The sequence below is a fragment of the Papaver somniferum genome, chromosome 10 (genome assembly GCF_003573695.1).
Source record: "Papaver somniferum cultivar HN1 chromosome 10, ASM357369v1, whole genome shotgun sequence".
Taxonomy (NCBI): domain Eukaryota; kingdom Viridiplantae; phylum Streptophyta; class Magnoliopsida; order Ranunculales; family Papaveraceae; genus Papaver; species Papaver somniferum.
This window is the reverse complement of record NC_039367.1, coordinates 65429866-65501954: the sequence shown is the minus strand read 5'-3', so window position 1 is coordinate 65501954 and position 72089 is coordinate 65429866. Positions and strand designations below refer to the sequence as shown.

The following is a 72089-nucleotide window of genomic DNA, read 5'->3' as shown; positions in this document are numbered from 1 at the left end:
ATTGAGTCATTACATTTTGAACTCACTATTACGATGTGGTAGGAATGACTTATGTATAAAGAATAATTTGACATTCCAGCTTTGCAACTAGATCAAGAACCAGACAGGATACATGACCCATATACTGGACTCATCTCAGTGGAGCAGGGCTCGACAAGCAGAGATGAATGCTTGTTATTCTTTTTTTGTTAATGGTTACAATTGACAAAAGATGTCATAAAAATAGAGCCCCATTTTATTAGGGAAATAAACATTAAGAGAAGATGGAATTTCAAGTAATAATATTCAAGACACAAAATAAGGATAGTTTGTCCAAAAGACTTTTTTGTACGCAATTCTTGTCTATTGAATGGCCACATGAGACAAGAATGCATATTTTAACACAATCAAGTTGTGTTGAGGTGAGCAACAGTAAGCTCACAAGATACCTGCATGGATTTGTCAACTTCCATATTTTTTGATGGAAAATTGGGAATATGTCTCATTTTCACTAATCTGTTTGGGAATTTATCCCATAACGAAAATATAAGGAATATGTCCCGGAGAGGGGAAAAAACTGTTAAATGTTTAATATATTCATGTGTGAGGTTACACGTGTGTGTAAGTTTACACTTTTACCCTTGTCATTTAATTAGAAATAAATAACCTTCCCCGTAGAGAAACAGATTAACAGAAACTTGAAGGGGATAAATTGGAGGCAAAATTAAAGACGTTCTCATTTCTTGTTTTACTAAAGTTGGAAAATCATCTCATAATCTTTACTCTTATGATCCATCAGATCGAGTTTGATAGAGTTTTGGTCTTTCAGTTTGGATTGTAAAATGAATTTCTCATCAGATCGATTGTTTGATAGACAAAGGACTATACATGAGATTCTAGGTGCCCGATTTAACAAGTTCTAACCTTTTTCTATCTTAAAACTTCTTTTTAAAAATACTTTCAACGGACTTATAAAAACTAGTATTGAAATTTGGGTAAAAATCAAATGTGTTCAATATTATCTATTTCGTAACAGTTGCTGACACAATTTTGTGGAGGCGACACAATTTAACTTCTGGAGTATTGTGGGTGACATTTGTTGTGTGGGTAGTGTTCGAAAAATCTGGTGATACTCTATTATCGCTTGTGTCTAGTGTTCTCCTTTTGCTTCTCTGAGGAGAATATAAGAAATATTTAAATGATGAGGGTAAAAGTGGAAAATCTGGCACACGTGTAACCCCACACATGTGGATATTAATCATCGAACAATTTTTTTCTCTCTCAAAGAACATATTCCTTAATATTTTCCACTATGGGATAGATCCCCAAACACATTAGTGAAAACGGGATATATTCTCATCTCTTTCTTGATCGTATAAATATAGTTCCCTTCCTTCCTATAGGTTTATCTTTTCCCTTGAAATCATTCAAACTTTTAGGAGAAGAAGGTACAACCTTATTCACCTTGCATTAATTTGTCTTTAAGAAAAGTTGAAGCATATTTGTCAAACGAACGGCCCTGTGTTGCTGCTCACTAACATATGTTACTTTCTTTTGTACTTGAAACACTGTTTAAGATCATATCCTTAGTGGTACAATAAGTAAAATTTCGGTTGGAGAAAGATTCGGAAAATCTGCCTGTTTCTGCAGACATCAAATTGTGATGGTCCCGAAACAAGGGAATTTTCATTTATGAGTGTTGTTATATTCATTAAAATTTCTTCCCCTGATGAGTGATAATGATCAGACGTCTCATCAAGTGTTGCAGTAAGACCTTTGTTCAGGTGTATTTTTGTGATTAGGACACTCATTAGCAAAGTTAATGAGTCCTCTAATCTTGAAGCACTTATCGTCATTATCATTAGAGTCCGTGTTTTTAGGTGGAATACGATTGTGTGGCCTGTTATATGATAACAGACGCTCACTTGATAAACGTTTATTTCTCTTCATATGTAGATTTCTAAACTGATTTTTGATAAGAGACGCTAAATTGTCAAGAACTTTATCTGATAATTCCCAATCATCAACATGAGGTTTCTTAGAAGCAGTGACACTTTCACTTTTATCAAGCACCTTAGTTTTTTTTTAATCTTTGATGATAATATCTTTTCCGGCCTTAGTATATTGTTCATGATCAAAGATCTTGAAAAAGCGGGGGTCTAACAACCACACCCAATATTTTGCTTAGCAATCTGTATGGACAAACTCCAATATAATTCCAAGAGAATCAACTAGACAGTCAGACTCAATTAATGAAAATATATCCAAGAGTTGTATTTCTGTTTCATAATGTAATCAACAAATCAAACAGATAGAATTCGTGAGCCTGATTATTATGTGAAACAACTTGAACGGTACCAAAGACCAATGTTCAAGTGTCAATTAATATAACCAACAACCAAAGATTGGATTCTCTAATTGATTGATTTACACACAACCTGTGATATTTCTATTATATAACAAAATATAATGCGGAAAAGAAATAACACAGACACCAGAAATTTTGTTAACGAGGAAACCGCAAATACAGAGAAACCCCGGAACCTAGTCCAGATTTGAACGCCACACTGTATTAAGCCACTACAGACACTATCCTACTCCAAGTTACCTTCGGACTAGAATGTAGTTGAGCCCTAACCAATCTCACACTGATCAAGGTACAGTTGCGCTCCTTACGTCTCTGAATCCTAGCAGGACTCTACGCACTTGATTCCCATATTTGATCTCACCCACAACTAAGAGTTGCTACGACCCAAAGTCGAAGACTTGATAAACAAATCTGTCTCACACAAAAAAGTCTATTGTATAGATAAATCTGTCTCCCACATATAAACCTATGATTTTTGTCCCGTCTTTTGATAAATCAAGGTGTATCGGAACCAATTGATATACCAGACTTATATTCCCGAAAAACAGCCTAGAAATAATAATCACCTCACAATAATCTTAATCGTATGGTAGCGAAATAAGATATTGTGGAATCACAAACGATGAGATGAAGATGTTTGTGATTACTTTTTATCTTTCCTATCGGAGATTAAATCTCGAGCCAATCTTAGAGAAGATAGTACTCAATACGATATAATATGCAAGATCATATCACGCAACTACAGAGAAAATAGTTGGGTCTGGCTTCACAATCCCAATGAAGTCTTTAAGTCGTTAACCTATAGGGTTTCGTGAAAAACCTAAGGTTAAAGGAGAATCGACTCTAGTCGCAACTAGTATCACACAGAAGGTGTGGAGATTAGGTTTCCCAGTTGCTAGAGTTCTCCTTTATATAGTCTTCAAATCAGGGTTTACAATCAATGTTACCTTGGTAACAAAGCATTCAATATTCACTGTTAGATGAAAACCTGATTAGACTCAAGCTAATATCTTTCAATCGTTGGATCGAACTTAGCTTGTTACACACAAATGAAATGTACCTTCATTTAGATATGAGTAACCGTACCTAAACGTGTACACCTTGTTAGCTCAACAATAATTAACCAAAGTTAGCCATGTGAACTCTTTCATATCAACCTTACTCATATTAACCATAACTAGTTCAAATGACTCAAATGAAACTAGTTCTAGAGTTGTTCAATTGTTTATATTCTCGTAGAAGTATACAAGACACAATTGAAGCAAAATCGATTTTGATTCACTCGAATCAAGTCACGATCATTATAGCAAAGGTTTGCAAAAGATTGCATTCCTTATTATATAAATGTATTAGTTCATGAACAAACCGATTTTAGAACATCATCCACTTAGGTATGGTACGGGTATGCATACCTAAGTAGCCGGACCAAGTTTGGGTTTCGCCAGTACGCGAACTGGTACGCATACCATCCAAACTCAACAGAAATTCCCGCACCTGAACCTTACGCCAGTACGCGTACCGGTTTGCATACCAGGTTCCCAGACTTTCTCAAAACCTACAAGTACGCATACGGGTATGCATACCATGGTTCCGGACATGGATTACATATATGCAAGTACGCATACTATGCTTAAATCCATTTGTTCTAAACTCTGTTTCAATCATTGAAACTTTCTTAGAGGATGACAATAGTTGTTTCCACTAACTATTAGCATCAAAGCGATTTTCAAGTTATTGAAATAATCAATACGAAACATTCTGAGTCTACATCAAATGACTGTATCACACAAATAATGTAAGATGTTACCATGCGATTTTCATATGATCATCTTTTGACTTTCGTCAAGAGTATAAGATGAACTTGGTTAAATCGAAAGCTTACCAACACATTTTCAAGAAATATGTAAGTGAGTTAAACTCAGCTCGAAATATCAAATGTGTATAATCGAAGTCTATATAGCTATACAACTTTTGTCTCAAATAAGAGATAAAGTAGATATACTTTTGAGTGATAGATGAGTTCAAGTCTCCACATACCTTTTGTTGATGAAGTTCCACAAGCTCCCCTTAGTAATTCTTCGTCTTCAATCGATGAATGCCGTGAAGTCTAATGCTCAACTACACTTTCTATCATAATGTTAGACTTAGATATAAGTAGACTAGAAATCAAGACTTATAGTTTTGGAAACTAATATTGACAACAAGCTTGAGATAGTAACGCTTGAGAGTTCGACCGAGCAGTGCTCTAACAGATCTTTAACTTCCCAATGAGGCTGCTCCAGGAAAGTGTTACAAGATTGTTTCCTTCAGTGATGGCATATTTCTTAGACCCATATCGAGATGATATAGATCTCAGAATTTTCATCACAATATCCTTTAAGAGATAGTCATACTTAACGCTTGAGAGTCATCCACTTTTTCAGATAACTTGTAATTAGATTCCTCAAACGAACCTTCATCATCCATACGAGCCGTCAGAAATTAAGTTTTGGAGACTTGCTTCATTTTCTGAAGTATTCCCTTCAAATACAGTCTCCAAGATATCCCAAGCATCCTTCGACGTAGTGCATATAGACACATGATGTTGAAGATCTTGGCTTATGGCATGAATAATATTATTCAGTCCATCAGAATTATGCTTTGCAGCACTAATTTCGACTTCGTTATATCCTTAGCAACACTTTTATTGTCTTCTAAAATAGTTGGAGGAGTATACCCCTTTACAACCTGCACCCATGTTTAGAAATCATAGGCTTGAAAGAAAAAGCGCATAACTATTCTCCACCATAAGTAATTTGTATCATCGAAGGTTGTGGTACGTCGGTAGAGATTGAACTATTGTCCATAGATTCAGATTTCCACAATACAAACTTATGAGTTCTAATGGTCTTTGCCTGCTTTGATACAAGTTGAGAAGGAGAGGGCACCAAGTACACCACCATTTTTTTTTCGTTCGACAACCTATATGGAAAAACTTAATATAATCACAAGTAGGTCACAACAAAGATTCTTGAAGAAGATTGTATATAAAATTGGTCACTTTCTCTTCTACAATCAATATGTATAGACCAAAGGTTCGTGTACCTGATTGTCTCGAAGAGTTCTTGGACGATCTCAAAAATCAATATCCTAGATCAATCTAGTTGTATCTGAATTAAGAGGATCTGAATTTTAACAAGTATGAAACTTTCAATCTATATTTCAAGATATGAATTCAACAAGAACGATTCTTGTTTTTGATCTCAAATAATAAGGACATGCAGTTGTGTTCCTTACGTCCCTTGAACCTCGTAAATTTCTACGCACTTAATTTCCTTAGCTGACATCCTTTACAGCCTAAGAGTTGCTTCAACCGATATGCCTTTAACATACAAACCTATTTAGTTTCCCTTTTGATATGTTCTAGCCTAGGTTTGGAAATCTGCTTATGGTGGACAAAGTCCAGCAAACCTCACGAATCCGGAACACTTATACTCAGTTAGCTAAGAAGCTTGGATTACTAATGACAATCCAAATAAATCCAAAGAAGAGTTTAAATATCTATCTTGAGGACTCACAAACTCTATAATGAAGAGAACTTTGTGATTTTTATCTATCTTGTTCCTGATCCAAGATTATGAAGACCTCAAAGATCAATAAGAACAAGATCCGGATACAAGAATTATCAGCTAAAACATAGTTTGACCGGGCTTCATGAATCCCTAAGTGAATTTTTCAAAGTCGTAACCTAGCTATGTTTGTCAGAGGAAACCTAGGTTTTAGACGACGACTCTAGATTTACAACTAGGACACTAGAGTTTCAGTGATTGAAAAATCATGTTGCAAGGAGTCTCTCTATTTATAGATTTTAAAGGCTATATGTAGCGTTGAAATCAAGCTAAAATAGCTTGAGATCCAAGCAAATATTTTTTCAGTTTAGGTGAGATTCTTATTAGGAATTCATGTAAGAACGTGATAAGTACGCCTTGAAATTTCACAGAAAAATATGCATTATGGTTCAGGGTTCTGGAACTGTGCACAATGATGGTTCATAGTGGCTAAGTAGCCGAACTTATAAGCACATAATGATTTTTCAATAACACTCAAGACTAACCAATTATCCACAAGCACAAAGTGATTTTGTGAATAATGTTATCTTAGAAGTATCTATGAGAGTTGTAGCAAAAGAAAACATCGCCATATAAAAATAGTTCGTGTAATTTTGCTAATACTGGAATTGGACATGTTTGCAAACCTCCGACAGTTTGCGAAGTCAGGGCACAAAGGTTTGCAAACCCTGTTTGTAAATTTTGGCAGTTCGTGAAAGTCAGATGGTAGGGGTTTGTAAACTGGGCTTGTGAACCTACCTCATTCCAGAACTCAGATGTTAAGGTTTCGCAAACTGGGTTTGTGAAAACTAGTATTATTTTGCCTCTAACAAGACACCTATTTGATTTCCCTTCAGATATTTTTCAATCAAGGTTTGGAAATTTATTTGCAGTAAACAAGTTTAGCAAACCTCATAGATATGGAACACGTACATTCTTATCAAAGAGAAGCCTAGATCATTAATCACCTCTCAAGAACAATCTAAATAAATCAAAGAAGAGTTTATATACGGATCTTGAGGAATCACAAAATCTGAGAGGAAGAGAACTTTGTGATTTCTATCTATCTTGTTCCTGATCTAAAACTCGTGAACTTAAATAACCATTAATATAAGATCCGGATACGAGAACTATCAGGTAAAAAAATATACTCACTAGACTTTGTGAATACCTGAGTGAAATCTTCAAAGTCGTAACCTAGAACTGTTTCGTAAAGAGACCAAGGTTATAGATCACAACTCTAGATTTTCAACTAGGACACAAGAGTGTCAAGGATTAAGAAATCCAGCTACAAGAGTCTCTCTATTCAACGCTACAGAATTCAAGTTAAGGTTGCTTGAGATTCAAGGATAAACTTTCCCAGTTTAGATAAAATTCCTAGTTAGGAATTCATGTAAGCATGTGAAAAGTCCGCCTTGAAATTACACAAAAATAATATGCATTACGGTTCGGATAGTCTGGAACTTTGCAAAATAACAATCAATAGTGGATAAGTAAGCCTTTGAACATACAAGCACTAGCAATGTTCAATAACACTCAAGACTAAAAAAATGGTCCACAAGCCCAAAGTGATGTTGTGAATAAAGTTGTCTTAAAAGTGTCGATGAGAGTTGTAGAAAAAGAAAACATAGTCATATAAGATAATTCGTGAACTTTTGTCATCTGGAACTGTATAGGTACACAAAACAAGGTTGCAAACCTCTTTGCAGTTCGCGAAGTCATGCTCAAAGGGTATGCAAATCAGGTTTGCAGACCTCTGTCAGTTCATGAAGTCAGATCGTCGGGATACGTAAAACGGGTTTGCCAAACTCCCCCCGTTTCCGAACTCAGATGTAAAGGGTGTGCAAAACCTCTATAGTTCGCGTAATTCAGATCGACTAGGATACATACGGAGTATGTATTTCTCCAAACAGTTCATGTTGAAACACTCCTAATAGCCATATACAATATGCATTGTTTTCTTGGGCAATTTCTAAATGATCAACTTGAACACAAATAGTTTACGAGCAATAAATTGTTCTAACCGAGATTGTTAAGGATATATGAACATCCATCTTATTTTGATAGTTTAACCAAGATAATCTTGAACTTGATATTCTTTCTTTGTAACATTAAATCTACTAAGACCATATGACAACATGTCATAAGATAGAGTGGTAGATACGATGAGTAAATTTGATAGGACAGTCTTCACATACCTCTCTGTTGATGAAGTTCTTGTAAATGTCTACGCTTGTTCTTCAGTCTTCAATCTTCGAGGGTTATTCAGTGATATCTTATACTCAACTACATGCTCTAATCTTGTTCCGAGACTTGCCTTTAGAAGATTAAAATTCAAGATATAGTTTTGTACATATAACATTGACAACAAGATAGAAAGGTAAATATGATGAGTAAATGGGATATGCCAGTATTCACATACCTCTTTGTTGATGAAGTTCTCGTAAATATCTACGTATGTTCTTCAGTCTTCAATCTTCGAGTGTTATTCAATGATATGTGATACTCAACTACATGTTTTAATCCATTTCCGTAACTTGACTTTAGTAGACTAGAAATCAAGATATAGTTTTGTACATCTAACATTGACAACAAGCTTGAGATAGGAAAACTTGTGAATTCGACCGAGCGATGCTCTAACACATACAAAGCTTCCCCCATATTAACTTTGTCAACTAAGTATATAAGATTTCACCCACAATGCATAATTGAACACTTTTTTCTAACTTCTTGGGAATACATTGTTTAGTCAACCAAATTAAATGCATTGAAGAAGTCAACAAACAACATTGATATAATTTTGTCTTGCCCGCATGGATCCCAAAACACTTGTTAGACACATGAAAAATAATTTCGACTCATTCAAAATTCCTCATATTAAACATAAATCCTGCAAATATGCTGACATGCGTTTACTGACGCCTCTTATGGATAGTTAATTTGGAAATGAGGGGTCTCCATACCATCCACACAACAATGAAATGAATTCTCCCACAGGCTTGGGGAGTACTAGTGTTAAGAAAACACTTGCGATGCATTCAACGAGTTTCACTGAACACCTACCAATCATCCACCGGTCGATTACATGTGTGATGGTAGCCAAGAAGTATTCAACAATTTTTGAACCGTCACAACAAAAAACTTCTAACATATGTTGAACCCTAACGCTACTGCACCCATAAGATGTCCACTCGGAAAATAACTTGATCCCGCTAAATACCGATACATCGTTCATAACTAAAAAGGCGATGTTATACGGGGTGCTTGGCTTGAAAGGTGGCTCACAAGTAGAATGTTTGGCTTTCATAACGAGTTTAGTTTCAACATTATTTGGAGCATCATTCGCTCACCACATCCACAACTGTCCTAAAATGGCTATTCGGCACTGTATATTCTAATATTTTTTTGATGGTGCTACGAATACTTAACATGATTGCTAAAGACGGGTACCAAGTTAGCATTGGGTACTATTTGAGTGATCTGACGGTTAGGTTCGTCTTTAATTTTCTTGTCTAATATGACACGGTATCCCCTTGTTAATCTTGCTATCTGCCTTTAGCAACCATGCTTTCAGCCAACCGTGTCCAATTCCTTCATTTTGAAGGAGCCATTCCCTCTCAACTGACCGATGTACAAAACTACAAACCGTGAGTCCAATAGAAGAATTAGGGAGTTAGCTAAAGCTACCTTCCGTCTGGTGGTGACTCATCTCTCTGACTCTCTCTATCCTCTTTACTGCCGCGTCATCCTCCAACCATGGCAGCCACATACCCAGACAACCCAAAATGGAATCTATTTCTACCCCTCACCTCCATTAATTAACTTCTTCTGATCATCAAATAGAAATATCTAAATTTAAAAAAAAAAAAAAAAAAATGTCAAACAGAATACAGAAAAACAAGAATCCAACATAACACAAACACATTGAAAAAGAAAATTATAGAGGAAAACCAGGAAAGAACCGAATCATCCAATATTTATTAGGATTATCCGATTTCTACCTCTGTATCTTCAATGGATTCCGATCTCTGGACATCTAGACTTGCAGCTGCTAAAAGACAATATGCTTTGCAACACTCTCAATTAGGAGGATTAGGTTATTATTATTTATTTCCTCCTTTTAAATTGTAAAAATGACATCTTTTTGATTGTGTAATGATTTTTGGATTTTTTTTTTTGTTTTGTTTTGGCTATAGATCGGTTGAACATTGATGATTTATTGGTGGAAGAAGAAAGCCGTCCTGATTTTCCATGTCCATATTGCTTTGAAGATTATGATATTGCCTCTTTATGCTCTCACCTTGAAGATGAACATCCATTTGAATCCAAAGTCACTGTAAGCTATTTTTATCAATTCATTTGAAATTCAAATGGTGGTGATCTATAGTTTATGACTCATTTGCATATCCAATAACCTTATATGAAAATCTAATTCTTTATATGATATTTCTTTACGTGGTCATAAAGATTTGATTTTTGGTGTTTGTAAACATTGGATAGTTTTCAGTTCCATCCATTTGCAAAGAAAAACGAAAAATGTTAACATGTCACTCCTGTTGTGCATTGGTAGAAATGTTGTTGCTTTTGGTGTAAATTCCTAATGCTTTTTTTTCTTATGATATTCTCATCATATACTTTCTGCATCCCTAATTTGATATACATTTGGTTGGTTTGATTGTAATTGGGTGATGAATGGGAAATTCATACATTGAAGATGTATTTTAGCAACTTAATTTGTTTATCAAGAAAGAACAATTTCATGAGCCAATGTCCTATCGTTTTAATTTTGGCACTTGTGTAAGTTGAAGTAATGACCTAAAATTCATGAGCCTGTGCATTGACGTGGTCTTTCAAAATAAGGTCAAATGCCATATTGGTTGGTATTTGAAGGAACATTTTAAGAAAGGTTTGAGAAGTGAGATGTCTTTTAAATAAATGTGTATCTTGACAACTTGGAAATTACCATTGCGATATTTATTGTGGAGATTACACTTTGCTGTGTCTGTATGTGTGAAATAACAAAAATGACTCCTTCAATACGACACACACCTTGTAGTTGTTAGCTTCTCACAGTTTTTTCAATGTTTTATTGCAGGTTTGTCCTATTTGCTCTGTTAAGGTTACAAAGGACATGCTTAATCATATAATGCTGCAACATGGACACCTATTAAAGATATCCTTTCTTATTTTGACTGAAGGAAATGGGATATAGTACTGACACCTGATAGTAGGGATAAATTTGTAGTTAATGGTGCTAGCAAAAGTTTATGCACATGCCTATATATTTGCATGCAGTTCCTTGATCATATCTTCTTAACTGGAACTGGTTTCTTTCTCTCTGTTTTCCTTAACTGAAGCTTACTTGCAGCGACGCCGTAGGTTACGTAGAGTTGGTATCCCCAACAGCCAGACGCTGTCTCTTTTGGGCCGGGATCTTCGGGAGGCTCATCTGCAGGTGCTTCTAGGAGGTGGCGGATATAGTAGGTCAAGCAGTTCTGATGCATCATCTAATGCTGTTACAGATTCCTTCCTTTCATCACTTGTTATGAACTTCAGTGCTTCTGACGCCGAGGAGATTTCAAATTCCTTGGTCTCCAATATGGAGGATGCCTCCGCTAAGAACGTGACACCAATATCAAGTTGGAAGCCAAGGTACTTTCCAAGGTCTCGTTTCTTGTGTCATATTGAGGATATGAACACGTCCTTCGTTTTAGTTGGATATTCTACAGAGCAAGTACTTAGCCTTGCATACATTTTGTCCAGTAAAAAGAGAGAGGTGTGCTCCATAAGAAGATGATTGCACCAGAAATGTATCATTCTCCTTTACAGTATTGTATATTTGATGAAGTCATACCAAACCAAAAGTACAAAGAACTAGGATCTCTTAAACTACACACTTAATCATAGAAACACACTAGTTTTGTTTTCTTTCTAGTATTTTAGTATCTAACTTCTAGGTCATCTTCACGTGCAGTTTAGACTCATCTTTGAGTTATGAAGAGCGACAACAGAAGATGAGGCAGGTGACTGCAAGAGCTGGTTTTGTACAAGATTTGATTCTCTCAACTCTGTTTAGTGATGACTAGGTGAAAGGGGAGGGCAACCCCCACAAACTTTTGATTATCAATAAGGCGGATTTTTGGGTCTATTAGTTTTGCTGCTAGATATACAGTACATACTGGTAAGCCAACCCAATATGTGCCTTTTCTCGATAATCCTGCTGAGAGCAGAAAAGTTTGAATCATTGTGACATATGCGATCCATTTTCTGCAGTCTCCTTGATCAGAGATGTATTTACCAGAAGTTGGTCCACTGGAATCTTAAAATTGACTGTCTCAATGTTTCATTCCATAAATGTGTACCTATTCTATGCTCAAAAACTGTATGTTCTTTTGCGTCTTTCCATTACGAATTAATAAAGTTGGGTTTATCGAATCTGAAATAAAAGATGAAAGGAAAATTCATGTCATTCCCTTGTTTTGACTTGTCTACTGAAAGCAAAAAGTGGGATAATTTGCATCATAAGTTGCACCTGAAGCAAGTGATCTATACAAATTCAAGAGTGAAAATAAAAACAAAAGATTGCCATATCTCATCATAAGTTGCACCTGAAGCATGTGATCTATACAAATTCAAGAGTGAATAAAAACAAAAGATTGCCATATCTCATTGCTGTTTCTTTTGTCAAACCGTTTGAAAGGACCTTCATGAGGAAGTTCCTTTCTGTTAGGGTATTTATCTGGTTTTCTTGCGTGAATACATTCCTCACCCAATTATTTCTTACGTGTGCATAGTATCTTCACGTCATTACAAAGCTCAGGAGTTGTATTTATAACTCTAAATACTTGCGAAGCAAGTTATACTAACTATAAAATTCTAACTAGTTACGGAATTAAAGACAAGCTAAAAATAGGAGCATTAATTAAAGGAAACTATGCTAACTCAGTATTGGTACCGCAACATCCCTCCCTGGATGAAAAATGGCTTGTCTTCAAGCCTCAAAATCAGGAAAACGAAGAAGCAACTCATCCGCATCTTCCCATGTAGCTTCATCATGTGGGTGATCAATCCATTTAACTAACCATTTAGTACCAGCATAAAAACCTTTTCTAAACATCTTGCGGTCCAAAACAACCTCAGGTTCCCACTTATCATAATCAATAACAGATGGTAAAATCTGTTGAACTGAATTAGATGCTCCTAATTTCAGTTTAAGTTGAGAAACATGAAAAACAGGATGAATGCGACTCTCTGTAGGAAGTTCCAATCTATAGGCCACTGATCCTATCTTTTCAAGAACACGAAAAGGGCCATAAAACCTTGGAGAAAGTTTAGAAAATGTTTGGTTAGTAACAGTGTGTTGTCTATAAGGTTGTAGACGAAGATAAACCAAATCACCTATAAAAAACTCCCTTTTAGTGCGATGAGCATCATTGTATTTCTTCATTCTTGCCTGAGCATCCTGGAGATGTGATTTTAATAACTTAAGCGTATGATCTCTTGCTTTAAGATTAACATCCACATCATGTACTGAAGTAGTACCGGGTAAATAAGCTGAAATTGTTGGTGGTTGACGACTGTAAAGGGCTTGATAAGGAGTCATATTGATTGCAGAATGATGACTCGTGTTATACCACCATTCAGCCCATGGCAGCCATTTTGACCAATCATTCTGTTTCATACCAGCAAAACACCGCAAATAACATTCTAATGTCCTATTTGTAACCTAAGTTTGACCATCAGTCTGAGGGTGATATGCAGAACTTCGACATAGTTGAGTATTTTGTAGCTTGAAATTGGCTTCCCAAAAGTTGCTCATGAAAATGGGATCTCGATCACTTACTATACTTCTTGGCATTCCATGAAGTCGAACAATTTTTCTTACAAACACCTCAGCAATAGAACTGGCAGAATATGGGTGTGTGAGAGGAATAAAATGTGCATACTTGGTTAGACGATCAACAACCACCAAAATTGTGTTCTTACAGTCAAAAGGAGGAAAACCATCAATAAAGTCCATGGATATATCAATCCAGGCGTCAAAAGGAATAGTAAGTGGACTCAATAATCCTGGTGGTGAAATAGCTTCATTTTTATTTCTTTGACACACATCATGGTGAGCAATAAAATCTTTGATTGCTTGCTTCATGCCCTTCCAATAAAATTTTTATTGCAGACGCTTATAAGTTCTCAACAATCCTGAATGACCTCCTGTGGGATTTGAGTGAAACTCCTCGAGAAGTTTGGTACACTATAAAGAAGTAGGTACCACAACTAGTCGTCCTTTGTAACGCAAAACACCATCAGTATATGGAAAATTGAGTTTGCAAGAAGGAGAATCAATGAGTTTTTGTATTAGTATACTTAGCTCAACATCCATATGATATTCTTGAATTATTTCAGTGACTCCAAAGAAAATTGGTGCAGTCAAGCTAAAGTGAGATCCTATGCTGCGTGACAGAGCATCGGCTGCAAGATTTTCTTTTTCCTTTCGAAAAATAATCTCATAATCATATCCCAGAAGTTTGGATAACCATTTTTGATGTTCCATAGAAGACAGTTTTTGGTCAAGAAAATATTTCAGACTCTTGTGATCTGTAAGAATCTTGAAATGTCTACCAAGCAGATAAGGTCTCCACTTTTGGATTGCAGAGACAATTGCAAGCATTTTCTTATCATAAACTGGAAGATTTAGATTCTTTCCTGTCAAGGGTTTGCTGTAATAAGCAAGTGGTCGACTAGACTGCATTAACACAGCTCCTAACCCATTTCCAGATGCATCACACTCCAAAGAGAATTCCTTAGAAAAATTTGGAAGGATTAAAACTGGTGTTGTAGTAAGATATTTTTGAAGTACTTTGAATGCAGTGGTAGCATTATCATTCTAGATAAATGCATCTTTCTTCAGTAGGTGATGTAAGGGTGCACTAAGCTTACCAAAATCCTTGACAAATTTGCGATAATAGCTAGCTAACCCCAAAAAACCTCGTAATTCCGTTAGTGAAGTTGGAAGAGGCCAAGACAAAATACTTTGAATCTTATCTTGATCAACTGAGACACCTTCAGAAGAAATTACGTGATCCAAATACTTCACTGTATTTTGTTCAAAGGTGCATTTAGACTCTTTGACAAATAACTGGTGAAGTCTCAATAATTCAAATACCAAGGACAAATGGTGCATATGCTCAGTCATGGTCTTACTGTAAATTAAAATGTCATCGAAAAATACCAGCACAAACCTGCAAAGATGAGGACGAAAAATATGATTCATCAACCCTTGAAAGGTAGCTGGAGCATTTGAAAGACCAAACGGCATGACTAAGAATTCATAATGTCCATCATGAGTGCGAAAAGCAGTTTTTGGAATGTCTGGCTTGTGCATAAGTAGTTGACGATAAGCAAGTCGAAAATCTAATTTTGTAAAAACTGTTGCACCATGTAGTTCATCCAATAACTCATCCACCATTGGGATTGGAAAACGGTCTTTGATAGTAATCTTGTTAAGAGCTTTATAGTCCACACACATACGCCAAGAACCATCCTTCTTGCGTACCATCAATATGGGAGAGGAATAAGAGCTAGAACTTGGTCTAATAAGTCCAGCTTGTTGAAGTTCATGCACTATCTTCTCAATTTCGTCCTTCTGAAAATGTGGGTAACGGTATGGCCTTACATTGACAGGTGCAGAATCTGGAAGTAAATTGATGCGATGATCATGCAGTCTCTCAGGAGGTAATGATGTTGGAGTCTTGAAAACATCTGCATATTTAGAAATAAGTTCATGCAACTCAGGTGGAATGATTGTGGCAGCATTGATTGAAGTATTTAATGCAGATATTTGTAGCATTATGCATGGATTTGGTGTCCAAAAGCATAATGTTGGAGGAATTTTGACCTAGTAAAACCACATCTTGCTCTTGGATTCGAAACTTTATCATTAACTTTGAAAAATCCCATGTAATAGGTCCTAATGTGCGTAACCATTGGACTCCTAAGAAATCATCACAACCACTGATATCAAGAAGATGAAAATTTGTGGAAAAAGAATAATTCGGAAGTTTAACCTATATATTACGGCAAAATCCACGAGTCTGTATTTGAGCACCATCACCAACAGTAACTTGTAAGGCAGCCTCTTCAGATTGTGTAGAATACCCACACTGCTTAGCAATTTTAGGACGAAGAAAATTATGGGTTGAGCCAGAGTCAATCAATATTGAGAAAGGCCGAGCTTTAGTGTAACCCGAAATACACATAGTTCTAGGAAAAGAAGAACCCATTAACGAATGCAAAGAAATTGTTGGTACAATGTGCTCTGTAAGAACAGTTTAAGTAACATCTTCTTGACCTGTATCATCCTGTGCTTCTTCAACGTCATCTGAATTTGGAGGAATATCCAATAGTAATAGTCTCGGCTTTAAACATAAATGACCAGGCTGATATAGTTGGTCACAATTAAAGCAAAGGCCCTTATCCCGTTTTTCCTTTTGTTCTTCCCAAGTAAGCCGTTTAACACCAGCTGGTAAAGGATTTCTCTTGAACTGAGAGTTGGTAGGAACAATAGGTGATTTAAACTGGTTAGACTTAGGAAAAACTCTGGAGGATGTCAACAAAACTTCCTCCTGATTGAGTGCTTTCTTAAAAGCTGAAGCCAAAGTTGTTGGTTCAAATAACTTCACCACAGAACCAATCTCAGGTTTTAAAGAATGGATGAACAGATTAATCAAGTGGGATTCAGGAAAATCAACAAAGTTCAAAAGACGTTCAAAATCAGGAATATGATCTTTAACAGTACCTTTTTGTTTGATTGTGCTAATTGCCATTTTAGCATCAATAAACTTCTCAGGAGAGAATCTTTCACGCACCATAGAACAAAATTGTGGCCATTGTAGATTGACGACTGTAGTTCGCTTCCAACGAAACCATGCATTAGCATCTCCTTTAAGATGAGCAGCAGCAAGTGATACCTTCATATTGTTAGCAATAGTATGCCAAGAAAAATATTGCTCAGCTTGAAATAACCAACCATCAGGATCATCACCATCAAAAGAAGAAAACTTTAGGTGAACCTGTGGTGTGCGAACCGGAGTATCAAGAATGCCAGTAGCATTAGTATTTGTGTTACGATATGTATGTTGTGGAGGAGTACCATCTGTAGATTGAAACTGAGGAAGAAATTCCTGAAACATCTCACTAACGAAGAGCTTATGGCTTTGGTCAAGCTTTCTGTAAGAGATTTTTCATGATCAGCGAGATCAATTTTACGGTTAGCTCTATCGTCTTCACGAGCTGATTTTTCTTCTGCACGTAGTTTCTGAACTGCAGCTTCATCCAACTCACGATCTTTGGTGATTGTGTCAACCCGTGTATCAAGTTTGGTTGTAACACCATTAATACTCTGTTGTAGGTTAGACAAATCGTCTGTGTACGTCAATGGAAAAAAAATTGGTGTAAAAATAGGTATAGGATAAACCTGCTCGGAACCAGATGTTAGGGTTCTAACCTAAAAGACGTGAAGATACTATGCACACATAAGAAATAATTGGGTGAGGAATGTATTCACGCAAGAAAACCAGATAAATACCCTTTGAATGGGGATTAATCACGGAATTTGAAAGACTAAGAAGATTGAAGAAGAAGAAAGGTAGAAGAAAGATTGAAGAAGAACTTGAGTTTGTATTAACTCTAAATACTTGCAAAGCAAGTTATACTAACTATAGAATTCTAACTAGTTACGAATTAAAGACAAGCTAAAAATAAGAGCACTAATTAAAGGAAACTATTGCTAACTCAGTATTGGTACCGCAACACTTTCGAATACATTCTGATTAACCTTTTTAGGCCTTTTGCGGTCTCACTTTGGAGGCTGCAATATCACAATACATGCCAAAGCTTCATTTTCATCCAAATTCCTTGGTGCAATATGTGGATGTAAGTCATAGTAGGAGCAAGCTGCTAATATGTCTCTCATGTTGTTCTTCTAGATGGGACATTAACAGTTAAATTATTATTAGGTCCCGTCCCCAAAGGTGAAGGAGTGACCAAATGTTGACCAAGGATTAATTTGGGATGAAAAAGCTATTTCACATAATATATTTGTATTAGGTTTGGAAACATGAAACTGAAATAAAGCATCAGTCAGTATTATTTTTGTTCCAGAATACAAGCTTAGTATTCTGATTGCTGGACAGCTTTTATACTTCTTAAACCAGTCTGTGCAACTGCGACATTGCTGCTTATACATCCTAGTGTTTAGTACAGGATTTAAACCAGTCTGTGCAACTGCGAAATTGTTGCTTATATCTTTGTACCTTCCTTTTCTATGACCATCAAAGCTTTACCCTGCTTTTCTTCCTCTTCCTTTTCCTCTTCTTCGACCTGCATCATTTCCTCTTCTTCGACTTGCATCATTTCCTCTTGCTGTCCGTTTCCTTCTTCTCCGTTTATCTTTGATTCTGAGTGTTGTCGACGATATCGGAGTATTACCATGCCAAGAAATGCTGCAGTGAAAATTACAATTTCAGACCCTCCCAACCCAACTGACATACCCAAAATAGACTATTCTATGTCTTCCCATCATGATACTGAGATGGGAATGAATAAGAACTCTGCAAAGGACATACCTGAAAAAACCCTTGTTTTGATGCTAGACAAGTTCCAGAACGCTAGAGCTGCTGAGACTGCAACTATCTTCTTGAGAGAACAAGCTTTCCATGCTCCCAAAATCCATCCACCCAAGTACTCAGCTGGTTAACCAAAATGTATCATGTTAGGAAATCAAGACCCGAAAATTTTCAACAAAAGCAACTGAACAGATATGTAACCCACATACAAACACACACACGCAGCACGCCCATAAACAACGAAGGATACAAGGAAGTCTTATGTACCTTTTCCTTCTATCTGCATAGAGTAGGAAGCATATAGTTTGGGTGCAGTGAAGCTGATAAAAAATCCTGCAAGATCTTCAAAATCAGTCCAACTCCTTAAAGTGATGAACGGAATCCGTTTGTAATACTAGTTCTTTTCTGGTGAATCTTACCAATTGCACAAAGCCTCCAAAGGGTTATCAGATGACCATATTCTGCTCCAAAGAGGAGAATAGGTGCAACCTGAAACCAAAAGATAGTTATAATTGTTATTAAGTGCCTGTTTAAGCAATCACAAATACAGGAAAGGACCAAAGAATTAGAGAGTTATATCCATATTTACTTTGAGAGTCATCGAAGGCTCGCCCGAGAAAAGTTCTCTTGTCTTAACAATGACAAAATTTGCAACTGGAAGTACTTTTCTAGCAATCCTTACTATGTCATCTTCTTTCAATTCAAGATTAAGTCTTTGTTCATTGCTATACCTATAAAACACAATGCAAGTATACTAAGAAAGACATTAATAAAAATGACATAGCCAGATAAAATGAGTTTTAGGGTGTAAGTTATATACCTTGGGGAGCATGAGTTACACAAGAATGAGAAGGCTAAAAACAGCAGACCCAAATGAGAAATTCCAGAGAAAACACTGTCAAAAATATGAAATCTTGTTAAGATTTTTGAGCAAAAATGCTAGTTACCAGGGCAAGAAACAATAAAAAACTTAACAGAGAAGACAAACATTCACCTATATCTTAATCCTTGTGAAGTACAAGAAGATAAGAAACAAAGAGATCCAAATCCAAACCATAGACTTGATTTTGCCACATCTCTCCACATAACCAAATCATTTATCAATTGTTTGATATTATCTAAGCTACTCTGACCATCACTCACAGTTCCTGCACACAAACAATCAAAAATCAAAATCAAGAAATCATTAAAGAACAGAATCTAGGGTTTTGTTTTGCATACTTGGGGATGACGATAAACTGTTGGAAGGTACTGCGGCACTAGCTTTTTCTTTACGAGGTCTAGTATTAGGTTTTCTTTTTCTTGGTTTAACGATCTCATCTAGAACCAGAACACCAACTTCTTTATCATCTCGATTCTCTTGATCCAATCGTCTTCTTGATCGTCTAACCCTAGGAGATGCACAATTTTGTTGATTAGCCACAGGAGAAGCTTTATTTTTGCATCGTTTTCTAGGTCCAATCAAATCAATAGGTTCTTCTACAGTTTCCATTCTTTCAATAAGCTTAGCTTGAGATTTTCGACGCGGAGATGGAGATAGAAGGATGATCTCTTGAAGTGGATTTGATGATTCGGAAGAAGGGGTTTTTATTGAGTATGGAGGTTTTAATGGAGTTTTTGTTCTTTTCCTTGGCGAAGAGGCGGCGATATTGAGTATGCCTAGAGATAAGTGTGGATGGTCTTCGCCGTTGGTGATTAACTGAGTTTCTTCAGGTTTGGGTGATGATGGTATCGTAGGAGGAGGAGAAGAAGATGGATCCATGGCTGAGTTATTGATTGATTCAAGAGTGAGCTGAAAGAGGTGAACCGAGTCTAGGCTTTGGAGATTTATTAGAGGTGGGAAATGGGAACGCAACTTCAATCCTTTTTTGAGTTTTGATTTTTTGTTTTTTCAATTTGAGATTTTAGGTATATTTGTAGATTGTGGGACCAGAATCTCTCAACGGTACAATAATCAGAACCTTTAAGGAATTTGTTTTAATGGTGAGGGCATAAATATTCTTTTTAACATGCCCTAGAATTAAAATGTGAATTTTAGAAAAATAACCTTAAATGAGCAGGTACTAATTAACTTGGATTTAGATGAGAAAGAGTGTATGGTCATAGAAGAAAGACAAATGGAAAAGGGTCTAGAGGAGGTGTTAAAGATGAATTTACTCTCATAGATTGAGCATAAAATTGTAAAGAAGTTGGGGATGTGCAGTTGTCTCATCCTGGGTATATCGAGAAGGTAATAGAAGTGACGGAATTGACGATGTTACATTGTTGCTCTTATGGAGGAGTTTGTGAAGGCGATAATTTCGAGGAATGTTGTTTTGATTCGAGTGATGAAACATAAAGAAAGAAAGATTTAGAAAGGTAAATGCTGAGGAGAATGTGGTTGAGGCTGTGACATTAGATGATGTATGGGGAAGGAGGTTGCTTTAAGTTCTCCCGTTGAAGATTTCTGGTAAAGAAGATACTTTGATGTATGATGTTAATGGATCTTAAACTCGTAAGTCGGAATGTTCTTGGGCTTAATGCGCTTGATAAAATTACAGCTTTGCATGATTTGGTTGTCTGCCAAAAATATGATGTCTGTCTAATTCAAGGACTAAAATTATGAAAATGAATCAATGGATTGTGAAGCATATTCGGTATGATGTTGATATTGATTGGGAAAAACCCGATTACCTCTTCAGCATCGTCGCATGTTCGTCTCCGGGAAAAACCCGTTTGGTTCCTGTGCTTATCTATCGGGAAGGTATTGATTATTGTCCCTCAAAATTGTGAATATGTGAACCCATCCTGGCATATTGTGAAGGGGGGGACTCCTCCCCCTAGCTATGCAGGCTGCAAGATCGTGAAAGGGAGGGACTCCTCCCTGTATCCCTGCAGCCAGGGCAGGGATGTGGGTATACCCATCTCAATGGTCGTGATTGCGTAATCCCATTGATTTGGTGACTACTTTATCCTATGTACCAAATATGAACGCGACACAGAATGTGCCAAGGATGTACTACTGTCCATGTACAGGTTGCCCAGGCAGGCGAGCCGGCGCAGAAAACTTGCCATATTTTATGAGATAAAATCTTTATGAGATAGTATCTCTAGCCCTACCATGACTTGCTCGGGACTAAAGGGCTTCGATTATCGGTTGATTTTGATTGGGAGTACTTACCTTCTGTGGTAGTAATGGTAATAACTGGTAAAAGATGATTTGAGGAAGGGAATGCATGATATTTACTTTTGTTTTCACTTCTAAAAATACTGGTTCTAAGACTACAATGATAGAGATTTATCCTGGAAACATTTGGAGGAAGTTAAGCTTTCGTGGGAAGGGCCTTTGGGCTTTGCTGGTGATGCTTTTCTTAAAAGTTTCATCTATAATCAAGAGTTGGTGTATTTACCTTTGATGGGAGGAGCTTTCACATAGTCAAATTTGCAACACAATCCACATTTATGTAGGTTATATAAACATTTACTAAGTGTTGATTTAGATATATTTATTTCCTGATGCTATTCAAATGGGTTTTACTAAAGTTATATATGTGTCTGATCATAAGCTTATTATATTAGTGACTAACCGAAATATTTTATGCAAACCGTATTTTAAATTTGAGAATAGTTGGCTTATACACAAGCATTTTGTCAATAAGTTATATGGATTATCAAGGTTCTGCAAGCTTTGTGTTTTTTAAGAAGTTGCAATATCTTAAATATTTATTGAAGAACTGGAGCGGAGTAGAGTTTGAGGATGTGAAAAAGGAAAAAGTGGAAATCACTGAGAAGATTGATCTTTTGGATCAAATGGAGGAAACTCATCTACTGAATCAGATTCAGTTTGAGGACTAAACAAATTGTATTATTAAGTTGAAGAATATCGAGATTATAAAGGTTAGGAAGTGGTTTGCAATAGAAAAACAAAATGTATTTAAGTTTGGGACTCAAATACTTTTTATTTTCACAAAATAGCAAATGCAAGGAAAAAGAGGAATATTATTGTCAAATTGGAGGTTAAAGGAGTTGGGTGTTTTGATCAAAGGAGTATTAAGGTGGAGATGAGGAATTATTATGCGAATCTTTTTACTGAACAAAATGATGTTGCTTTTACTCTGGATAATATGTATTTTCCTTAAGTTGATGAAACCGAGAAGCTGGATATGGATTAGGAATTTTCTGAAGTAGAAGTGTTTGCTGCGATTAAGGAATTTGGTGCTAATAAATCTCCAGGACCTGATGGGTTATCCATGGAGTTTTATAAGAAATGTTGTCACATTAGCAAAGAAGATTTTATGAAGCTGATGGAGCAATTTTCCAGGTATGTTACTTGGGAATGGAGGCTTAGTTGTTCTTTCTATCTCTAATGCCTAAAAAAGACTTTTTCTCACCTAAGGGTTTAGACCTTTGAGAGTATCATGTAGTGCATATAAAATCCTTTATGAGGTTTTGGAAAACAGACTTAAAGTGGTAAGGCTAAGTTGGTGTGTCTGATTCTCAAGGTGTATATATCAAAAATAAACAAATCTTGGACGGGGTTTTGATTACTAGTGAATGTATAAATAACAGGTTGAAGCTAAAATCCCTGGCGTGTTGTGTAAAGTTGACATGGAAAAAGCATTTGATAATTTGAAATGAAATACTTTGATAAGAATTTTACAAAACATGGATGAATTTCATGGATACACTGATGTATTTCTTCTGTTAATATTTCATTTATGGTGTTCTACATACAAATTCAAAACTTCAAAAGGACTAAGACATGGAGATTTTTTTTCTCCTTTTCATTTCTTGCTGGTGGTATAGGTGTTGTCTAACTTGGTTAATAATGCTATTACGAGAGGGAAGGTTCGTTTTTCAGGTGGTGGATGAAGGGATAATGGTTTTTCATTTGCAATTTGCAGATGATACTTCGTAATTTATGGATGCAAATGCTGAGAGATTAAGAGGTTGCTTCTAATTCTTACTTCTTTTGAATTCCTTACTGGTATGAACTTAAATTTGAGAAAAAGTTCCATGATAAGTGTGGGGGATGATGAAATTATTAATTCTCTGGCTTTGGAGTTGAGATGTAAAGTAAAAAACTTTTCAATTAAGTATTTAGGATTACCATTAGGTGCTACTGTAATGATTATTTCTATTTGGGATGAGGTGGTGCAAAGGATGGAAGTCATACTTGCAACATGGAAAAAGATCTTTTTTATCAAAAGCAGAGAGATTGACTCTCACTAAAATTTATTTGTCTAGTGTTCCCATTTATTTTCTGTCATTTATTAACATGCCTAACTCACTAGATTAATGAGTAATTTTTGTGGGATCATCTGATCAAAAGAAGAAGATGTGCTTGGTTTCTTAGCGCAAAATTTGCAAACCAAAATATTTAGGTGGTTTGGATGTTAAAAATCTTAGATGCACAAGAAAGACTTTGAAGGCTAAATGGGTCTGGATATATGCAAAGCAGAAGAAGGATTTATGGAGAAGAGTGATAACAGAGAAATTCAGTATCAAGGAGGAGGTTTTGATTCCTGCTGATAAAAAAAAAACCTCATCGGGTAGGAGTCTGGAAGAATATTCTTAACTCCATTTTTTTTTTGGTAGGATCGTATTGATTGTCAGTTGAACAATGGTAAGTCTTTAAGATTCTGATTGGATGGTTGTACTTTTGACGGTCCAGTAAACATCAGATATCCAGTTATATTTAAGGTTTGCAGGAACAAACAAGCAAATGTAGATTGAAATGATTATAGATGGAAGATTAAGTTGACAAAATAGAAGAAATCTCTCTAATAATGAGCAACTGGTATGGGACTTGCTATGCAATTAGCTGGATTATGGTCGAGGTTTGAACGGGGATGAAGATACAGTGTATATATGGGAAGTTTTTCTGTGAAGAAATGTTATGAACTGCAAGTGCAACATGAAGAAGAATGGCGTTGTCAAAAGTTTCTTTGGAATAAGAATGTTCCTCCTAAAGTCAGTTTTATGTTATTGGATCACTTTCGTAACTCTTTACCTACTTTGTTTATGCTTAAACATAGAGGTACCGATGTTCCAAATAAAATTTGCTTTTTGTGCAAGGAGGAATGAGAAACTAGTGATCATTTGCTTGTCTGTTGTAAGTATACATATGTGGTTTGGTCTCATTTCGTAAAAGCTTTCAAAGTAATTAAATTAAGTGTCTGCTGGTACTATGAAGGATCAAATTTAAGCTTGGAGTTTTAAAAATTTAAAAGGCAGATGCAGGGAGGTTTGGTGGAAGATGAATTATGTTGTAGTTTGGAACTAACGGTAAGAATAAAATAATAGAGCATTTGGTGGAAGGGCTAAGGAGGAGGGGGAACTTATTATTCTTTTTAGGAAGACTCTTTTGCTTTGGTTTTGTGATAAGGATGTTTTGAAAGACTATTCTGCTAGTCAAGTACTATATCATTGGAATACATTTCTTCACCTTCAAGTTCCTAGACTTGTAACACTTTGTAAATAATTTTCTCTTCAATATAACCATTTTTTTCAAAAAAAATTAACTTGGATTTGTATCAAATGCCTTATAAAATAAGAATATTTTGTTTTATACAAAATTCGACACACTCATAAATACCCATGTTAGCAATGTTGTTAAATGAGAACCTGGAAGTAATATGTATCTGTTTAAACTGATATTAATATCTTTATTAAACTAATATAACCATTTTTTTCAGAAAAATTAACTTGGATTTGTATCAAATGACTATCTCAGTTGGATGATGTTAATATTTCCGCCTGGGATTATCTTAGATAGAAATTTCGCTGATCCTTTTATTCTCGCATTAGTTTTGTCGTTCTTCCTAAAAGAGTGGTTAGGCGTGCCTTTGGAAGCACCTCTAGTCTCCACGCTATCGATTTTTTAGCTTTGCTTCTGGGTTTCTACATTTGGTATATTGATTCTTATCGTTGTTGTCTGCCTCGTGACTCTTTGTAGTAGGTTCAGTATGGAAGTTAAGCTGTGCGCGAGTCTTTGGCTATCATTATCCATATCATCATCCGAACTGCTAGCTTTTTTCGTAGGTCCCTTCATAGCTGGATATTTTTCTTACCTTCTCGTGGGGGACATGACAACACTCATACTAATAGTGTTTCCTTCCCACAATTGCTGACTTTTCTGCTATTTGGTCAGTCCCATCATATATATGTTGTGATCTGACTAAAATTAAATTGGAATCGTCTTGAATCATCTCCCGCTTAGTAAAACTCTTCGTGACTTTTGGTTTAGTGAAATTTATTGTCGACTTATTAGTCGGCGCAAAAATATAGTTGTTAAAGCAACCACACCCAAACAAAGACGAACTTTAAAAAAAATAGAAATGAACTTACTACTAAGCTAAAACGTAAGTAAAGAGGCATACGGTTAAGAACTTGCACTTGATTGATAGAATCTTGAAGTTCGGTCTTTGGCTTAGGTTACACATTTATGGGTTTGAGGAGGCACCTCCTCAATGATTTGGAGCTTCTCCAGGGAGTATTAGATTATTCCTAGACTTATACTTAGGATTGATGTTTACATTAGTACTATACCTTTGGGATTTAGGAAAACATACCGTATCCACAGTTACCACCAAATACCTTTAAGGAACATGTTACACCGATGGGTATTGGATCATTCCAATTATATGTATAAATAAATTATTGATTCCTCATGGAACTTTTGAGATTTTATGATAATTGTTGTTGACGTGTTTTCTTGTATTTTCTACTTGTGTACACGAATTTAAGAAAATGAATAAAATACATGAATTTTTGTAAGTCTGGTAAGGCTCTTTTGGTTTTTAGCCTCATAAATTGTGAAGAATTTATGTTGCATTATTTTGTATTATGCCGATGTTATAATATGTTATTTGCTTACATGTAACCGCTATGACTCGTATTAACATATTATTTAATAGAGATGTTATGGAATATTACAATGGTTTGGACATTCTAGATTTTGCGCATATTTGGTTTTGACAAAGCCTTTAATTTATGTATCAGTTTTGTAATAGGTCATGTGGTCTAAGTGGAAAAATGTTAGAGTTTTATGCCCCATTAACCCAAGATAATGTTAGGTGGCCCTGAATCTAGAGAGAAACTGTTACTGATTGAACGTCATTGTTTCATATCCGAAAAATTCAAGCTAGTCGATATAAAAACTCCAAAAACACGGTTGTGTTCTGATCTTTATCTCTTACAAGTTCCTTTGATGGTACGAAACATAAAAAAAACTATGATATGTGAAATGATTAGTTCCTTGTGAAAAAATAACTATTACAATTAACACCATCAGAAAAGTTAGTAACTATTAAGAATTGGTAAAAGGAATATAAACCCCATGTGCCGTTAGAAACCAGTTAGTTCTTATTTAAAGTATAAGAAAAGAAAAAACTAAAGAATAAGGTTGAATTCTAGCATTAATGGTTGTATCATCATCATCAGGTATGTAACATTCACCCTAACAAAGTTCATGTCTAAATATGTGGTGAACTATAGACATCCTAGATTCTAAGATGATCATATTATGAATAGATTGATTTACCATGATTATAATTAACTTATAAATTTTTATTTCCTCAAGCCACTGATTTGCATGATCCAACCTACGTAATTTGTCAATGGGTTAAACCAATAGAGTTAAGCACCAATATATTGGTTTACAAATCAATATATCATCTTGTTTTGAAATTGACATTCTCTAGATTTTCCAAACATCATTGCTACCAAAAATAGAGTTAAGCACCTTTTGTGTTCCGCCTACTTGAAACTCGAATCAGTATTCATTAGTTCACCTACATATCCAAATTGTAGATTACTTGGATTTCCACATGATTTCTTTTAATTTTTTATATACTTATGTTTAAAATTTAATTGTCATAAATCACATCCCACGTGCTTGAAAGGGGCTAAACAAAATTCAAATGGAATTTTTTTGGGGTAATGATCATGATCATCCAAAAAGGTTTATCTCAAATCTTAGACTTCAGTCTGCATCCCTAGTACATCAAAAATGCTGACATTCTAGAATTTAATATTGTTCCTAAAGACTCGGATTCTTGGATATGGAAAGGTATTGTGAAAGGCATTATTCTAAACTCCTCAACTGCGCAGATGATATGATTCTGGTCAATAATATTATATTTACAGAGGCATCTGGGACAAGGAAAAACTGTAAGAATGGTTATCTATTCACGAATGCAATGCCAATTTGAATACTTCATTTAATATTGTGGAAGATGACCAAGTGATATGGAAACTAATTGACAAAAGGAAACTTCTAAATCTCTATGTGATCACAAGATTAATGATAGATATAAGAATACTATCCATTATCCAAATTGGATAAAAATATGGAAACTTGATCCAAGCCCGTATATTCATCTCTTCATCTGGAAATGTGCACATGGAATTATGCGAACTAAAGCTAAAAAGCTAGCATCCTGGATCATATTGATCATATTTATCAATCATGTAAGTGTGGTGAAGAGAGCTTGATACATATATTCATGCAATGCCCTTTTGCTCTTTGTTTTTGGAGTATATTACTGTGGGGAAATGTTATTCCTTTCGGTGATACTACCGAACTCCATAGCTAGTTGAATATGTGGTCGAAGAACTAATCCACTATAAGAATTGGGCTCTTATTTATGTTACCACATGATGTATCATTTAAAAAGTTCGACTTGACAACACCTTCAGTAAGATTTCCCCAGATGCAGCTAATATTGTTACCAGATTAAAACATCTCCTCTCCTATAATAGATTCGTGCATAAACAGAACCACATCCTCAATGATCTACTTTGACAGAAATAATAAATTGGTTACTGAAAGACTAATTGCTAACCACAAAGAGAGATTTGGCATTGTAAGAGTGTTTAAACTCTTAATGATGTCTATAGCTCTTAAGTTAAGAGTGGGATATACAGGAGTATCCTTGATAGACTCACCTATACGAATGTGAAGGTGTGGCCGCCTTCTATGAGAACTTGGGCATTTCTCTAGATCGTTCGTTAAGAAAGGGATAAGCACATGGCCCTAATGTGCAAAATTAAGAACTTTACTCTAAGATATAGTTGTGTGTGTTGTATAATCTATTATTAGTTAGAGTTCAAGACGAGAGTCACTCTAGTTACCTGATACTTAGAAAGTTCAACACTATGTAGAGGTTCAAGTCGAAAGGAACCTTTGCTTATGCACAACTGTATAGCACTTGCTCAATGTTTTAAAATATAAGTGGGGGATTGTTGGGGTATATATTTAAAAACATAGTTTTGTAATAATATGCCAAAGTTAGAGAGATAGTATGGTGGCATTGTTTTGAGCTCCCACACTATAGGCATGGGCTCAATTCCCACCCCACACAATTTCACTAGGGTATATACTATTTATACTATATATTATATTACATTAGTCCGGGAGCGGGGCCTTGGGGACTTGGGGGTCTTGGGAGGTCTGCTGATCCAGAAACAATTTTTTTTTTGTTGTTTTTAACTTAAATTTTCAAAACTTATTAAGATAATTATATCATGATTAATTACAGTTAATGTTGAAATTTTAATACGGCCGTTTTTTTTTGCTGTTACAAAGAAATTTAATTGGCATTTAATCGAAAATTAATTTTCCATTAATTCCATTGATTCTTTTTGATTATAAAAAAAAAACTGGTTTCTGGAAGAAAAAATAGAACGATTTTATTTCGTCAAGTTTTCTGAGCAAGTGTTGTTGAAAGAGTTATTATTGATTCGATTTCTCAGTGCAGAGAAATCGAAAGAGATAAGCTGTTTTATCCCATAGGGTTTCGACAAAAAACTGACTGCTAGCACAATCAAGAGGCAGAGTCGCGAAACACCTTAAAGATAGCGACCTAGTACGCGACTCAGCGGTTTCTTTGTGTGATTTGATTATAGTGCTTTGTTTCCAACAATTTTAAGGTGATTCGTTTCTGCTATGGAGAATGAAAAGAAGCGCGTTGATGATACCAACAAGCCTTTCAAATTTGAAGGGTTGCATTTCAGAAGATGGAAGCTGAAGATGTTCTTTTATCTCAAACTGATGAAGCTGCATATGATTGTGTCGAGTGTTCATCCTGGAACCCTGGAACCTGCTGCTGATAAGACTGCTGCTGTTGCTGCTGCTGTTGCTGCTGGCGGTGGTGCTGCTACAGATCCACCTCCTACCGGTGGTGTTGAAGAAGTTGTTTCTCAAACTCCCGAGGAAAAACAAAAGGCCATCGACAAATGGATCGATAATGACTTTGATTGCAAAAACTACATTCTTAATGCATATCTGACGATTTATATGAGTATTATTCAACTTTTGAAACTGCTAAAGATGTATGGGATGCATTACAGAAAAAATATGACACCGAGGAAGCGGGTTCAAAGAAATATGCTGTGAGCCGGTATGTGAGATACCAAATGGTGGATGATAGATCAGTTGTTGCACAGGCTCATGAACTTCAAAAAATTTACCACGAAATTGTGGCCGAAGGTATGAAAACTGATGAACAATTTCAAGTTTCTGTAATGATTGACAAGTTACCACCTAGCTGGAAAGATTTTCGTAATACTTTGCGTCACAAGACTAAAGAATTTTCTCTTGAAAGTTTGATTGTTAAGCTCAGGGTTGAGGAAGAAGCTCGGAAACAAGATAAGAAGGAAGAGATTCTCATTGTTTCTAACAATAAGACTCATCCGAATTTAAAACCTAAGAAAAGGGATATGAAACCTAACCCGAACCAGAAGAAAGGAGGAAGGCCTAATCAAAACAAGAACCAACACCCATCGAAAAATGGACAGAATTCCAATTCTGAATTTCTTTGTTATATCTGTAATAAACCAAACCACATGGCTAGGAATTGCAGATTTAACAAGGAAAAGAATAACGCACAAGCTAATGTGTGGGTGACGTTATAATTGCCATGGTCTCTGATCCAGAGTTCTACATGGTTGGTGGATCTGATGGGTGGTGGATAGACAGTGGTGCTTCGCGTCATTGTTGTTTTGATAGGTCCATGTTTAAGACTTATGCTGAAACCAAGGACAAGAAAGTGTTATTGGGAGACTCCCACAGCACTATGGTGAAAGGTTCTGGTACGGTAGAGTTGAAGTTTACTTCTGGGAAGACACTCATGCTGAAAGATGTCCTTCACACTCCAGAAATGAGAAAGAACCTTGTTTCCGGCTATCTTCTCAACAAGGCTGGGTTGTATCAAACTATTGGGTCTGATATTTACACTATAACTAAGAATAAGAATTTTGTAGGAAAGGGTTATGCTACTGATGGAATGTTTAAGCTTAATGTTGATGCTATGAATAAAATTGATTCTTCTGCTTATATGGTTTGCAATTTTAATGTTTGGCATGATAAGCTTTGTCATGTGGGTAAAAAGTTAGTAAATAACATGAGTAAGTTAGGTGTCCTCCCTGAATTTTCTGAAAATGATTTTGAAAAATGTGAATACTGTAGTCAAGCAAAAATAACCAAGACTTCACATAAATCTGTTGTAAGAGAATCGAAACCACTAGACTTAATACATTCTGATTTGTGTGAATATGAAGGTATCCTAACTAGAAATGGCAAGAGGTATATCATGACGTTCATTGATGATTGTTCTAATTATACTTATGTTTATTTGTTGAGCCATAAGAACGAAGCTATTGAAAAGTTTAAGATTTTTATTGCTGAAATTGAAAATCAATTTGGTAGGAAAATTAAGAGATTTCGTAGTGATAGAGGCACTGAATATGATTCTTCTCCTTTTACTGAAATTTATCAAACTAATGGCATTATACATGAAAGAACTGCACCATATAATCCTCAAATGAATGGGAAAGCTGAAAGAAAGAATCGTACTCTTACTGAATTGACTGTTGCTTGTTTGCTTAGCTCTGGTGCTGCTTCTCTTGGTGGGGTGAATGTTTGCTGACTGTTTGCCATGTTTTGAACCGCATTCCTAATAATAAAACCATGATATCTCCTTATGAACTTTGGAGAAATAGAAAACCTAATGTCTCTTATTTTAGAGTTTGGGGTTGCTTAGCTTTTGTTAGAAAACCTGATCCTAAAAGACATAAGTTAGAAAGTAGAGCTTATGAATGTGTTTTTATTGGTTATGCTCAAAACAGTAAAGCTTATAGGTTCTTTGATATTAATAATAAGGTTATTATTGAATCTATTGATGTTGATTTCTTTGAAGAGAGATTTCCTTTTAAATCTAGAAATAGTGGGGGTTCTTTATCTAGTGTTTTACCTTGAGCTGATTCTGAACATAGATTAGAAGAACCTAGAAGTGCAGAAACTAGGATCACTGAAGTTGAACCTAGAAGAAGTAAAAGAGCTAGGACTGACACAAGAGATCCTGATTTTGAATTTTATGCCGTAGAGGAAGAACCTTCTAATTTACAAGAGGCGTTCAGTTCTGCAGAGTCTAGTTTCTGGCAAGAAGCTGTAGATAATGAATGGGATTCTCATATGTCTAATGGAACTTGGCGTATAGTAGATTTACCTCCTGGTTGTAAGCCTATAGGTTGTAAATGGGTTTTGAAAAGGAAACTAAAACCTGATGGAACAATAGAGAAGCACAAAGCTAGACTGGTTGCTAAAGGATTTAGGCAACGAGAGAACGTAGACTTCTTTGATACTTATTCTCCTGTTACTAGATTAACATCTATACGTGTTTTGATTGCTGTTGCCGCTGCTCATAATCTTGTTATTCACCAAATGGATGTTAAAACTGCCTTTTTGAATGGTGAACTAGAAGAGGAAATTTATATGGAACAACCTGAAGGTTTTGTAATTCCTGGACAAGAACAGAAAGTATGTAAGCTAGAAAAATCCCTTTATGGTTTAAAACAAGCTCCTAAACAGTGGCATGAGAAATTTGATAATTTAATGATTTCACATAACTTCAGAATAAACGAGGGTGACAAATGCATCTATTATAAATTTGAGAATGATGTGTGTGATTGTTTGCTTGTATGTGGATGATTTGCTGATATTTGGTTCCAATTTATCTGTTGTCAATGAAACTAAAGGTATGCTTAGTTCGAATTTTGACATGAAAGATTTGGGTGAAGCTAGTGTAATCTTGGGAATCAAAATAACTAGAACTAGTAGTGGTATTTGTTTGGATCAATCTCACTACATTGAAAAAATTCTGAGAAAGTATGAATATTTTGATTGTAAGCCTGCTTGTACTCCGTTTGATCCTAATGTGAAATTGTTTAAGAACACTGGAGAAAGTGTTAGACAATCTGAATATGCTAGTATAATTGGAAGTCTGCGTTATGCAACTGATTGTACAAGACCAGACATTGCATATGCAGTGGGAGTTCTGTGCAGGTTTACCAGTAATCCTAGTTTGGAACACTGGGATGCTATTGAGAGGGTTATGCGGTATCTGAAAAGAACCACAAACCTAGGATTACACTATAAGAGGCATCCCGCAGTCCTTGAAGGATTTAGCGATGCTAATTGGAATACTCTTTCAGATGATTCCAAGGCCACCAGTGGATATGTTTTTACTATTGCTGGGGGCGCTGTATCTTGGAGATCAAAGAAACAGACAATTATAGCCCAATCTACGATGGAGGCTGAATTGATGGCACTAGCAGCAGCTAGTGAAGAAGCAGGATGGCTGAAGAGTCTGTTATCAGACATTCCAGTATGGGAAAAACCGATACCAGCCACTTTGATCCACTGCGATAGTACCGCGGCGGCTATCGGAGTAGTAGAGAACTGTTATAATAACAGTAAGAATCGACAGATACGTCGAAAGCACGACACAGTTAGAGAATTTCTCACAACTGGTGTTGTTAGAGTAGATCATGTAAGGTCTGAAGGAAATATAGCTGATACTTTGACGAAAGGATTAGCAAGAGAAAAGGTATGGAATATCTCTAAAAGTATGGGACTTTTGCCCGTGAGAAGTTGAGTCATTTGTAATGGATACCCAACCTAGAAATAGGTTCAAAGGGACTAGACGAAAGTTACAAATAATATGATAGAGTCATGCATTCCCATAGCATGATATCCTGAAGTGGGAAACAGGTTGAGTGTTTAAACTCTTAATGATGTCTATAGCTCTTAAGTTAAGAGTGGGATATACAGGAGTATCCTTGATAGACTCACCTATACGAATGTGAAGGTGTGGCCGCCTTCTATGAGAACTTGGGCATTTCTCTAGATCGTTCGTTAAGAAAGGGATAAGCACATGGCCCTAATGTGCAAAATTAAGAACTTTACTCTAAGATATAGTTGTGTGTGTTGTATAATCTATTATTAGTTAGAGTTCAAGACGAGAGTCACTCTAGTTACCTGATACTTAGAAAGTTCAACACTATGTAGAGGTTCAAGTCGAAAGGCACCTTTGCTTATGCACAACTGTATAGCACTTGCTCAATGTTTTAAAATATAAGTGGGGGATTGTTGGGGTATATATTTAAAAACATAGTTTTGTAATAATATGCCAAAGTTAGAGAGATAGTATGGTGGCATTGTTTTGAGCTCCCACACTATAGGCATGGGTTCAATTCCCACCCCACACAATTTCACTAGGGTATATACTATTTATACTATATATTATATTACATTAGTCCGGGAGCGGGGCCTTGGGGGTCTTGGGAGGTCTGCTGATCCAGAAACAATTTTTTTTTGTTTAACTTAAATTTTCAAAACGTATTAAGATAATTATATCATGATTAATTACAGTTAATGTTGAAATTTTAATACGGCCGTTTTTTTGCTGTTACAAAGAAATTTAATTGGCATTTAATCGAAAATTAATTTTCCATTAATTCCATTGATTCTTTTTGATTATAAAAAAAAAAACTGGTTTCTGGAAGAAAAAATAGAACGTTATTTTTATTTCGTCAAGTTTTCTGAGCAAGTGTTGTTGAAAGAGTTATTATTGATTCGATTTCTCAGTGCAGAGAAATCGAAAGAGATAAGCTGTTTTATCCCATAGGGTTTCGACAAAAAAACTGACTGCTAGCACAATCAAGAGGCAGAGTCGCGAAACACCTTAAAGATAGCGACCTAGTACGCGACTCAGCGGTTTCTTTGTGTATTTGATTATAGTGCTTTGTTTCCAACAATTTTAAGGTGACGTTTCTGCTATGGAGAATGAAAAGAAGCGCGTTGATGATACCAACAAGCCTTTCAAATTTGAAGGGTTGCATTTCAGAAGATGGAAGCTGAAGATGTTCTTTTATCTCAAACTGATGAAGCTGCATATGATTGTGTCGAGTGTTCATCCTGGAACCCTGGAACCTGCTGCTGATAAGACTGCTGTGTTGCTGCTGCTGCTGTTGCTGCTGGCGGTGGTGCTGCTACAGATCCACCTCCTACCGGTGGTGTTGAAGAAGTTGTTTCTCAAACTCCCGAGGAAAAACAAAAGCCATCGACAAATGGATCGATAATGACTTTGATTGCAAAAACTACATTCTTAATGCATTATCTGACGATTTATATGAGTATTATTCAACTTTTGAAACTGCTAAAGATGTATGGGATGCATTACAGAAAAAATATGACACCGAGGAAGCGGGTTCAAAGAAATATGCTGTGAGCCGGTATGTGAGATACCAAATGGTGGATGATAGATCAGTTGTTGCACAGGCTCATGAACTTCAAAAAATTTACCACGAAATTGTGGCCGAAGGTATGAAAACTGATGAACAATTTCAAGTTTCTGTAATGATTGACAAGTTACCACCTAGCTGGAAAGATTTTCGTAATACTTTGCGTCACAAGACTAAAGAATTTTCTCTTGAAAGTTTGATTGTTAAGCTCAGGGTTGAGGAAGAAGCTCGGAAACAAGATAAGAAGGAAGAGATTCTCATTGTTTCTAACAATAAGACTCATCCGAATTTAAAACCTAAGAAAAGGGATATGAAACCTAACCCGAACCAGAAGAAAGGAGGAAGGCCTAATCAAAACAAGAACCAACACCCATCGAAAAATGGACAGAATTCCAATTCTGAATTTCTTTGTTATATCTGTAATAAACCAAACCACATGGCTAGGAATTGCAGATTTAACAAGGAAAAGAATAACGCACAAGCTAATGCTGTGGGTGACGTTATAATTGCCATGGTCTCTGATCCAGAGTTCTACATGGTTGGTGGATCTGATGGGTGGTGGATAGACAGTGGTGCTTCGCGTCATTGTTGTTTTGATAGGTCCATGTTTAAGACTTATGCTGAAACCAAGGACAAGAAAGTGTTATTGGGAGACTCCCACAGCACTATGGTGAAAGGTTCTGGTACGGTAGAGTTGAAGTTTACTTCTGGGAAGACACTCATGCTGAAAGATGTCCTTCACACTCCAGAAATGAGAAAGAACCTTGTTTCCGGCTATCTTCTCAACAAGGCTGGGTTGTATCAAACTATTGGGTCTGATATTTACACTATAACTAAGAATAAGAATTTTGTAGGAAAGGGTTATGCTACTGATGGAATGTTTAAGCTTAATGTTGATGCTATGAATAAAATTGATTCTTCTGCTTATATGGTTTGCAATTTTAATGTTTGGCATGGAAGGCTTTGTCATGTGGGTAAAAAGTTAGTAAATAACATGAGTAAGTTAGGTGTCCTCCCTGAATTTTCTGAAAATGATTTTGAAAAATGTGAATACTGTAGTCAAGCAAAAATAACCAAGACTTCACATAAATCTGTTGTAAGAGAATCGAAACCACTAGACTTAATACATTCTGATTTGTGTGAATATGAAGGTATCCTAACTAGAAATGGCAAGAGGTATATCATGACGTTCATTGATGATTGTTCTAATTATACTTATGTTTATTTGTTGAGCCATAAGAACGAAGCTATTGAAAAGTTTAAGATTTTTATTGCTGAAATTGAAAATCAATTTGGTAGGAAAATTAAGAGATTTCGTAGTGATAGAGGCACTGAATATGATTCTTCTCCTTTTACTGAAATTTATCAAACTAATGGCATTATACATGAAAGAACTGCACCATATAATCCTCAAATGAATGGGAAAGCTGAAAGAAAGAATCGTACTCTTACTGAATTGACTGTTGCTTGTTTGCTTAGCTCTGGTGCTGCTTCTCATTGGTGGGGTGAATGTTTGCTGACTGTTTGCCATGTTTTGAACCGCATTCCTAATAATAAAACCATGATATCTCCTTATGAACTTTGGAGAAATAGAAAACCTAATGTCTCTTATTTTAGAGTTTGGGGTTGCTTAGCTTTTGTTAGAAAACCTGATCCTAAAAGACATAAGTTAGAAAGTAGAGCTTATGAATGTGTTTTTATTGGTTATGCTCAAAACAGTAAAGCTTATAGGTTCTTTGATATTAATAATAAGGTTATTATTGAATCTATTGATGTTGATTTCTTTGAAGAGAGATTTCCTTTTAAATCTAGAAATAGTGGGGGTTCTTTATCTAGTGTTTTACCTAGCTGATTCTGAACATAGATTAGAAGAACCTAGAAGTGCAGAAACTAGGATCACTGAAGTTGAACCTAGAAGAAGTAAAAGAGCTAGGACTGACACAAGAGATCCTGATTTTGAATTTTATGCCGTAGAGGAAGAACCTTCTAATTTACAAGAGGCGTTCAGTTCTGCAGAGTCTAGTTTCTGGCAAGAAGCTGTAGATAATGAATGGGATTCTCATATGTCTAATGGAACTTGGCGTATAGTAGATTTACCTCCTGGTTGTAAGCCTATAGGTTGTAAATGGGTTTTGAAAAGGAAACTAAACCTGATGGAACAATAGAGAAGCACAAAGCTAGACTGGTTGCTAAAGGATTTAGGCAACGAGAGAACGTAGACTTCTTTGATACTTATTCTCCTGTTACTAGATTAACATCTATACGTGTTTTGATTGCTGTTGCCGCTGCTCATAATCTTGTTATTCACCAAATGGATGTTAAAACTGCCTTTTTGAATGGTGAACTAGAAGAGGAAATTTATATGGAACAACCTGAAGGTTTTGTAATTCCTGGACAAGAACAGAAAGTATGTAAGCTAGAAAAATCCCTTTATGGTTTAAAACAAGCTCCTAAACAGTGGCATGAGAAATTTGATAATTTAATGATTTCACATAACTTCAGAATAAACGAGGGTGACAAATGCATCTATTATAAATTTGAGAATGATGTGTGTGTGATTGTTTGCTTGTATGTGGATGATTTGCTGATATTTGGTTCCAATTTATCTGTTGTCAATGAAACTAAAGGTTGCTTAGTTCGAATTTTGACATGAAAGATTTGGGTGAAGCTAGTGTAATCTTGGGAATCAAAATAACTAGAACTAGTAGTGGTATTTGTTTGGATCAATCTCACTACATTGAAAAAATTCTGAGAAAGTATGAATATTTTGATTGTAAGCCTGCTTGTACTCCGTTTGATCCTAATGTGAAATTGTTTAAGAACACTGGAGAAAGTGTTAGACAATCTGAATATGCTAGTATAATTGGAAGTCTGCGTTATGCAACTGATTGTACAAGACCAGACATTGCATATGCAGTGGGAGTTCTGTGCAGGTTTACCAGTAATCCTAGTTTGGAACACTGGGATGCTATTGAGAGGGTTATGCGGTATCTGAAAAGAACCACAAACCTAGGATTACACTATAAGAGGCATCCCGCAGTCCTTGAAGGATTTAGCGATGCTAATTGGAATACTCTTTCAGATGATTCCAAGGCCACCAGTGGATATGTTTTTACTATTGCTGGGGGCGCTGTATCTTGGAGATCAAAGAAACAGACAATTATAGCCCAATCTACGATGGAGGCTGAATTGATGGCACTAGCAGCAGCTAGTGAAGAAGCAGGATGGCTGAAGAGTCTGTTATCAGACATTCCAGTATGGGAAAAACCGATACCAGCCACTTTGATCCACTGCGATAGTACCGCGGCTATCGGAGTAGTAGAGAACTGTTATAATAACAGTAAGAATCGACAGATACGTCGAAAGCACGACACAGTTAGAGAATTTCTCACAACTGGTGTTGTTAGAGTAGATCATGTAAGGTCTGAAGGAAATATAGCTGATACTTTGACGAAAGGATTAGCAAGAGAAAAGGTATGGAATATCTCTAAAAGTATGGGACTTTTGCCCGTGAGAAGTTGAGTCATTTGTAATGGATACCCAACCTAGAAATAGGTTCAAAGGGACTAGACGAAGTTACAAATAATATGATAGAGTCATGCATTCCCATAGCATGATATCCTGAAGTGGGAAACAGGTTGAGTGTTTAAACTCTTAATGATGTCTATAGCTCTTAAGTTAAGAGTGGGATATACAGGAGTATCCTTGATAGACTCACCTATACGAATGTGAAGGTGTGGCCGCCTTCTATGAGAACTTGGGCATTTCTCTAGATCGTTCGTTAAGAAAGGGATAAGCACATGGCCCTAATGTGCAAAATTAAGAACTTTACTCTAAGATATAGTTTGTGTGTTGTATAATCTATTATTAGTTAGAGTTCAAGACGAGAGTCACTCTAGTTACCTGATACTTAGAAAGTTCAACACTATGTAGAGGTTCAAGTCGAAAGGCACCTTTGCTTATGCACAACTGTATAGCACTTGCTCAATGTTTTAAAATATAAGTGGGGGATTGTTGGGGTATATATTTAAAAACATAGTTTTGTAATAATATGCCAAAGTTAGAGAGATAGTATGGTGGCATTGTTTTGAGCTCCCACACTATAGGCATGGGTTCAATTCCCACCCCACACAATTTCACTAGGGTATATACTATTTATACTATATATTATATTACATTAGTCCGGGAGCGGGGCCTTGGGGCCTTGGGGTCTTGGGAGGTCTGCTGATCCAGAAACAATTTTTTTGCTGTTTTTAACTTAAATTTTCAAAACGTATTAAGATAATTATATCATGATTAATTACAGTTAATGTTGAAATTTTAATACGGCCGTTTTTTTTGCTGTTACAAAGAAATTTAATTGGCATTTAATCGAAAATTAATTTTCCATTAATTCCATTGATTCTTTTTGATTATAAAAAAAAAAACTGGTTTCTGGAAGAAAAATATAGAACGTTATTTTTATTTCGTCAAGTTTTCTGAGCAAGTGTTGTTGAAAGAGTTATTATTGATTCGATTTCTCAGTGCAGAGAAATCGAAAGAGATAAGCTGTTTTATCCCATAGGGTTTCGACAAAAAACTGACTGCTAGCACAATCAAGAGGCAGAGTCGCGAAACACCTTAAAGATAGCGACCTAGTACGCGACTCAGCGGTTTCTTTGTGTAATTTGATTATAGTGCTTTGTTTCCAACAATTTTAAGGTGACGTTTCTGCTATGGAGAATGAAAAGAAGCGCGTTGATGATACCAACAAGCCTTTCAAATTTGAAGGGTTGCATTTCAGAAGATGGAAGCTGAAGATGTTCTTTTATCTCAAACTGATGAAGCTGCATATGATTGTGTCGAGTGTTCATCCTGGAACCCTGGAACCTGCTGCTGATAAGACTGCTGCTGTTGCTGCTGGCGGTGGTGCTGCTACAGATCCACCTCCTACCGGTGGTGTTGAAGAAGTTGTTTCTCAAACTCCCGAGGAAAAACAAAAGGCCATCGACAAATGGATCGATAATGACTTTGATTGCAAAAACTACATTCTTAATGCATTATCTGACGATTTATATGAGTATTATTCAACTTTTGAAACTGCTAAAGATGTATGGGATGCATTACAGAAAAAATATGACACCGAGGAAGCGGGTTCAAAGAAATATGCTGTGAGCCGGTATGTGAGATACCAAATGGTGGATGATAGATCAGTTGTTGCACAGGCTCATGAACTTCAAAAAATTTACCACGAAATTGTGGCCGAAGGTATGAAAACTGATGAACAATTTCAAGTTTCTGTAATGATTGACAAGTTACCACCTAGCTGGAAAGATTTTCGTAATACTTTGCGTCACAAGACTAAAGAATTTTCTCTTGAAAGTTTGATTGTTAAGCTCAGGGTTGAGGAAGAAGCTCGGAAACAAGATAAGAAGGAAGAGATTCTCATTGTTTCTAACAATAAGACTCATCCGAATTTAAAACCTAAGAAAAGGGATATGAAACCTAACCCGAACCAGAAGAAAGGAGGAAGGCCTAATCAAAACAAGAACCAACACCCATCGAAAAATGGACAGAATTCCAATTCTGAATTTCTTTGTTATATCTGTAATAAACCAAACCACATGGCTAGGAATTGCAGATTTAACAAGGAAAAGAATAACGCACAAGCTAATGTGTGGGTGACGTTAAAGGGATATGAAACCTAACCCGAACCAGAATGGGAAAGCTGAAAGAAAGAATCGTACTCTTACTGAATTGACGTTGCTTGTTGCTTAGCTCTGGTGCTGCTTCTCATTGGTGGGGTGAATGTTTGCTGACTGTTTGCCATGTTTTGAACCGCATTCCTAATAATAAAACCATGATATCTCCTTATGAACTTTGGAGAAATAGAAAACCTAATGTCTCTTATTTTAGAGTTTGGGGTTGCTTAGCTTTTGTTAGAAAACCTGATCCTAAAAGACATAAGTTAGAAAGTAGAGCTTATGAATGTGTTTTTATTGGTTATGCTCAAAACAGTAAAGCTTATAGGTTCTTTGATATTAATAATAAGGTTATTATTGATCTATTGATGTTGATTCTTTGAAGAGAGATTTCCTTTTAATCTAGAAATAGTGGGGGTTCTTTATCTAGTGTTTTACCTTGAGCTGATTCTGAACATAGATTAGAAGAACCTAGAAGTGCAGAAACTAGGATCACTGAAGTTGAACCTAGAAGTAAAAGAGCTAGGACTGACACAAAGATCCTGATTTTGAATTTTATGCCGTAGAGGAAGAACCTTCTAATTTACAAGAGGCGTTGTCAGTTCTGCAGAGTCTAGTTTCTGGCAAGAAGCTGTAGATAATGAATGGGATTCTCATATGTCTAATGGAACTTGGCGTATAGTAGATTACCTCCTGGTTGTAAGCCTAGGTTGTAAATGGGTTTTGAAAAGGAAACTAAAGCCTGATGGAACATAGAGAAGCACAAAGCTAGACTGGTTGCTAAAGGATTTAGGCAACGAGAGAACGTAGACTTCTTTGATACTTATTCTCCTGTTACTAGATTAACATCTATACGTGTTTTGATTGCTGTTGCCGCTGTCATAATCTTGTTATTCACCAAATGGATGTTAAAACTGCCTTTTTGAATGGTGAATAGAAGAGGAAATTTATATGGAACAACCTGAAGGTTTTGTAATTCCTGGACAAGAACAGAAAGTATGTAAGCTAGAAAAATCCCTTTATGGTTTAAAAACAGCTCCTAAACAGTGGCATGAGAAATTTGATAATTTAATGATTTCACATAACTTCAGATAAACGAGGGTGACAAATGCATCTATTATAAATTTGAGAATGATGTGTGTGTGATTGTTTGCTTGCATGTGGATGATTTGCTGATATTTGTTCCAATTTATCTGTTGTCAATGAACTAAAGGTATGCTTAGTTCGAATTTTGACATGAAAGATTTGGGTGAAGCTAGTGTAATCTGGGAATCAAAATAACTAGAACTAGTAGTGGTATTTGTTTGGATCAATCTCACTACATTGAAAAAATTCTGAGAAAGTATGAATATTTTGATTGTAAGCCTGTTTGTACTCCGTTTGATCCTAATGTGAAATTGTTTAAGAACACTGGAGAAAGTGTTAGACAATCTGAATATGCTAGTATAATTGGAAGTCTGCGTTATGCAACTGATTGTACAAGACCAGACATTGCATATGCAGTGGGAGTTCTGTGCAGGTTTACCAGTAATCCTAGTTTGGAACACTGGGATGCTATTGAGAGGGTTATGCGGTATCTGAAAAGAACCACAAACCTAGGATTACACTATAAGAGGCATCCCGCATTCCTTGAAGGATTTAGCGATGCTAATTGGAATACTCTTTCAGATGATTCCAAGGCCACCAGTGGATATGTTTTTACTATTGCTGGGGGCGCTGTATCTTAGAACGTTATTTTTATTTCGTCAAGTTTTCTGAGCAAGTGTTGTTGAAAGAGTTATTATTGATTCGATTTCTCAGTGCAGAGAAATCGAAAGAGATAAGTTGTTTTATCCCATAGGGTTTCGACAAAAAACTGACTGCTAGCACAATCAAGAGGCAGAGTCGCGAAACACCTTAAAGATAGCGACCTAGTACGCGACTCAGCGGTTTCTTTGTGTGATTTGATTATAGTGCTTTGTTTCCAACAGCAAGTAACAAAGCAGACAGGAAAGGAATAAAATACTAACACCAACTTCATGATTCTTGGTATAATATAGAGTTTGGGCTAACAGGTTTAACTCTCAGTATTATTCGGGCTTGCAATAAACTGTTGATTTGATATAAGTAGTTTTATTCAAAGGGTAATACAAGTGTGAATTACCCATTGAGAATCATGGCAGTATCAAAGACACCATGGCCGCGGTGAACCATATGGTCATCAATTGGTATCACCATTAAAGCTGGATCAAGAGTAATTCCACCAAAAACACTAGAATACATTGCTGGGTATGGTTGTTTTTTCCCAGTATTCCACTGCTTTTGCAATTTCTGGAGCAACTGAATCAAATGATTTCCAATCAGTAAAACATTTGAACAGCAAAACTTACAACATTAATGATCTTTTGCCAATGCAGTTTCTAGGTTATTTCACCATTATCTTCTTCTCTACTTAGATACAAAGAATGAAGAAACTTGTGGATACATTTTCAAATTTTACCTCAGTGGATGATGAAAACACAGGAACCTGGACATTGGTTTTAATTGTTGCATCTACAAAAACAACATTAGAAATAAAATTAGTGAAAAAAATACTGAAAAAAACAGGAATTGAAAAGAAGAGAAACAAATACCAGCCATATCAAACACTTCGGAGGAGGAATTGCAGTGCCAGTGATCTATGGCAACAACCACAAACTAAACAAAAGAAGTTCTGAAGGAGGAGTGTGGAGTAGAGAAGGTAAAGGGGGTAAAGGATATGTATGAACGATGACTAGGAAGGACGGTATATACTGACAAATGGGCACCCTCTATATTACTAATTTGTTGCAGTAGGTGAAAAACTCTGCCGATTGATTTTAAAATTTATTCTGTTTTTTAGCCAGGAAGAGAAGGAAAGTGCTAATAAAAGAGACGATCAAAGACAGACGTCTCTACTCTCTATGCAATAACGCATTCACCAATCACCATCATGAGATTGATTTGAGACTTGATATGATAGAGCCCCACTTTGAGAAGGGGGAATGCATGGATATCAGTCTGACAGTACTTCTACGTGTCTTGCACTTGTTGTTACGCAAAGAAGTAGGCAAGGATTGAGATAGCCAAGTTAGAGCCCTTTGCACATTTATCATTTGTAAGACAGTAAGATGAGAAATTGAACACAGAAAAGTTATGAGCTACTTGGGATTGCTATTAGAATATGACAACGTTCTTTGTAACATACATTTAAACCTGAAACATGGCTCCTTCCTCTACAATGTTAGAGGGCAGGGCTAAAACTAGCAGATACTTGCAACAACTTAACTAACGGAAACAGAGGACTATAAATGATATTCATAGAGCGTCCACGTCTCCATATGCATATGGGATAACAATCGTTATCACTTATCAACCGCGGATTATTGCTACTGTTGAGTAATTATATGTATATTTATTTCTTGGCATATAGCTGGCAGAAAGCTTTTAACCTCAGAAGACCATCTTGTAGAGATGTTGGTTCAACAGCAAATGTTATCCGCAGCCAATTTTTCATTCCAACCGCAGTTCCTACAAAAAGTAGATAAATATACATTCCATAAATTTTAAGGGTTCTCATATTAAATCTTAGAAAACTGCGTTGATCGAGGCTCTCTCTAAATATTCAGCATGACTTTACAGGAACACACAACATTCGAGCAGTTTTTGTTCATTCATATCTAGTACATTTGTAGAATTCTCACCTGGCAGTATAATGAGGGATTCCTCTTTAGCTAATTTGAAACAGAACTCCATGTCATCCTTTATGTCTTCCATAAGAGTTGAATTGAACTTTACCTGAATGAGTCAAAATATTATAAGCAACCCCAAATTTTACTGAAGAACAATATGTCACCAACAATTAGTGTGCAGCGACCTACCATCACAAACATGGATCCTTCTGGTTTGTGGGGACAAGTAATGCAGTCGATTTCCTTAATTTGATCATAGATAATTTCAGCAGATTTCCTCAGAATAGTAATAACCTTGCTGAAGAAATCGTCTGTTGTTTTCTCAATAATCTGAGGGATGGCAGCCTGAAAGAACCAATGACATTATTTAAGACACAAACGAAGGAAAATAAGCAGATAGTAGTGCGGAGCCCTCGTCATTACAACAATCACCTAGACTAAAAAAATGAATAAAGAAGCATTTAACTTAAAGCTCTCTTTTCAAACCAAGCACGGAAAAATGTATACCTGGATAAAAGTCGCAGGGTCACCAGAAATATTGAGGCAGCTTATAATGGAGTCAACAACCTGAGATTATGAAAAACAAGATTTCAAATAAGTTTTAGCAATTAGCAATAAAACAACAGAAAAGGGAAATTGTCAACATAGAGTAAGAACCTTTGTTTCTTTAAGAATGCCATTGGGATCACTGGTAACAAGCCAACCAAGTCGCCAACCAGGTACTATCCATCTCTTTGATATGGACCCAAGTGTAAGGACAGGGACTATTGACCCAAAAACTCCCATTGGCACAAATGGATTACTGGCAAATGTGAGATGACCATAAACTTCATCCGAGATAACTAGAATTCCGAGTTTCTTTGCAGTCTCAGCAATCTAATGCAATACAATGGAAACAATTACTTAATATTATATGCCCCATTTTTTTCTTTGTTATTGCTATGTAACAACAAAATTCAGAGTCAATAGAGTGAGTATTCACCTTCTTCAGATGCTCATACGTGTAGACACTTCCACAAGGGTTTCCTGGGTTGATTATAACCATTCCAACGGTATTCTCATCAGCGAGAGCTTCTACAGCTTCAAGGTCGACCTCCCAACCCTTCTCTGGTAGAAGATCAAAATGCCGATATTCAAGATTTCTAAAACCAGCACATGCCTCATAATATGGAAATCCAGGTCTAGGAAGCAATATATTAGCACCAGGACAAGCGAATACCATCATTGCAATCTCGATTGCTTGTGTGCAACCAATAGTGAGAAAAACATCATCAGGTGATAGCTTGTATGGAAGATCACGAGATAGATAATCTGCTATAGACCTGTTAAAGTTGAACAGTTAACCACAACAATAGCAATACATGCATACAAATGGAATCATTTCTGACGAAGGACAATCAATATATAACACCCAAATAGAAGTCAAGAATGCTAAACACCCCTCATAAGTATAGTGTTCATGCTAAAAAATTTGGTCTGTAAGAACTAAAAAAAAGTTGAGACGCTTTTTTTTAATCATTTGAAGAAGTAACGAATTGAGCTATTATAATAACCATCATATCCTACAAAAACAAAAAACATGCATCACTTTCCATCCATTTATCAGTAACTCCTTAATCTTCTATGTTTTGTATTGAATCAAAAACATGTATCACTTTCCATCATAAAACAGTAAAGCACACAAAATGCTAAAGAAGATGACATACAAGGAACCCCAAAATTTGACTATTCCAGATTCCTTATTCAATAGTAAAAAGTAATAAGCACAACTTCAAACTATTATGCTAAAGCAAGTACCCCAGATATTGTAAAAGAATCCATAAAATTCAACACAAACAGTAAATTGAAATGAAACAAAATTCTAATCTTAAAAAAAAGAAGATTACCTTCTAGCAGGAAGAATTCCAACAGTAGGTGAATAACCATTAAACTTAGCAGAACGAAGTGAATCAACAATAGCATCTTCAGCAATCTGAGTTGTTCTAAAACATGGAAAAGCGGAAGGATCACCATGACCAAGAGGAATAGTTGGTCTTTCATCTTCCGGGTTTCTAGAATTCATTAGACTATTCAGAACTCCTCTAATTGTAATACCAGAAGCTGAATCGATCTCATCATTTGCGCTGAAACCCCATTTCTTATGAACCCCATTACCATTACCATTCTCCATTTTATGTTTCTTGTTAATTTTTTCTTTGCTAATCAATGGGTTTTATAGAAATGAAAAGAAACTTCTAGGGTTTGGTTAGGAGAGAAGAGGATGGATAGATAGATGAGTGAACAACAACAGCGAATGCATGTAGAAGTATAAGCCACTCGTCTAAGTAAAAACCGAATGAAAGAGTATGGAGTATTAAAAAAAGGACAAGTTTCTAAGTTTATTTGTCTTCACTCTGATTCACAACAAAGAAGTGTACTATTTTTTATGGGTTTCTGTTTCTGAGAGCTGAGCAACTTTATAGGAACCCCACCCAATCATGTTCTTCCTTGTTACTCCTACAAAGACGTTGAGTGACATTTAGATTCTTTCTTTTTCTTAAGAGTTCTGTGACTTCTGTTTTAGGTCCGTTTGTATTTGTTTGATTAAAGTATACGAGATCCACGTCAATAAGCCGTGATAGACATCGCCTGCCTGACCAGCTGACTTAAACCATTTTGCTTAGTTTTTAGGTTGTGACTTGGGTATATTATATCGATGTCGATAAGACGTGACAAACATCACCTGCCCATTTGCGTGGTTTTGAGTCTGACTAGAGTATATTATATCCATGTCAATAAGCCGTAAGCCCGTGATAAAGCTTATCTAACCATATGCTTAATGTTGAACATTAGTACCGTGTATCTGTGTTAATACGTTATGACACAAAGTTTGTCTAACATTACACCATCAAACAAAATTCTTCAAACAGTAGTTGCTGGTACTTGAAGTTGATATCCCGGTCATGTGTGCATCATTAGGTTTTTTCTGAGAGCATCAGAGTTTTGCCAATGGTGGATGTATGTAATTTGTATGTGGCACTATAACTAAGATATCCTCTTGAAGTAGAGTTATAATTTCCTAAATTCAAGGATTAAAAAATAAACATTCCATAAATTGTCTATCTGCATGTGTCATTTAATGATCAGATTGATTAAGATTATGGCATGTGATAAAGCTTATAACAATGTGCTTAATCTTAATTTTGATTAGGGTATATATTGCATCCATGGGTTTAACTAACCTCGAAAACCGGTTATAAGGTTAGGGTTGCACAAGGCTTATATACTTCACAAATCCAAGGATCTAGGGGATGTGGGACTATACTTAACACACTTCTACATTTAGTTGCAGAAAATTTAGTAACCTCTCAAAAACATCGCATGCATGATGTTGACTACTATTAGATGCAGATTGGAAGAAGAAGAAATCCAGGGATCTAGGCGATGTGGGACTATACTTAACACCCCTCCTCACACAGAGCCGAGGGGCAAACAAACAAGACCCTTACTGGGTCACACGAAGAAGAAGAAACAATACCCTTACGTCAAACAATCCCTTAGCATGCCAAACAATGTCCACACACCAGCCAAACACCTGCTCTGATATCATGTTAAAGTCCATGGACCTAACTAACCTCGAATACCGGCTTACATGGTTAGGGTTGCACAAGGCTAACAAACAAGACCCTTACTGGGGGGCAAACAAACAAGACCCTTACTGGGTCACACGAAGAAGAAGAAGAAGAAGAAGAAGAAGAAACAATACCCTTACGTCAAACAATCCCTTAGCATGCCAAACAATGTCCACACACCAGCCAAACACCTGCTCTGATATCATGTTAAAGTCCATGGACCTAACTAACCTCGAATACCGGCTTACATGGTTAGGGTTGCACAAGGCTTATATACTTCACAAATCCAGGGATCTAGGCGATGTAGGACTATACTTAACACACTTCTACATTTAGTTGCCGAAAAATTAGTAACCTCTCAAAAACATCGTATGCATGATGTTGACTACTATTAGATGCAGATTGGAAATTTCCTACTCCAAGCTTTCACTTTTTAAGTGGAATTTCGACTATCCTTTTGAAAAATTGTGGATCTCACTCGCAAATCATCTAAAGTTTTTACAAAAAATTTGGGCAATTGTGGAAATACCGTATGCGTAAGGCCCGTGATAAAGCTTATCTACCCATGTGCTTAATCTTGAACATTAGTACCGTGTATTTGTGTTAATACGTTATGGTACAAAGTTTATCTAACATTACACCATCAAAAAAAAGGTTCATTAAACAGTTGCTTATACTTGAAGTTGATATCTCGGTCATGTGTGCATCATTAGATTTTTTGAGAGCATCGGAGTTTTGCCAATGGTAGATGTACGTAATGTAATTCGTACGTGACACCATAACTAAGATATCCTCTTAAAATAAAGTTACAAGGAGTAAAAATAAACATTCCATAAATTGTCTCTTTGCATTGTCATTTAATGATCAGATTCATTAAGATTATGGCATGTGATAAAGTTTATAACAATGTGCTTAATCTTGATTAGGTCAGTGTCGATAGGCTGTGATAAAGTTTATCTAACTTTACGTGATCAAATAAATACCGAGTTGATTGTTTAAGATTATTTCTATTTTTATTATTACATAACATTAATTTTTATTTCATAAATACCGAGTTGGATGAGAAGACGTTCTCTGAGTGAATGATGAGTTCTAGAGGTTCACTTAGAGGATGTTTTCAATAAAAAATATTGACATTTCATCCCAACGGTAAAGAGTTAGAGACGAGTATGTGTTTCCTATGTGGCTCAACACTTTTTTGCATAAAATACAACCACTGGAGAATAAGATATATGGAGAGAAAAAATCGTAATCAACTCGCTAATTAGGACTGACTCGTTTTATTTAGCAAACTCGGACTAAAATACCCATACATACCATACGTATTTCTTGTGCACTTTCAAAAATTATATTATCTTCCACTCTGGCGTAACAAACTTAAGAACCCTAGAAAAATTATCTTTTGCTGAAAAGAATAGAGAAGAAACAAGTTTCATATTTTTTTTGTTATTCTTATTATCATACAAGTAATTACCGATGCTCTTTAATGTCAACATCACCAAAAGGATATTTTACCATTTCCCCTCACAAGATTTTTGTTTTAGTGCTATCATGAATTAGAATATGGTAACTAACTTACAATACAAAATATGTGTACACAGTAATTGAAAACTATGGTGGTGACGAATAACATCTTCTCATTATAACAGGCCTACCATAATCACATTTACAACTACAGCTAGTGCGTAAATCATTCATCTTTTTTCTTTGTTAATTTAATATTGTTTCAACAATCTGAACTTTCAGCTTATGCTTAACCAATTTTTTTTTTTAATTTACAGTTCTAATTCTTTTTCACTTTTGTTTTTTTTTGTTTTATGGTTCTTTTACACTTAGTTAAGAAATTATGAAATTTGTTTCTGCTCTATTGTTTTACAACAAAATAGTATTTCTAGGGTTCTTAAGTTTGTTGTGCAAGAGAGGAAGATGATAGTATGGGTGTTTTAGTCCGAGTTTGATAAATATAAGGAATTGGTCGTAGTTATTGAGTCGATTACGATTTTTGCTCTCCTCAGATCACATTTTGCTCTTCATTTAGCAAAAATCCTAAAAAATTCGGCCATTAGAATATAAACAATGGCGAAGTCAGAATGTCGAGAGAGTAGACATTTAAGGATGGGAAAACATCGGTGTTAGAGCACTGCTCGGTCGAACTCGCAAGCGTTGCTATCTCAAGCTTGTTTGTCAAGTTTAGTTGCCAAAACTATAAGTCTTGATTTTTAGTCTACTTATAGCTAAGTCTCAGACTAGGATAGAAAGTGTAGTTGAGCTCTAGACTCCACGGCATTCATCATGCAAAGACGAAGAACTACTCGAGGAACTGGTGGAACTTCATCGACAAAAAGGTATGTGGAGACTTGAACTTATCTATCACTGAAAAGTCTATCCACTCTATCTCCTATCTTGAGACAAAAGTCGTATTGCTATATAGACTTCGATTATAAACATTTGCTATTTCGAGCCGAGTCTATCTCGCTTATCTATTTATCGAAATATTTGTTGGTAAGCTTTCGCTTTGGCAAAGTTCATCTTTACAGGTGACGAAAGTCATGTTGATTATTTCAATATCTTGAAAATCGCTTTGATGAAAAATAGTGTGTGAATAACTTCTATTTAACATCCTCTAAGAATGTTTCAATGATTAAAATGAGAGTTTAAAATACATAACCTTGAATGGATATAAACATTGTATGTGAACTCATACTTGTGTAAGTCCAAAATCCTTGAACTAAATTATGCGTACTTTACTGGTTCGGGATGTCCGGAAGCTAAGTCCGCGTACTCGTACGCGTACTGCCGAAAGTTCACATCCCGTGAATTTCTGCTGGAGTTTGTGAAGTGAAAACAAACTCAATCCGGGTACTTAAGTATGTGTACCGGTATGCATACTTGAGTGGGTTATTTTCTAAAAACGGTTTATTCGTGAACTAAGACTTATATAAACTAAGGAACGCATATTTGCAAACCGTGGCTATAATGTTCATGAATTGATTCGAGTGAATCAAAATCGTTTTTTGTTTCGACTGTGTCTTATATACTTCTATGATATCTAAGCAATTGAACAACTCTCTAACTAGTTCTTATGAGTCATTTGAACTAGTTATGGTAATTATATGAATAAGGTTGATATGAAAGTGCTCATTTGGCTAACCATTAGTTAACTACTGTTGAACCAACTAGGTGTACACGTTTAGGTACGGTTACACAAACCTAAATGAATGTGCATTTCATTTGTGTAACAAGCTAAGTTCGATCTAACGGTTGAAAGATATTAGCTTGAATCTAACCAGGTTTTCATCTAACGGTGAATATTGAATGCTTTGTTACCAAGGTAGCATTGATTGCAAACCCTGAATTGAAGACTATAAAAAGGAGAACTCTAGCAACTGGGAAACCTAATACCCACACCTCCTGTGTGATACTAGTTGTATAAGTTAGAGTCGATTCTCCTTTAACCTTAGGTTTCTACCGAGACCCTGTAGGTTAACGACTTGAAGACTTCATTGGGATTGTGAAGCGAGACCCAACTATTTTCTCTGTAGTTGTGTGATCTGATCTTTCTGTTTATATCGTGATTGAGTGCAATTGTAAGATTGGCTTGAGATTAATTTCTCCGATAGTCAAGATAGAAAAGTAGTCACAAACATCTTCGTCTCATCGTTTGTGATTCCACAATATCTTGTTTCGCTAGTCGATTAAAATTATTGTGAAGTGATTGATATTTCTAGGCTGTTCTTCGGGAATATAAGTCCGGTATATCAATTGGTTCTTGTTCACCTTGATTTATCAAAAGACGGAACAAAACTCGTAGTTATTTCTGTGGGAGACAGATTTATCTATTCCTGTAGACTTTTCTGTATGATACAGATTTTTTTATCAAAGTCTTTGACTTTGGGTCGTAGCAACTCTTAGTTGTGGGTGAGATCATCTAAGGAAATCAAGTGCGTAGTATCCTACTGGGATCAGAGACGTAAGGAGCGCAATTGTACCTTGGATCAGTGTGAGATTGATTGGGGTTCAACTACAGTCCAGACCGAAGTTAGTTTGTAGTAGGCTAGTGTATGTAGCGGCTTAATACAGTGTGTGTTCAATCTGGACTAGGTCCCGGGGTTTTTCTGCATTTGCGGTTTCCTTGTTAACAAAATTTCTGGTGTCTGTGTTATTTTTTTTCGCATTATATTTTGTTATATAATTGAAATATCACAGGTTGTGCGTTGAATCGATTAATTGGTAAATCCAACCTTTGGTTGTTGATTGAAATTGATTGATCCTTGAACATTGGTCTTTGGTACCGTTCAAGTTAATTTCTCTTATATTCAATTGGACTCGCAGATTTCTATTTGCTTGAGTAAGTATTGAATCGAGAAATTGAGATATAACTCTTTGATATACTTTTTATTAAGATTGAGCCTGACTGTCTAGTTGATTCTCTTAAAAGTATATTGGAGTTAGTCCATACATATTACTAAGCGAAATATTGGGTGAGGTTGTTGTACCCCCATTTTTTCCATCGGTATCAGAGCAGGCAAACACGTTTAAAGACCTTATAAGTCTGTGTTTGTAGCGATTTGACTCTATGGACGGAAATTCTATCTCCATAAACGTACCACCAGTCTTCGATGGCTCAAACTACTTGTGGTGGAAAATTTCTATGCGTACTTTTCTGCAAGCTCGTGATTTTCAAACATGGGTACGTGTTGTTAATGGCTATACTCCTCCGGTTGATACAGAAGACCATGTGTCTAGACCTAAGGATATTGGTAGATATAGTCGAGAAGAAATCCTTGTTGCAAAGCAAAATTCTGACGGCTTAAATGCTATCGTACATGTCATTACCCCAGATCTTCAGCATCATGTGACTATGTGCACAAAGTCTAAAGATGCCTGGGATATCTTAGAAACTGTATTTGAAGGGAATACCTGTGAAAAAGAAGCTAGGCTTCAAAACCTAAATTATGATTGGGAAAACCTTCGTATGGCAGATGAAGATTCATTTGATGAGTTTAATCACAAAGTGTCTGAAATTGTTAATGCATCGTTTGCATTGGGTAAGACTATTCCTGAAAAGGACATTGTGATGAAGATTCTCAGATCTCTGCCATCCAGATACGATTCTAAGAAGCATGCCATCGTTGAAGGATATAACCTTGATACTCTTTCCAGAAATACTCTGGTTGGGAAATTAAAGATCTTTGATCATGAGCATACATCCGAATCTAGAAAGGATGTTGCGTTCAAAGCACAAAAGAACACTAAATTACTTGATAAAAGTATAAGTGTTTGCATCTCTGAAGATTATCTTTATGAGGCTGATTCATCATATGAAGATCTTGACAAGTCAGTCTCGTTGATCACTAGACAGTTTAGGGATCTTCTTTTGAAGAGAAGTAAACGGTTCTTCAGAGATAAATCCAGGTCATCAGATAAACCCCATAATCATGTTCCTCCTAAAAATAGGGATAATGATGAGACTGATGACGAGGATATTCCTCAGTGCTTTAAGTGTAAAGGTTTTGGTCATTTTGCAAATGAGTGTCCAAATCGAAACAATACACTGGGAACAAAGGTCTTGCTGCAACTCTTGGTGAAATGTCTGACAACTATGATTCTAATGAAGACGAAAAATCAAGTGTTGCACTTCTTTGTGAAAATATTGATTTTGATAATTGTAGCACTACATACATAAATCTTGATATTCTTTCATATGAGAACTCAACCAATCTAGAAGAAAATATTGACCTTTCCGTTGGAAACTCTCTGTCTATTTTTTCAGGTTCTACTATGTGTCTAGCAGCTTGCACATCTCGGATACCTGAATCATATTCCAGGTTGACATGCTCATATTGTTCACTCAAGGGTCATGAACTATCAAAGTGTTACAAGTACAAACACAAATTGAGACATGTTAACAAACTTCAACAAAGAGCAAATCGATTATCAAACAAGCTTAAACTTGTTCAAAAGACCGCGGAGGTATGTAAAATTTTATCTTCGTCAAATAAGTTAGTTTCCAAGGATAAGACAAGACCATTGGAAAGAAAGTTATGGTCTAAAAACTATGAGAAACAGGGTTCTATGAATTCCGATCGGAAAGGATGTGATGAACAGATTATTGTTCATCCCATCACAACTTAAATTGTGTTGGTTAGTGCATCTTGTCTCATGTGCCTGATTAAATGAGACAAGATTTTGCACATCTCAGGATTTATGAAAAGAAAAGTCCTTAGTTGTTTTGATTTTATTTGTTTGTTTTTGCTCTGAGAGCGTTGTAAAGTCTGGAATTCATGCCGCATTTCATATCTAATTGATATTGGAAAGGACTTCCCTGGTTAATCAATAAAAGAGGGTTAAAATAGGCAATTATGCCTTTTATAGGGTTGAGAGTTGTGTATACACGAACTTGTGTTAAAAGGTTTCGTAACCCTACATATCTTTTTCCTTCCCTGAAACTCTTTTTAATCAAAGACTGTTTGTTGAGCTTATTTTGTGACTTTCTCTCACAAACCTGTACACATATGGATACTCCAAGCATCATGTCTTCTGATGGAAAAGATGTTAATATGATTTTTAAGCCATCAATCATGAAGGAAAAAGAAAAAATCTCTGATTCCTCCAACTTTGAAAAGAAAAAGAAGGAATGTGAAGCCAAGAGTTTTTCCTTGAAATTATCAGAAGTTTTTTGATGCTCTTGAAGAGTTGAAGGAGACAAGAAAGGAGATTCAACAAATAAAGGCTTTTGTTATGATAACTCTTGAAATTCAGGAGGTCCTGGTTCGACATCATCAGCCTAAAAGGTTTGTTGGAATTGACTCCTTTCTTCACGAACCATATGTTCCCATGGCTGTTGACGACAAGGAGTTCGGGGACGATAAAGAATTTTTGATAGGTCTCAATGTCTAGGAAAACTTCTTATGAAAATTTTATTCTTGTGTTTTTAAGAAGTATAACTAGAGTTTGGAATATCCATTACTGTGATTACACATAGCTATGTCCAACGTTTTTCATCTTCAAAGTTATTAGATTTATTTATTTAAATTCTAAATATTTGGAAGATGATTTTTGCAGTATTAATCTTTATGGTTTTATATATTGCAATTTGTTATGGGATATGTGTGTTTGCGTCCGTGAACTATGATTGTCCCATACGCGGTCAAAAGTTAAGTCTGTCATATGTCGATATGCAAGTATTGATAAAAGATTGAATGAACTTTTGACAAACAAAAGTTAAGCCTTTATGTCATTATGCAAGTATTGATGGAAGAAAGGATGAGCTTTTGTTTACAAAAATTAAGTCTATTATATGTCATTGTGAAAATAGTGATGAAAGATAGAATGAATCTTTGTTTATTCCGCAGTATTGATCTTCCCTAATCCATATTTCTTATGTATATACTGTGCGGCTCCGTAAGTTCTCTTATGTTGAGCATTTCCGATTAAATTAATCATGGGTTCTTTTGTGGTTAATTTAATTGAGTATTTTGGATACAAATTCATGTTTAATGAGATTTGTTGATGTCAAAAGAAATCCTTTTTTTTTTGTGAAAGTAAAGTCGCTCTTGTTGTTCTTTCAGGAATGACATTTTATGGGGGAGAGTTCTTAATTGAACTTGTGCTTAATTGCTAAATCTTTATGGGGAGTGCGACTGTGGAATATTACAGGGGTTATCTTGTATCTTTATAAACTCCTTGATGAATGCATTTAGTTTCGGCTATACGGTTGCATCTAAAAAAGTTGATATGTGCTTTCTTTTGGTCATGAAGTGGCTCTATGGAAATTTCATCAGGATCCCACCAGTTTTCGTACCTTTGCCAATTTTATTGACAAAAAGGGGGAGAATTAATGTGTAGTTCACACTACAAATACATATGGTTTTCAGATCATTATGTAAGGGGAGTGGTTTTCATGTCAGATGAATTATTGACTAGGGGGGGTAATACATATCACCATAGTATTGTTGTCGAAGTTGTGATACAATTGAACTTTGATGATGTGTAATAATACCATGTGAAAAAGCGGGGGTCTAACAACCACACCCAATTATTTGTTTGGCAATCTGTATGGACTAACTCCAATATACTTTCAAGAGAATCAACTAGACAGTCAGAATCAATCTTAAGAAAAGTACATCAAAGAGTTATATCTCAATTTCTCAATTCAATCCGCAATCAAACAAATAGGAATTTGCGAGCCCGATTGAATATAAGAAATAACTTGGACGGTATCAAAAACCAATATCCAAGTGTCAATCAATTTAAAACAACCAAGGGTTGGATTCCCAATTGATTGAACTTACTCACTTCCTGTGATATTTCAATTATAAAGATAAACAATATAATGCAGAAAAGAAATAACACAAACACCAGAATTTTGTTAACGAGGAAACCGCAAATGCAGAAAAACCCCGGGACCTAGTCCAGATTGAACATACACTGTATTAAGCCGCTACAGACACTAGCCTACTCCAAACTAACTTCGGTCTGGACTGTAGTTGAACCCCAATCAATCTCACACTGATCCAAGGTACAATTATGCTCCTATGCCTCTGATCCCAGCAGGATGCTACGCACTTGATTCCCTTAGATGATATCACCCACAACTAAGAGTTGCTACGACCCAAAGTCGAAGACTTTAATAAACAAATCTGTATCACACAGAAAAGTCTACGATAATAGATAAATCTGTCTCCCACGAATATACCTACGAGTCTTGTTCCGTCTTTTGATAAATCAAGGTGAACATGAACCAATTGATAAACCAGACTTATATTCCCGAAGAACAACCTAGTATTATCAATCACCCCACAATAATCCTAATCGACGCAGCGAAAAAGGATATTGTGGAATCAGAAACGATGAGACGAAGTGTTTGTGATTACTTTTTTATCTTGTCTATCGGAGATATAAATCTCGAGCCAATTATTACAATCGTACTCGTAACGATAGAATATGAAAGATCAGATCACACAACTACGATAAACTAGTATCGGTCTGGCTTCACAATCCCAATGAAGTCTTTTAGTCGTTAACCTGATTTTAGAGAAGAAAATCAAAGGTTAATGGAGATCGACTCTAGCGGCGCACTAGCAGCACACAGACGTGTGGGGATTAGTTTTACACAATGCTAGATGTCTCCTTTATATAGCCTTCAAATCAGGGTTTTTCCTTAGGTACAAAGCAATCCTTATTCACCGTTAGATGAAAACCTGATTTAGATTCAAGCTAATATTTCTCAACCGTTAGATCGAAAACTTAGCTTGTCACACACACTTGGGTAGACGTTTACTGGGTTCGTGAAAACCATTCCCAAACGTGTACGTGTATGTTGGTTCAACATGGTAACCCAAAAGGTTAACCATATGAGCATTTCATATTAACCTTGTTATTCTTCACCATAACTAGTTCAATTGACTCAAATGAACTATTTAAAGAGTTGTTCAATTGCTATGAGATCTTATGTAACTACACAAGACACAATTGAAACAAAGATGATTCGATTCGATTGAATCGGCTCATGAACATTATAGCCACGGTTTGCATAAAGCATTCCTTAGTAATTTAATGTTTCATGTTCAGAGCAAATCTTTAGATCATAACCTCTTAAGTTCACAAACAAGTTCGCGAACTTAAGTTAATCGGTTGAGTTTTTCAAACTCAGCAGAAATTCTCGGAAAGAGACTTCCGCCAGTTCGCGGACTGGGTTCGCAGACTGAGTTCGCGGACTTAGCACACAAATGAGTTTTGAAAAATCCAGCAGAAATTCTCGGTCGAGAACTTCCGACAGCTCGCGGACTGAGTCTGCGGACTGGGTTCTCGGACTTGGCAAGCCAATTCCACAATCCTCCTGATTTCTCTTGATCAACAAAGTTCGAAAACTTTGGTTCAAGGAATACATGTTTATGTAATCTAAACTCTCATTTCAATCATTGAGACATTCTCAGAGGACGCTATGTAGCCGTTATTCACAGACCGATTCACGTCAGAGCAATTCTCAAAGTGATTGAAACTTTTCATGACTTTCGCCACTAGGTGAAGACAAACTTGAGCAAAGCGAAACTCTTTACCAACACACGATTTCGAGATAAAAGATAAGCAATGAATGCTCAGCTCGAAATGTCAAATGTGTATGATCTAGTCTATGTAGCATACGACTTTTGTCTCATAAGAAGTAGGAGATAGAAGAGATAGACTTTTGAGTGATAGATAAGTTCAAGTCTCCACATGCCTTTTTGTTTATGAAGTTCCACGGTTCCTTGTATAGATCTTCGTCGTTGTATGATGAATCGCCATGAAGTCCTTGAGCTCAACTACACTTTTCGGTGCGCCTAGGATGTGGTCGGGCCACATACTTCAAGTATGTGGCCCCTCTTTCAATGATGACACGTCATATAAAGTAAGAAAAAGTTTGGAAAATAGTTTTATTACCTAAATGTTTTTCTTTTTTCTTTCTATAACTTCCTACTGTTTCTCAAAAAGTGAAATAGTTATGGGGATTTGGAGTGGGGAGGTTTTTTAGTTAAATAGGTGTCAAAAACTTAAGAGGGGCCACATACAAAATGGATGTGGCCCGACCACATCGTAACCGTGGCGTACACTTTTCTATCCTAGTCCGAGACCTAACTATGTAGGCTAGAAATCAAGACTTATAGTTTTGATCACTAACATTGACAAACATTCTTGAGATAGCAACGTGCGAGGTTGACCGAGCTATGCTCTAACAATCTCCCCCTTTGTCAATTTTAGTGACAAAACTATTAATACATATGGAGTACAAAAAAAGGTAAACTTTAGTGGCTCCTTTTCCATAGTCTAATCTTCAACGTTCCTTGAAATCTTCGTCCTTCCAAGTACTCTGATGATCCCAAAGGTTGTAAGTTTAGCACCATCGTCGTTGAAGATCCGTAGCTATAACAATGAGAGAAATCGAAATTCTCGTTATACAGTGTCATAATATTATTATATAACATCAAAGTCCAATTGTATCACGACTTTAACAATAATACTACGGTGATATGTATCACTCCCCTTAGTCAATACTCCATCTCGATCATGGAAACCATTCCCCCTTTCACAATGATCCGAAAACCATATGTATTTGTAGTGTGAACTACAATATTTCTCCCCCTTTTTGTCAATAAAATTGGCAAAGGTACAAGAATGGGATCATAATGAAATTTCCACAAGAGACATTTCATGACCAAAAAAAAAATACATACCAACTTAATTTAGATGCAATCTAATAGCCGAATCTAACATCATTCATCATGGAGTTTTAAGATACAAGATAATCCCTATAAAAGTCCACAACCGCACTCCCCGCAAGATATTACCATTAAGCACAAGTTTAAAAGAACTCTCCCCCATTTGATGTCATTCCCAAGAGAACAACAAGAGCGACCTTAATTTCGAAAGAAAAAAATGATTTTTTATTGGACACCAAAAACCATAGGAATGATTTTCTATATCCAAAACTCAATCAAATTAATCACAAGTAAACCCATGATTAATTTAATTGGAATACGCAACTAAATCAAACCACAAAAGTGATCAATTTAATTGAAAGTGCTCAACATAAGTAAACTCACGGAGCTACGACTAAGGTAATCATACGGAGATGACTAACTTGACCGTTCAAATACTCAACATAAGGAAAACCTTACGGAATATATGACTACATTAACCAAAGAACATGATAGTGTAGCCTTTCATATACTCAACACAAGAACTTGTGGAATATATGAAAACTCAACTAGATTAATTACAAGAGAACCTATAATTAATCTAATTGGAATACAAACAACCAAACTAATCACCGAAGTAATCAATTTAATTATTTTGGGCTCAACATAAGAGAACTTATGGAACCCCGACTAAGTTCATCATAGAATATGACAACCTTAATCGTACATGTACTCAACATAAGAAAAAAGACTTATGGAGTACTAACTAAATAACCAAACTAGTTGATTAATTTAGTTTCTAATGCTCGACATATGACATCTTATGGAACAACCAACAAAGCCAAGGTAAATCGACTTAGTTGTAAGGTGCTCAACATAAGACACACAATGAAGCCTTCACGGTAAAACATAATAAAAATGGATCAATGAAGATCAATACCGTGGATAACATACAAGAATCTATTATATTTCCCATCATAACGACATAATAGACTTTATCCTTGTTGAACAAAAGATTTTATCCTATTTTTCATCAAATACATGACTGCATAGGCATATCTTTTGTATATGTCAAAAGTCCATTCGTCCTTTCATCAATACGAATAGCGATTCATGAACGACTTTACTTTTGACTGCAATATGGGACCTTCAAGTTCACGGACGTAAAAAATACATATCCCATAAAAATATTGCAATATCACAAACCATTAAAATACTGCAATAAACATCATCCTCCAAATATTTTTAGAATTTAAAACCAACAAACCTAAAAAAGTAGCATAAGAAGATGAAAACAAAAATAGCTATGTGTAGTCACAATCATCGCTATTCAAAGCACTAGTTATTCTTCCAACTAATCCAAAAAGAATACTTACTAGGCATATAAGAAGATGAATTACTCATTACCTTCATCATCGGACAATTTCCAAGTAGCTTGAATTGAATCCAACTCTTCCTTGAGCTCGGGACACTTGGTTCCAATTAATGACACTTGATCTTTTAAGCACTTTACTCTTGCATTTACCTTGCACACACCCTTGTAAACTTTTTGAATAAGCCTGAAGGTGGTAGGGTCTCAACTAGAAAATCTATATGCAACCAAAGAAGCCATATCAAAACAACAATCTAGGGACAACCTTGTTCAATTGGGTGAGAAAAACACTAAATTCTTTCATACCGAAACTCTAAAAAGAAGAAAGTGGAACAATACTGAATGCCTTAAGAGAAAAGATAATGAAGTATCCTTTACAAGAGAAGAAATTCAAGAAACTTTGAAGGAATACTTCTCACATCTTTTCTCTGCCCCTTCTACTCCTCCAGCCCATAACCCTTTACTCTTTCAGAACATAGTCCATTGCATCTCCCCTGAAGAGAATGTAACACTCAATTCTATTCCTACTGTAGAGGAAATCTGGCAAGTAATAAAAAAATTTAAAAAAATGTGTTTTCTCCAGTAATCTAGGTTGGTTTGAACAGTATTGAGATTCAAGATCAGAGAATTTGTAGAATTCTCTTTTATGATATGATTCCAAGACTCTTTGATAGTTTGAACACAAGAGTTCTCCTTTTGCCAAGTATCATAGAACTTAAAAGTATAGGATGTCTTTGTATAGGTAGTATCTAGGTTCAAAGCTATTGGGCAATGATCAGAACCTGCAGCAACAAGATGTGACAATTCAACATTTTGGAATTTATTATTCCATTCTATGTTGGCTACAGCTCTGTCTAGTCTTTCTTGTATATTAGCATTCTTTTCTTTATGGTTATTCCAGGTGTACTCATAACCCTTGAAACCTAAGTCAGTGAGACCATCTTTGTTCAGAATATTTTGATAGTATTCACTATCAGACTTCTTGAAAGGTGAGCCTCCTATTTTATCCTCCTGACTAAAGATCATATTAAGGTCTCCAAGTAAAACCCATGGCAATGAGTTAATATCTACTTGGTCGGCTATATCAGAGAGGAAATCCCAAGCAACATTTCTGTTAGAGGGATATGGACTTCCATAAAAGCAAGTTAGAAGCCATGGTTTTGAATCAGAATGTTAATCATATTTAGGTTCCATTACACTATCTCAAAAGAAAATCCATCTACCCAACCTATTGCTAATCCTCCAGCTAAACCTACATGATCTACTATATGTGTGTTGGGGAACCCTTTAAGAATATTTTTGACTAGGTGTCTGTTAGATTTAGTTTCAGACAAAAAAAGAATTTCAGGTTTATCATTGTTAATTAACTGGTTCAGATGATTTTGTGTAAAAGGGTTACCACACCCTTGAACATTCCATGCAATAATTTTCATATTGTAAACTAAGAGCTGAACTAATCTTCAAAGAATTTCAGTAATTTTTTACTATGTGTCTCTAAGGCTAGTACACTATTCAAATTATGCTAGGATTGAAACTATAAATTAAATTTTGTGCACAACTCAGAACTAAATGCATTCATATAATTTAAAGAGCAGCAATTAAGCAAGTAGGCAACAAATTAAATCATGGGAGAGGTATATAATATATAAAGAAACTGAAATTCAAAGGTGTTTAGGGTTACCTGATTTTCGACCTTAGGCACTGAAGGGGAATCTAGAAAAAAGGGAATTGGTAAGTAGTCATCTGTTGCCTGATTCTGTTCTTTGAGATTGGATCCATATTGATTGAATGTATGCAAATTGTCAGAATTAGAAACCAAAATGTGAAGCTCCTCATATGAGGAAGAGAATAAGAAATCCGGGACTGATAAAGTAAAAGCTGATTTGGGCTGAGTCAATGGAGATGCAATAGATGGGTGTAATGAAATTATGCTTGACTCCGGTGACTTATTATGAGATGCTATAGATGATGATGCAATGGATTCAATTTAGGGAAGAAGAGATAGATGTTCTTTTGCATCTTCAAAGGGAGGGGATGAGAACGATAATCTACGATTAACTTGAATTGGTTATGTTTCAGGTCTAGAGATCTCCGGAATAGCTAAACTCTGCTGCAATCCACTATCTTGTTCCGAGCTGGGTTGAATCGGTCCCATATAACTAAAAACTCTATGAGTCTCTGAGTTACCCGATTCGTCTGGCTCAGAGCTTGAGCCATGCATCTGTATGAAGTTTTCAGGCAAGTTAAACGGGAAGGTTCTCTTTCCTAAGATTGAATTAGAAGCTAATGGCATCTCTTCATCGTATGTTACTGGACCTAGAACTTCATAATCTCGATTAGATATTGATTGATTCATGAGAGATTGCTCAACTGCTGGATGTTCTTTTCTGTAAAACTCATATAAAGTTTCTCTAGTTCCAGGGATAGCCAAAAACTTCTCCACTGATCCCATATTTCCATGAGCATCAGTATTATCTCGTGGATTCCAAATTTGGATCATAGTGTTATCTAATACGAAATTATCATCAGCAGGCCCATGGGAAGGCATGGAGATGTCATAAACATCTTCTAATGGTCTATGCTGAAGGATAACACACTGATTGATCTTGTAACCAAAATGGTTGCAGTGAGAGCAAAACTTGGAGGGTAGGTTGAGGTAGGAGAAATAGAGTTCTCTGACAGGGTAATTAGCGAATCTAATAAGGAGTTTCTTAACTAGTGGTTTTTCGATGTTTACCCAAACTAATGCTCTTGGTTCGCAATCAAAACTTCCTTTTTCAACTCTACTGACTATACCGATCCTACTGGCTATCAGGCCAATGCGCTCATCAGCTCTATGCTCATGCTTTGTATTAGAAATGCAAGCCCGAAGTGGGATTTCCTTAACAACTTCAGTAGATATTTGCATACCTGAGAAAGCCGATCTTGCTGACATAACATTACCGTAAGGGTACTAGGGACCGTTCAAAGCAATCCATTTAAGGTCATCAGCTGAATGAAAGGTAATAATGAATAAATTTGGATCAACCTCTCTGATTTGAAATCCTATATTAAGCCCCCAAAAGTGACGAAGGACCCCTATAATATCTTCAGTTTTATAGGTTTCTGTTGAGAAAATTCTAGCTAAGATGTTGTTTTCTTTAATGCCAAAATCTCTCATTAACGCAGGTGGAGTAGGTAGAATGCCAACATTTGTGTAATTGGCATATCTTTGAGCTACAGAAAGCCCGCTGAGATGCTTGTATAAGTTGTAATCACTCATATTGAATAAGAAAGAGGCTTAACTAGAACAGAGTTACATAAGAGAAGTATTAAATAAGAAAGAGAGAAGAAGTAAATTCGCATGGGATGAGAGTTAGATGGTAAAAAATACTGAATAAGAGTGAAGCTAGATTTGCTCAAGAATATAAGCATTGTCTGATATATACCCACAAATTTGAATTCTCGATAATCGCAATAAAAGATAAAGAATTGAGAAAATTAAGGATAAAAACCTCGTCCAATCAAAAACCGACAGCAAAAGTCAAAAGGCAACTAGGTTTCAGAGAGCATTTATATCTTAGATGTGAGTCGCATATAGTAGTCCAAATCAGAGACAAGTATTACTCAGCAGTGATCGATGACAGCATAAATTAAGTTTAAAGAAGGCACTTTAAGATGAATTCCTGAAGTTAAATTTTAGAATGCATTATTCTTATTTTTGTTTGATTCATATTTAAATTTTGATTACAAATCATTATTATAAAAAGGTATGAGGTTTATCTCCATGATAGCTAGGGCTATCAGACGGACGACGTCTGATGGGGATCCCGATCCGGCGGTTGGGAAGCTCCGGATGGAGTTTTTGCTTGGACGGCTGAGAAAGACTCACGGCATTCAAATAAAACTAATTCCGGTGTTTCCCAGACTAATGCAGTTTCTTCTCTCTTAGCTCTCTGTTTTCTACGTATTTTTTCTTGCCTCTGCCCATCTTCTGAATCAACATGCAAACTCTCATCTTGATTCTCGCCGTCGGAGTTCCACAGCCTACTCATGGAGGATTATCGATGGCTAATGAATTCGAGAAACACTAGATTCTTTTTTTTAGCTCTCTCTTCTCTAAGAACTCTAACCCTAGGCTGTTTTTGATTTGTTTTTGTTCGATTTCTCCCTCACCCTCTTATTCATCCCTGGGACTGATAAGAGATTCTCTTTTATCATTATATGATTCTTTTGCCATTTATTACTGATGTTTGTTTCTTTGTAGTAGTTGAACCGGGAAATAGACGCGAAGGTTTCATTTAGTTCTTGAACTGAATACTTATTACAGGTACGACTAAATAAATCTAAGTTATCTTCTAAATTTTTCAAATTTTGGTCTTTTGGAATTTCATTGAGCTGCTATAGCAAATAATCAGGGTTTGTTCAATTTGTTTGGCTTTTAATTGTCTATCATCCAGGCATGTCTTTGTCAATTTAAGAGTCTCAGTTCCTTCTCAAATTTGCTCTCATTAATTTCCACTATATTCTATTATTTTAATCTCTGCTTATCTGACGTAGCTAACAAATTTCTTATTTTGATGTTTTAACATTTGTTTTCTTCTTATCAAGACCTAATTAATCAAACCCATTTTTCTTTCCAGGAGAAAGAAACCCTAGATTATTTCTTCTCTCTGGCCGTTACAAGAATCAATCTCCAAAACTTCCTTCCATGCTCTTTTCGCAAATTTATCCTTCTCTCATTGTTCTTTTTATCTCAGATTTGGTTCCAATTTGTATGGTTGATTTTTTTTTTGTTGGTAACTGTGTGTACTGCAGCAATGCCTTATCTAGGGTTTTGATTCGTTTTTGTTTCAAATTATTGAGTTACTTTTATTGAATAAAATTAGAAACACGTTTAAAAAGAATAATTGATTAATTCATTGTAAGATTTTGATTTGGTTTATGGGGTTGTGGAAGCTTATTTGGTTATCCACTCATAACTACATTTTTCCTGTATGTTGTTGAAAAATAAAACGTTTGATTATTTACTTTCATATATGCGGTTGATTTGGTCATTCAATCTAATTGATTAATTTCAATGATTGTTGTATTCCAGAAACCAATTGCACCTAAGGAATGATCACCACAGTAGAAGAAGAAATTAGGATCGAAGTTAAAGAGGTTTTTTTGGTTTGGTGAGACAATCTCAGTGTTTTTCATCGAAACTGGAGTCGGTGGTGCAAGTTTAATTGCTCATAGTTGGAATTTCCTCTCATTTGCGTGCAGGTTTGTTATGAAATATCAATAGTTCAATTAGGCACAATATGCCCTTGCATCATAATGAGTGGAAGCATAGTCAGATCTATGAGTTGCATTGTGGTGCCCTGATATGTTTTGGCCTTTTTTGCAATTAAATGACATAAGTTTTTTCTTTCTCATAAAGAATTTTCATCGTGCAGGGAATGATTTTAATTGAATGTGGATGCTTGCATTCTGGCCTCATGGAAATCCACCAGTTGTTGAAGGATAAATTTGGTGGATTCAGGTGCCCACAGTAGCAATTACATACTGAAATATGACAAAGTTAGCTCTAGCTATAAACTTGATCACATATTTCAACGGGGTGATGCATTTTAACCAAGCTAATGCATCTAAAATTCTCGTAGACAATGTTCCTTTTCTTTTCTTTTCATTTCTTCTCTTTTCTTTTATATTGGTTTAATGATACGGACATATCTTCTGCTAAGATGTTGCTACTTACTTGGAGATGATAGGAGTCTAAATTGTTGACATTTGCTTGGCTATACAAGGTCCAAAGTTGATAGTGTTCGATCAACTTTCAGGAGCTCTATTCTACTTGCCGAAGGTGAAATGTATTGGTTACATTTCCGTTTAGGATTTGAACTGGTGTTATAGTATAAGCGCAGCATCTGGCAAGTGGTGGGAAATTATCATTGATAGCTGCAGCATATGAGAAGGCATAAATGTCACTGTCCATGTTTGCACTTGCTGCGTTAACTAATTAATGAGTTTAGTGGTACAAGCAATATTCTTACCTTTGAATTGTGCATATCCAACACTGCCTCAATTTCATTTAGATTCTTAGCAACTGAATTTGAATATTTTTGAAATCCTATCATTGATTAGTTTGGGTATTAGAGATTGCATAGCATTATGTGAATTTTATGAAATGAAACTGTTGACAGAATTTTGCTCTACAGAGACCCAGGGGTACTGAGGCTCAAGTACGTGCTTGCTTATTGAGTTTTTTTTTTTTTTTTTTCTTCTTATTGAAGAAATAATTTTTTTTCTTTAGATGAGCCATAAGAAATCTATCTTAGGCATCATAATGCTTCCTAAGTCAGTTGTAGCATTTTTTTTTTCAAAAGATTGGAATAACAGGTAGGCAACGTACGGACCATCTTCAAACAAATAGTGATAGTGTACATTAAAGATGATTGATCTCCAAGAATTCGCTTGACGTCTCCTTCTTCTCCAAATCCATGAGTTCTGTATGTAAGGGAAATTCTTCTTCAAAGTAGATAGTGATAAGAAATGTTTTAGAAGATATCTGAGATTTTCTTTAACCCCAAATGATGCGGCGTCTTGGGTAAAAATAACTTCCTAAGAAGAAATTAAAGATTTCTCATGACGTGAAGCAAAATAAGAATGTTGCAAACTATTCCTTCTTTATCGGCGGCCTCATTCCTCTTGACGAAGCTACAAAAAAGATGGCCTTGGAGATAATCAAGCAGATGAGGTAACACTTATGAGCACCTATGTTCTTCTTAAATATAAGTAAATTGCATTGCGTCCATGTATTTTTATACTGAAAATACAAGTTGTTCCAGTGTCATTTGATTGCTTTTATGCTGATACATTATTTATGCCTTGAGGAAAAGAAGGTTTTATGTGTTTTCAGTAGAACAATTTTTGGTTTTGAAAAGTAGACTACATTTAAAGGTGAAACTGGCACCTTTGTATAGGACTCGTATACTTAACACATGGACTTTTCAACCACTTTATCACCTTTTTTGGAGATGGTTCTTGCAATTCAGATTATCTAATGTAGTATTCTGTTCTCAATCAACTCAGCATTGAAACATTGGTAGTTTAGAGTGACATCTTCAACAACAAAAGTCTGCAAGATTAAACATTGGTAGTATTCTGTTCTTGCAATTCATATACCTTTCTTGGAATTACCTTTTTTTGGTTTGGCGTTTTTAAACTGTTTTGTTGTGTATAGGTGGATGGAAATCATGTATTCCTTCTTGGAATTACCTTTTTTTGGTTTGGCGTTTTCGAACTGTTTTGTTGTGTATAGGTGGATGGAAATCATGAATGTGGAAGGTGAATTCAAATGTGTTGACCAAGGGGGTTTGGAGAACGTATCGATTTTCCTGAACACTTGGACACTAACGAGGAAAATTTAGAGGAGACTTTTGTCAACTGGGTTAGTGTGTCTGAACATAAAATGAATGAGAATTACCAGGGACAATGGAATATATTCCAGGTATTGGTATATTTCTTTTTGTTGGATTTCTGAACTGTCCATTGTGTAAATTTTGAAAGTATTAGGTGTGTTTCACTGTCCTGCTATATGAAATCATTTTACATAACAAATTGGAATATGTCTAGAACGAAGTTAGGTGTCTTTAGGTTTTTTGCGGCCATTCATTTTATCGAGGAAATAGCTGATTCTGTGGCCCATTCTATTTTTTCGAAAGTAGGTGTCGTGCGGGATTTGTAAAAGAGGCATCCATGAAAAAGAAAACTATTTATTCCAAACATGTGAGGGCTAAAAGCAATGCTTTCTCAAATCATCCTTACATTATACAATGGAATGGATTTTTTATCGGAGCGGCTACGATGTGGTCGGGCCACATACTTCAAGTATGTGGCCCCTCTTTATATTTTGACACATATTGTAAAGTAGAAAAAAAAGTTTAAAAACTGTTTTATTACACAACTGTTTAACTAAAAAAGAAATTAACTTCCTACTTTTTCCTCAAAAAGTGAATGCTTTACGGGGATTTAGAGGGGGCAGGTTTTTAGGTTATACAGGTGTCAAGAAATAAAGATGGACCACATACTCATTGTATGTGGCCCGACTACATCGTAGACGGAGCGATTTTTTATAGTATCTGATGTTGCAGGGCACCTTATTAGGCAAATGTTATACGCAGGCATGATAGTTATCTAATCTATTAACAGTCAATTCCGGTAGAATAGTTAACCTATATATTCGCGAAAATATGTGGGAGGTGTATCAGTTAAGAATATGAACAAAGTTCCTTATGAAATTTTAGACAATTTGAATCCGCAACGTAGTCTGATATCAGTTGAACCATGAAAATGACGTTGAGTCTTATACAGTCCATGTCTTTGATCCAGTGGATAGTGTTTATCTGAATTTGTGTGCAATCCTGTTAATGGGCATAGTTGTAAAGATCTACTACTTTAAAATGCGGTCTCTAGAATTTGGAAAACCTTATACATCTGTGACATTGTAATAAAGGTTGGAGTCTACCAAAATCTACATCATCAATAGAAATGATTTGTCTGTGACGTATTTGATACATTGGAAAACAGCCATTCATTTATTACGTTCAAATTACATTGGACTTAATTCATCTTTTGGACGATAAATCATCTCTTTTGCTTTGCCCTTTTTGTGCATCTAATTGTGCACTCACTGGCATTCTCATAGCTAGAGTGAACCCTTCGGCTTAGTAAACACTTATAATGTTTTTTTGTTTGGTAAGTCTATCATATTAGGAATTTAAGTTCACTCTCTCTGTTTCTTTGTTAGGTTTGGTGCAACTTGCAAGAGAACTACAATTGCAATGGTGAGATTCCTTCTCTAGGATCAGCTTTCCTACAGGCAACCAAAAGTTATGGTGTTTCGTGAGGATCTTATCCAAATTGTTATATAACTTGAGGAGTATAAGGTAAGTTCATGTCGATCACATTCTGATTTTTTAAAAGTTTTTGGCTGAAATTGTAGAGTTAATAATCATGGAATTGGTAGTTACTGCTTCATTATTTGGTTTGGTGGAGTACTGATTTCTGTATTATATACATTAAGGACTTGGATTAAGTGGTTGGGGTAATATATGTGCTTTAAGCAGGGGATTAAGGAAGCTCTCTTCTCGCTATCTTTTTATGCTTATGAATCGTTTGCTCTTTCTAAGTGTCTAAGTGTTACTAATTGTATCGAATCCCACTTACATCGGAAATGGTACAAGCTGTCTTAGCTCACAAGGAAGAGCACATGGTTTTCAACCGTGTAGGTGTGGGTTCGACTCCCATAGATGGCATTATTATTTGACGTGGCAGACGCATCAAAATGTTGAGTCCATGTTCACTTAAGGGGTCTGTGATGGACTGCGCCTAACAGTCTGTATCACGTGCAGATCCATCCTTGGTACCTTTGACTTTGACACCAGTTGGAGATTTGACTGGCCAGGTCGATAGAAGGGCATTTGACCAACAAAATCGTCGTTAAAGAGGAGCTACGTTGTGAGCTGGGAGAAGCATGGAAAGAAATCCAATAACAAACCCTTTATAATCTCAACAAACAACGGACAAGTCACATTATGTGAAATAAGGGATTATCATAACCCAAACCACTGAAAGTGTGCACAAGAACAAGTCACACCTGATAATAGTTATACAAAATAGGAAAACAGGAGTATTCAAGATAATTTTTATATGCAAGTAGGTGAAGTTTTAATTTTACAAATAATTAGAGAACGTCAAAGAAAAAATGTATCTTTTTGCAAAATTGTTGAAACTCATGTTGGACTAATTTATCATCACAAGTTGAATTTTTGATATAAGTTTCACGATTAGAACTGGGTTCCCCGGAATTTAATTTCCTTGCTGCTCTAGGTTAGTTTTATTTGTTAAATTTCAATATTTTGCTTTTAACAACAATTTCATATCAATTGATGTTTCCTTGATATTATGTACATTTCATCCTTTAAATTCTATCCTTAAAGAAATAAGATCCCAAAATATAGAAGGCTCAAACAGATTATTAGTTTTTTTAATTTCAAGGTGCTCTTGCAAATTATATACACTATCAATTTATGTTGATTACTTTTGATAGCTACTGAAAATAAACATATATACACAATAAAAAAACCAAACAAAAAAAAATACATCCCAAATTACAAACTCATACCATTGATCAAGCTAATCATTTGGGATCTTATTGTCGGTATTATATGCAATGAAGTGAAAATGCACAAATAGCATAAACTACTAGATTTTTTCACGTCATTTACCGTGTTTTTTTAGTTATGAGACTCATCGTTGTACATCTTTGGTAGATTTGTGTATGTTGCAGTGTACAATGAAACCGTAAAGGTTGAGAACTGCTAGATACCCAATAAATAAGATAACAAAATGAAGAATTCATCAACGATAAAATAACATATATATGGAGATAATATTGCTCAAATAATTTATAGAGTGGGGGCACGATTCTATGCGTATAGAAAATCATTGAGTTTCTTCATACATAGGAGGATCCTTCCCGATCAATATCTTCAGTTCCAGCTGGAAGATTCTGATAAGAATGAACTGGGTGATTTTCACATTATGTGATCCAGTTTTGACTGGCAAAAAAAGAGTTAAAAAAAAGAATATCAGAAAAAGAAAAGTCTTATAAAGTAGAATAATCACTGAAATATGGCAAAAAATTGAATAATACACAACTCTCTTCTTACATTGCAGTTTTCAAATTTGACGGTTGTTTTCTCGCTGTTGGTAACGAACTATAGGGAAATATAACTGCAATAGATGTCCCTGCAACAGCCGAAAGTATGTTCTCGAAGCTCTTTTCTTAAGTGTCACCACACCCTTCCTCCTTGCTATACTCATTCCTTAAACAATCTTCTTTCCGCCTTCCAGGTTGGTTCCTGCGCTAGCTGTATCCACGTCCAAATACTCACCATCCTGAACATGAGTGTGGAAAAAGCTATCAGAAAAAAAAAAAAAAAACTTTTTCTCTAAACCTCTAATACTTCCATATAAAGATTCTAATTATTTGGGTCATTATAACCAGATAATAAATAACGCAAATTTATTAAACCTTGAAATAAGAAAGCTACTACGGTTTTAGGTATCATATAATACCCAATTTCATTATTAAAATAATAAATACAATTTTAAATATATGGAAATAATGATTTCCTTAGCCAGGTTGAATATGGATCGAATACAAACCAAGGTAAGGCTAGGGTCAAATTTCCAAATTCAATCAGAATTCCGTATATAACATCAAATAGAGGTTATATAAACCTACAGAATAATAAGGTTTGCTGCTACATAAACAAGCAAAATAACAAAGTTTTGTTATTTCGTATTACAACAACTAAAGTTTGAGAACAATAAAATATATAGTTTTGGAGAACAATATAAAGAGAAAAATATCTTTTCACAACAAGATTCTCCAAACTTTGGATC

General features: G+C 35.7%; 4 protein-coding genes and 1 long non-coding RNA gene across 10 annotated transcripts; 2 read left to right on the top strand and 3 right to left on the bottom strand.

Moving 5' to 3' along the window:
• The first annotated feature begins 9655 nt into the window (after positions 1-9655).
• Positions 9656-12403, top strand: LOC113319539 (protein DEHYDRATION-INDUCED 19-like). 2 transcript variants are annotated; one of them, XM_026567793.1, is made up of 5 exons: positions 9656-10030; positions 10131-10270; positions 11030-11107; positions 11297-11586; positions 11914-12045. In XM_026567793.1, exons 1-5 carry the CDS (start codon positions 9949-9951, stop codon positions 11930-11932), a joined length of 609 nt encoding a protein of 202 aa, XP_026423578.1. In that variant the 5' UTR covers positions 9656-9948; the 3' UTR covers positions 11933-12045. The 2 variants fall into 2 exon arrangements, with proteins under 2 accessions (XP_026423578.1, XP_026423577.1); XM_026567792.1 differs by having other exon boundaries at positions 9661-10030; positions 11909-12403.
• Positions 12404-17804: 5401 nt separating this feature from the next.
• LOC113317223 (reticulon-like protein B17) lies at positions 17805-20449 on the bottom strand. Its single transcript, XM_026565364.1, has 8 exons — positions 19779-20449; positions 19552-19705; positions 19378-19452; positions 19147-19288; positions 18977-19046; positions 18825-18890; positions 18558-18680; positions 17805-18434 (listed from the first exon to the last, which is right to left on the bottom strand). Exons 1-8 carry the CDS (start codon positions 20317-20319, stop codon positions 18232-18234), a joined length of 1374 nt encoding a protein of 457 aa, XP_026421149.1. The 5' UTR covers positions 20320-20449; the 3' UTR covers positions 17805-18231.
• A 22297-nt stretch (positions 20450-42746) lies between these two features.
• On the bottom strand, positions 42747-43834 carry LOC113318551 (D-amino-acid transaminase, chloroplastic-like). Its single transcript, XM_026566720.1, has 3 exons — positions 43417-43834; positions 43284-43336; positions 42747-43123 (listed from the first exon to the last, which is right to left on the bottom strand). Exons 1-3 carry the CDS (start codon positions 43421-43423, stop codon positions 42944-42946), a joined length of 240 nt encoding a protein of 79 aa, XP_026422505.1. The 5' UTR covers positions 43424-43834; the 3' UTR covers positions 42747-42943.
• Positions 43835-43940: 106 nt separating this feature from the next.
• Positions 43941-46929, bottom strand: LOC113318550 (probable aminotransferase TAT2). The gene is made up of 7 exons (XM_026566719.1): positions 46380-46929; positions 45476-45815; positions 45151-45369; positions 45001-45060; positions 44683-44838; positions 44506-44599; positions 43941-44332 (listed from the first exon to the last, which is right to left on the bottom strand). The coding sequence occupies exons 1-7, from the start codon at positions 46661-46663 to the stop codon at positions 44217-44219; spliced, it is 1269 nt and encodes a 422-aa protein (XP_026422504.1). The 5' UTR covers positions 46664-46929; the 3' UTR covers positions 43941-44216.
• A 17652-nt stretch (positions 46930-64581) lies between these two features.
• Positions 64582-70480, top strand: LOC113317293. 5 transcript variants are annotated; one of them, XR_003343388.1, is made up of 6 exons: positions 64582-64962; positions 65731-65900; positions 66074-66159; positions 66425-68127; positions 69427-69565; positions 70031-70480. It is a non-coding gene; the product is annotated as an uncharacterized LOC113317293 (long non-coding RNA). The 5 variants fall into 5 exon arrangements; XR_003343386.1 differs by having other exon boundaries at positions 66074-67374; positions 67939-68127; XR_003343385.1 differs by having other exon boundaries at positions 66074-67374; positions 67710-68127.
• Positions 70481-72089: the final 1609 nt, after the last annotated feature.

What these genes read in the sequence shown, in the direction of transcription:
- LOC113318550 (XM_026566719.1), bottom strand. Translation starts at nt 46,663, where the DNA reads ATGGAGAATGGTAATGGTAATGGGGTTCATAAGAAATGGGGTTTCAGC. An exon ending in GGAATTCTTCCTGCTAGAAG is followed by an intron (nt 45,816 to 46,379) that starts GTAATCTTCTTT and finishes CAACTTTAACAG; the next exon opens with GTCTATAGCAGATTATCTAT. An exon ending in CGTATGAGCATCTGAAGAAG is followed by an intron (nt 45,370 to 45,475) that starts GTGAATACTCAC and finishes GTATTGCATTAG; the next exon opens with ATTGCTGAGACTGCAAAGAA.
- LOC113318551 (XM_026566720.1), bottom strand. An exon ending in TGTTTTCATCATCCACTGAG is followed by an intron (nt 43,124 to 43,283) that starts GTAAAATTTGAA and finishes CATTTGATTCAG; the next exon opens with TTGCTCCAGAAATTGCAAAA.
- LOC113319539 (XM_026567792.1), top strand. Translation starts at nt 9,949, where the DNA reads ATGGATTCCGATCTCTGGACATCTAGACTTGCAGCTGCTAAAAGACAA. An exon ending in CATTTGAATCCAAAGTCACT is followed by an intron (nt 10,271 to 11,029) that starts GTAAGCTATTTT and finishes GTTTTATTGCAG; the next exon opens with GTTTGTCCTATTTGCTCTGT. An exon ending in AACATGGACACCTATTAAAG is followed by an intron (nt 11,108 to 11,296) that starts ATATCCTTTCTT and finishes ACTGAAGCTTAC; the next exon opens with TTGCAGCGACGCCGTAGGTT.
- LOC113317223 (XM_026565364.1), bottom strand. Translation starts at nt 20,319, where the DNA reads ATGGATCCATCTTCTTCTCCTCCTCCTACGATACCATCATCACCCAAA. An exon ending in CAGTTTATCGTCATCCCCAA is followed by an intron (nt 19,706 to 19,778) that starts GTATGCAAAACA and finishes GTTTGTGTGCAG; the next exon opens with GAACTGTGAGTGATGGTCAG. An exon ending in CAAAACAAGGGTTTTTTCAG is followed by an intron (nt 18,435 to 18,557) that starts GTATGTCCTTTG and finishes TTTTCACTGCAG; the next exon opens with CATTTCTTGGCATGGTAATA.